This window comes from Anoplopoma fimbria, chromosome 19 (assembly GCF_027596085.1).
Source record: "Anoplopoma fimbria isolate UVic2021 breed Golden Eagle Sablefish chromosome 19, Afim_UVic_2022, whole genome shotgun sequence".
In the NCBI taxonomy this organism is placed as follows: Eukaryota; Metazoa; Chordata; class Actinopteri; order Perciformes; family Anoplopomatidae; genus Anoplopoma; species Anoplopoma fimbria.
The window spans coordinates 19649409-19720525 of NC_072467.1; the positions used below are offsets into that span (position 1 = coordinate 19649409).

Below are 71117 nucleotides of genomic sequence, written 5' to 3' on the forward strand. Positions count from 1 at the left end.
GTCACCGATCGTTTGTATCGCAAAGTGTTACAGCACACGTGTTTCACACTCACTAAGAAAGGAGGTTTACCTTCAAATGTATAGGGAAGTTTATTGTTTATCTACAGGTTCTTTTAACCAACTGTTCAAATTGAGTACATCACAACACACATTTACCAATAACTCAACACACAAGAGTGTGGGAGGGTGGGGGAGGATAAGGGGGGGAGATAAGGGGGAACATGAGCAGGTGACAAGAGCTTTCATGACACTGGCATAAATAGACAAAAAAAGGCGAACTGCAGCAATCTCTAAACCAAGGCCTGATAAGGATGTGTAGGCAGTTTCTAGACGTATATATGGCACTTTGAATATTGTATTGCATTTGGATAGAAAAAACACACTGTAAAAAGCACATGCCCATATTAAAAAGTGAAGTCAGTGGTACCTTGTAAATTTGGGGATTATAATCTCACACACACGCACGCACACACACACACAACTTTTCTGCAAAAGTGATTAGCTCCCACAATTGTGCTTTACATTTCCTTACAAAACTACAACACTTTCCTCGAGCACTGTTTCAAATTTGGTACCTCTTTATATATATTTTTTGGAATATTTATGTATTTTGAGAAAAGGAAAAATTAAACTAACTGAAAAAAAGGTCAAATGGTGAAAATTGTGCATTTTGTGTCGTAATTCCTGTGTGAGCGTCTAGTTTCACACACAAAAAAAGCCCCTGAGTTGACAACTCTTTAGCGCCATCAGGTACGCAGTTTTAGGGAACCCTTCTTTGGGGGTGAAGTGGTTGTTATTTTACCAGGGTTGTCTCAACAACTTGTAGTACAACAGACAAAATACCACCCCGGTAAAAAAAAGTGTAAACTTTTGTGCTGAATAAATGGAATGTATTTGTAAACCAACACTATTTGTGGTGGACTTGGTAGTATTGATGTGCTGTGCATCGTGTACGACTGAAACGTGATACTGGAAGTCACTAAAAAGAACTATCAGCCAATAACTAAAATAAAAATGCAAGAGAGTGTGTGTGTGTGTGTGTGTGTGTGTGTGTGTGTGTGTGTGTGTGTGTGTGTGTGTCCATAAAAAGGTGCAGAGACCTACAGGTGATGTGTTGTGTCCAAGTGATCTCTTCTTCAGGGGCTCCCACATTTTCAACCACAGAAAAGTGTTTTTGTGTCGCGGTGTGTGCACGTGTGTGTAAAGAAAACTAGGTAATATTACAGGGAAAAAAATGTGTGAATTCAAAAACAGTTTGACACATGGGCACTTTAACAACAAAATTCAAACAAAAAGACATTGTCTGGCATCTGTATGATTAACAGACATTGTAAATCATCTTTCAACATGAGGCATCCAAACTAAACCAAACTGAAACATCCATTAATTAAATTAATTATTAATGACAAATTCACAGAAGGTCAACGAGACGTACCGTGGAAGTTGAACACTAATCTTTTCTTTAACGCAGGAAAAAGAATTAAGTCTACATACTGTGACCCTTAAGAAAAAAAAAAAAGTACTTTTTTTCCCCCAGAAGTTGAAATTACAATTAATGTAGAGGATTTTTTTTTTTTGACTTAAAGTATTTTTAATTTACTAGAAATGACCTCAAACGGTCACGCTGATCAAACTGATTTTTAGTCCTCTTTAAAAATGTAATACACTGAAGACCCCCCCGACACAGATGACATTACAACATAATCTACAAAAAACCCAAAGTTTTGCCTGGGTTCTGTTAGTTAAACTTCTATAGATTCAATGGTATAAAATATAGGTAATCTAAGTGTGCATTTAAACCACAGATTGTCTATTTGTGAATCAGTTCTAAAAAAGTTGACTCATGTAGGTAGCCATTTCTCTAAACAGAGCAAATGTACCTTTTATTGTGCCATCAATAGTTCAAAAAAAGGTAAATACACTGGATATTTTTTTTAAATCAAAAGAAAATATATTTTTAAATAGCCTTGGTGTAAATCTTCGCACTGCCCGCAAAATGTAGAGATCATTACAGAGCACTGAGAGGGGTTTTACTGGTCAGACTTTCAAAAGTGTTGGAAAGTGGTCTGTAGCATTTTTTTTTTTTTTTTTTTTAAGAAGCCAACATATTGCTAATGGCACCAAATAGCACAGCTGTGTGCCAATCCCTGTATTCAACTTTCAAGTGAACTTTACTGAGAGAGGTAAAAAGAAAGAAACATAAAAAAAACAAAGCTAAATTAAAAATAATAAATCCCACAGGTTTTTAAAACATTCGCAAAAAAAAGAAAAAGTCTCTTAAATGAATTCAACGCAGGTAAGTTTTCACATTGATTTGCTTGACCTCTCTCCCACCTGTCACATTTCTATACAGAAAAAACTGGAGAAAAAAAATGAATATACATGCAGAAAAATCAGGTTGAGCTAAGGTCAAGGGTCAGTGGGTGGCCAGGTATTGGTCAGGCGAGCTTAGAGAGACATCACAGACAATGGTGGGATGATGAGGCCAGGGGTTTGGCTTGGCTTTCAACATCATGAAGACATGCTAGGCTAATGATGAGCAAACAGGCATGGAGATTTGTTCTAAAAAAGGAACAAAAACACAAAAGGAAGAGAGAGAGAGAGAGAGAGAGAGAGAGAGAGAGAGAGAGAGAGTGAGTGAGAGAGAAGACAAAGAGGAGAGAAGAGAAAGTTAGGGGCACAGCACAAGAATCTTTTAGCCATGAGGCACAAAAACCAACAAAAACAATGCCAATCACCACATACAGTAAGGACAGTGCGGTAAACAACTCCCCCCCTCCTCCCCCTCCCGACACACAAAAACAATACACAGATTTAAGGAAGTGACACCACCAGGACGTATGGCAGAGACTCCAACATGCACAAACTGTATACTTGGCACCCAAAGAGATCCATCTAGAGCCAGTCCCCCCTGGTGGGAGGACTTGGAGGATGGATGGAATGACTGGAAGAGGTTGTTAATAGAGCGAAGAGAGGTAGCCTAGCTCGACATGGCTTAGATAATGACAGAGAGACACTGGGGGACAGAAGGGGGAAAGATGGGAGGGGGGGGGGGGGCAAAGATTGAAGAATTTTAGGGTGCAAAAGATTTTTCACATTTAGAATGAAAAAAGGAAACGAAACGGACTAGATGTACGAAAAGCCAAACACAGGTTGAAGCTCTGGGGTCAGCGAGGCTCTGGCTTCAGCCCTTCAACACAACTACTGATTCTTAGTCAACCTGGCTAGCTTGACCTGAAGGCAATGAAATGGTATGGAAACACACCTGATGCTCTCCACTAATTACAGTGACACAAAATACCTCCAGCGAAAAAAACACTGACTCCAGTGATAGTCATAAATAATCATATACATTAAAATATTTAAGCCGACTCAAATAACATGATAAAACCGCAGGAATGAAATACAGTAAAATGTGGAAATATCATTGCAACCATTTTTTTTTTTTTTTTTTTTTTTTTTTTTTTTTTTGGAATGGAGCGAGTCTCCCCCTCCTGTGATGGGCTCCTTGCCCCCTGCCCCACCGAGTCTCTGCTGTGGTGACCTTGGTTGGAGGGTGAACTTACCCTAGCAGTGTTAGCATTAGAGCTGGGGAGGGGGGGGAGGCCCCGGGGCTAGGATCAGTAGGGTTTGCTGTCGTTCTTGGAGCGCTTCAGCTGAACCTTCAGCCTCTTCATGCCGATCTGGAATCCATTCATGGCCTGGATGGCAGCTTGCGCTGACACAGGATTGTCATAGCTGACGAACCCTGAGAACAAAAACGTAGAGGACACATTATATATATTTAAAGAGCAACTGTTTAAACTTGAACATGACACCTTAATCTTTAATTTTCTGATCATCACATATTTCTTAAAGCCATTACAATTATTATTTAAGATTGGGGCCAGAAAAAAATTACTATAAATAAGTGAATTAATTAAATTAAATAATTCAAAAACAAGATTTGGGTTACTTAACACTAGTTATCTAACTCTTCCAACAGTATTTCAAAATTATTTTGAGATAAATATATTTTGCTATGTGGTGCTAAAATAAATTAGAAACAAATAAAAAAAATTGATAGCCATTTTGAAAAGCTTGTTATGTCATCTATCAAGTACACATTTATTTGATCCGTCTTCATATGTGACAACCAGCTGGTGTTCTCTTTGCAACATAATTGTAAATAGATTTGTTCATGTATCAAATCCCGTTGCAATATTGCACTCATTTTACATTAAATACATGCAAAAGTAATAACATTTATAATTTTAACAGGACTGAAAACAATCCTTGAATCTGTAGTCAATTAAACAATAGACAAAAATATAACTACTCAATTAAAACAGAACATATTTCTGTGTTGACTTTCATGTTTTAACATAATACTAGAGCAATATCTAATGATGGCATATTTCAAAGCATTAAAACCTTAATGAAAAGATTAAACCAATTAATGTTTAAAAAGAGCTTTTCAGGACTTATGTCACAGGTTTGAAATGTACTGCAGAAAAAACATGTTAAATAAGTTTATTAGAGAGAAAATAAACTTGTTCTTGTTGTGTGCAGTATATCAATACTGGTTCAGCTTTACTTAAATGGTAGGAGAGATGGCAACCTGATATCCACCACACAAAGTATCAGGTACATCAGAGACCAGTGGCGCCGAAACACTTACCAAAGCACTTGCTCAGATTGGTCTGTTTGTCAATGAAGACTTTGGCAGAGACCACATTTCCAAAAGGCATAAACATCTGCAGAAGATCCTGGTCGCCAAACTCCTGGGGCAGGTGGTAGATGAACAGGTTGGCGCCCTCTGGCCCTACTCCATTTGGTAAGAAAAACAAATCAGACACTCACGTTAGACAGGTATTAGGATGCACACACAGTGATTAGTTAATATTCAAGTTAAACCTATTCACAAAACCACATTCTTAGGATGATATGAGAACGGCCTGAAACAAAAGTGTTGATGCTCACCTTCCTTCTGACCTCCAGCAATGCTCTGCTGCAGGAGAGACTGGCCGTAGAGGGAGGGCAGGGCGGAGGCTGCGTACTGCTGCATCCCTGAGTAGGCCTGGGTCAGAGCGTCCATGGAGCTGGCTGCTGACCCGTTGGCCATGGAGGCTCCCAGGCCTCCATTCATGGACCCCATACCTGTTAAACAGAAACACATGAATGGAGTCTCGTAACACATTTGGCAACTTGCAGAAATGTTTTTGAGGGGAATCAAATGTATTGGCCACCAGGGGGCAGAAAAACAAACTTTTACATGAGCCTTTTGTTTGTCAAGTCACACACTCTGGCCAATTGATTATGTAAACCTATATAATATAATGCAGTCCAGTACAGAAGGTCTACAACATATTCTAGCTTTACAAAGTTTATAATGGCCAAGAGGAGATAGTTCAAATATGTTTTTATTACTGAGGTTGTAGTTGGTGTTGGTTTTGTGCTGGACTGTGTTTTTTGAAATGTGTTTAATATTCTTCCTCGCTGATGTTTGATAACGGGATAGGCAGAACAACAGAAACACCTCTCAGTATAATGAAGTCTAGTTCAACACCACTGAAAAACTTAAATGTAAATGATAAACAGAGACACATCAATACCTCTTAAAAATCTAACATTATCTATGTAAAGGTAGAATTAATGACTGAGCATTAGATTTTACAGGAGTCTCAAAATCAGTGAGCTTTTAAAGTCTCTCCAGTGGTAAATCTCTCCTAATGCAGCATTGGCATTAGCGTGAAGGTGACGGCAACCATCTTCTTTTAAATTGTATTCAGCTATTAAAAAAGGTAATTCTTACCACTAACACTGTTGGTGAGAGCATTAAGGTTGAGGCCCATAGAAGTCCCAGTGAGACCCTGCAGGGTGCCCAGAGATGCCAAGGTGTTCATGGCAGCACCCGCGCTGGATGCTGATGAACCCACTGTTGAAAGAAATAATAAAAAAAAAAAAACACAAAATGACATACAGGTGACTACCTCATGTTCGAATCCCCTCATGTCACTCTAAACATTTGGCATCTTTGCCACAAATGGTTTAAGTTTTGAGAGGATGACACAGCCCTGAGGGGGCAGTTAAAAAAAAAAATCTGTCTGTCCTTTATGAAGGGAGGTCATTACTGCAGCAGAAATATGCAAAACTCAGGCAGATGGAGCCAATGTATATTTACACAGATTAAAAGGGAAATGGGGGCTCTCATAAAACTTTATATGTGGCTGATTAACTCCCATAAAATAAACGAGGAATGGCTGAGGGCTGTTAGGCAGATAGCGTATGAGGGAGGTTTGCAGAGCAGTTGGCCGATACCGTCACAGCAGCAGGAGGGCCAACTGTGATCAACATGCATGTTCATCTCAGTGGGTGAGGGAATTTTATTTATACTTCAATTTGAATGTTACGTTTGAAGATAAAAATTCAAGGGGGAATTTAGCAAAAAGTGGAAAACTCAGCAGGCAAAAATGCATCTATAAACAACTACTCTGACTGAACTAGAGTCATCATGAACACAGCTTAATACTGTCTATTCCATGCATGCACATACTACAGCTCATGTTTGTGTTTAATTACTTTGACTACCCAGGGCTCCCAGGGCTGCACTGTTTGCAGACATAGCGCTGGTGGAGTTTTGGCTGCCAGAACTCTGGGCTGCAGCCGCAGCAGCAGCTAATGTGGCCAAGTTCTGAAGCTGAAGGGGGTTCACACCTGCTGCGAGAGCAAAGACACAGAGATGATCGTCAAAGACTTTCAAAGTTATAATGTAGCTCTCTCAGACTTATGCCTTTCACAAAAGTCTTGGAGGGAACAAACCTATCCAGGTTGCAAGTAGAGAAAACATCTCTATAGCTTAAAATGGGATATGATTTTTGGACTGTCAATGTCAATGTCATTTATTTAAAAAAAACATTTGTCTCTCAGCCTCCTCTATTGTACGCTGCCCGGCTACATCAGTGCATTAATGTTATCAATCTTACTGTTATTCACTCTTGCTGGCCAAGTTACCATCTAATCAATCCTCAGAAAGATGTCTGTCATCAGATATTGTTTTTGTTAATAATCATAATCAACCTATTCAATTTGGCCTTGCTGTACCAAAACAGTCCAAGCATGGTGTTTATTGTAGTTTCACACATGTTTCAGGGTTGTATTAGACACTTTATGAATAGGAAATGAAGCACTGGTTTTAGTGTGACCTATAAATATATTACAACATACAAAACCTGCAGCACTATAGTTATGGAGAGTGCTCTTTCCTGCTTTAAACATGGGATATTTTCCCCCCACGCAGGTCTATGTGGTTTTTCTATTTGATGTGCTCTGTTTGTCTCTAAGCAGGCCTAGAATTTCAGAACAGATTATTAATGTGCCACTGATCTGAAAGGGTAATGTGATTAACAGTTGTTAAACCCGTGTGGGTGTCAGACACCAAGTCACAAGGTTGTTGACATGAAAAGTGTCTGCTTGTTCATTTATAGAGGATGACTTAACAGTGATCAGAGCATCTGACAGTGTGAACTCACCTCCTAGCCTCTGAATGTTATTAAAACTGCCTTGGTTACTGGTAGATGTGGCCTGCTGGAGCAACTGTTGAGGACAAAGAAAGAAATGATTAATTCAAGAATCAAATAAGAGAAACATAATAAGGTCTTAATATATTTAATCTACACAGATTTTGCAAATCTGATTGGAATCATACTTTGTTTTTCCGAGCTACATGCAAATCTGGATCGGCACTTGCCAAAAGGCTCGCGAGCTGGTGCACCAAAAACTTCAGTCAGGCCGATCATAACAGAAGAGCACCTGAGCGGACACAGTCCCTGCATTTCGAGAGCTGTCTGATGTAACCCTACAACATCACAGCTCAAGTTATACAGCGCGTCATGTGTCATACCGCATAGCTCAAGACCGTGTCCTGGCCTTCATTCAATAGCCTTGCTTCAAACCAGAGCATGTACTTGCAAGTCACATGCCTGTGTTCTTATTCAAGAACACATACTGAGTGAAACTAGATGTTTCTATTCTGAGGCAAAGAGAACCAGTTTAATGTGTAAACCTTTGTTTGAAGTTTTATGTTATTTGCCCTATGATAAGGTAATCTTTTTGAAAACCAAGTAACAATTTTTGCAAAGGTTTGCAGCCTATATTGTAGACAAAATGGCCGCTGCATTTCCATCCAGAACATTCACTGTTTAACAATCATCCTGTTCAAAAATGCAGTCACATGACAATATAATTCCATCCAACATATCTGAGTAAAATCCTTTTTTCAGTTTTTGTTAAGACTGTTCGGTCTGCTTGAACATTAACCTCACAGCCAATTAACAAACAAACTACACCCTCTTAAATTAAGATTAATCCCCACCTTTCTTGTACCAGACTCCATCTACACAAATTATTTACAAACTTGACGTCTTATGTACAGCCATGTATAGATATATTCCTTTTTATTGTCAGGCTGTTCTGTTTTTTCTACACTTGTACAGCAACTCAAGTGGTCCATATGGTAAACGTATGGCGAAACTATTAATACATTTTCAAACTAAAGCGGTGCCATATGATAATACAGGAGCAATTGTGCAGCTCTGCGGGTTTGCGTGATTGAGCAACACTTACTGCCAGGTACTGCGGTGAGAGGGTCCCCAGGCCGGCCAGGTTTCCCCAGGTGGAGGCGCTATTGAGCTGCTGAATCTGCTGTACTAGCTGCTGCTGCAGGCGCCTCTGCTCCTTATCTCTCTGTGTGTCGGCAAACTTCACCACCAGAGGTGAGGAACAGCCCTGAAGAGGTCAGACTCGTTAGACCGATTCAGAAGCACACTGAAGAATCCACAGTTTTATTCATAAGGCAGTCGTTGCAAGGAGTTTCTCAGAAGGAAGGTATCCTCTATGCTTCAAGGCCAATTTTTAATGCCTGTTGCATTCATATCAAAGCGAACACACAGAGGACATCTGCCATGCATAGCTGAGGCAGGCCACATTCCAAAAAGGAGCACAGGACAATGCTGCACACGGTCAATCATTTTAGCACTCAGAGAAGCTGAATTGAGTCAACAGACAAGCAGACAACAGATGGGGACAACATAAAAAAACACATTCGAACAAGGATATGTCAGCACACATTAACAAGGAAGATGCATTACAATACATACAATCTCACAAACAGACGCATGGACATGAGGCATGCGGTGCTAAAGTATTTTGAGAGTTGAGAGCCGGACAGGGACCAGGCTGGACAGGGGAACAGCACCTCCCGTGGCAGCTGAGAATCAGGGAGGTTATGATATGTGGGGAAATAGGTGGCAGTTTAAATCTGGTAGGAGGAGTGTTACGTTTGGTTGGGCTTCTAATTAGACTTTGACTGCTGCTTCACTGGGGAGCCTCTGACCCGCTAGCTGTCAAATAACTGCTGCTCCACTTCCACAAAGATACCATTGGCTACATGATGACATGGACCTAGTTCTTTTTTCTTTTTTTTTTTATCTAATAGGAATAGCTGCTCCAATCTGGGTAAATTATCTGTTAACCTATATTTGAGGGTGTGGGGTCTTTTCCCTGTGGTCCAAAGTATAGATTTATTATGACTGTGATGGCTACGCTCTGAAATATTATCAGGATCAATAAATGAGATGCATTTAGTCCAGCCCAAAATTAGAGATGACAGCTATTCTTGCTGTGTCCTGTTAGCTCCGGATTCACCAGCTATGTGAGAGGCAAGTTTTATTCAATTATTTTGCAGACGACAATGTAATTTTGTAATTAGCAAGAGCGGTTTTGGAAATGACTCATGCTCTGTGATGAATGAAGGCCATCTGCTTGGACAGTTTCTTCATCTTTCCAACACAAGGGGGCAGCATCATGTATGAGGGGGGAAAGGGGGGAAATGAGAAATAGGTGCTAAGGGGTACAGTACCTCCATAGTCTGAGAGTGATGCATGGTTTTGATTGCATTCTGTGCCATTGCCCTGGTAGCAAATGTGACAAACGCACAGCCTGTAGGGGGAACAGTAGGAGAGGGGGGGGAGGGAGGGAGGGACAAGAAGAAACAAAACAAGACAAAAGGTTTGGACAACTCGTTATGAACCCCAAAAAAACACATTACAGTACAAAGAATGGCAACTCCCAAGCACACAGAACCACCCTCACTGGTTAGCACACGGAGAAAGAACACAACAAGGAGAACAGTAACACGTGTCACATGAGCACAGTGATCGACGGATTAAATTGCCACCCAAAGAGGCCCGACTATGTGGTGTCATGGTGAAACAGTCAAGGTGATTCTAAACACATAAAATGCACAAATAAATACACATTGAAAGGCTTTGATTTGATAACGTGTGTAAAATCTGCAAAAAGGTATTTTAAGGTCTATTTGATTATGTACATTTTCAATAAAAAGAAGAAGAAATTCACAGAAAAACTGTCTCTGCTGTGAGGGTTTTATCGCATACATCAGCACAAGAGCCTCGTGCTGCTCGCTACCTAAAGGCTTTATGCAGTTGAGAGCTATGTAGGAGATGCGACAACAAGCTAATTCCAGCCTTTGTAGAGTGTGATGAAGGAGGCGGTAAAAGAGGAGCTGAGCCGAGCCGAGCTGCCTGCCAGCTGAGCCCACGAACACCGGCAGCCAGCCGTTGCCAAGGCGACGGGCCATTGTGCCGGACAGCGAGTGCAACGGCTCATCGCTGTGAGATGTGTAGGCTGAGTGTAACGATGGCGGGAGGATAAATTATCGGGGAAGGAATGGCTGCCATCGGAAGTGAATAGCACTCGATTTTGGGGGGAGAGGGGGGTTTAAATAAAGAAGTAGGGAGGGGCCTGTATAAATACTCGATGAGAATATGAAATCACACCTACCTCTGCTTTGACCATCTGGTCCCCGGAGAATTCGGCACTCTTCCATCTGCCCGAAAGACAAGAACATCATTCTGATCTCGTTCTCGCCGTATTTCTTTGAAATCATTCCGATGAAGAGTTTTCTGTCTTCTACCGCTGTAGAAGGGAAAAAAAGAAAAGAAGAGAAAAGCTATTCAGACAAACAATTATGCATCTATGAAAGCTGCCGCACATCAGATGTTAAATCTTGCACTTCTCTTTTTCAAGCTCCCTCCTTGTCATGCTGCCACATTTTCAGTGTCTCACTTAAGGTGCCAGCCTCTCCATAAATCACTGCAACTTGCAGCTTTGTTTTCCTCAGTGTCTACTTCTCGAGACAGATGACTGTATCATCTATTGGTGCTCTCCTCCAGATCCTCGGTACCTGCTCTACTGTTCTCCCCTTGGTGCCTTTTAAAGCCCTTAATCCTCCTAACCCCTGACACTATATAGAAATTGGGTTTTGCGGCACATTTCCTGAACTAAGTCCCTCTCCAGCCTTCATATCCGCATTAAACAGAGTCACAATCCAGCCCCCGCCTTCTTTTAAAAACTCAAATCTATTCGTCTTGGCTAAATCTAAAAATATTTTCCCTCAACAGACATCATCTCTGTACTCTGCTTTTCATACGGCTGATGCCTCCCCATATTTCACAACGGATGTCAACAAGTATTTTTAAATTTTAATATCCCACATGACAGGAGTCACTAAGTGTCACTTTCATTAAAAAGGAAACAGAAATGTAACTTTGGGTCAAGCGAAACGAGGAATTATTCATCAACAACCGAAATGATGGCAGATCACATGGGCCGCAGTGAAAGTAACACCGAGAAAATAATAGAAAAAGGGCGTCCGACAAAAGTTCAGAACAGTGTGCTGCGTTGTATTGCTCCGTGCTACTGGTGCTACATGCTACCATGTCATGGACATAATCAGCAAAAATGGATATTTGGACCCATGTGTTTTTTAAAATGAAGATTCAAACTTAATTTTTTTAATCGCCGATTTTGACAGCCCTACATCTAACATGAATTTACTTACCACTTGTTTTCTCACTATCAGCGGGTTTCATCTGGATAGGATGATGCATCTGGAAAAAAGGGTGGACAAATGGTTAATTGAATAGTCTCATACCTTCACACCCCTTTAAAAACACCTTCATCCCTCGCAACTGCTAGATTCAGGAAGATGTGTCTATGAGTCGATGGCGGGGTACAAATTCTCCAGTATTCACCTCTTGCTGTGATGTAGAATTACAATTGGACTTTTCGATTCTTCCTGTCAATATCCCTCATCTTCATTAGCACAATTTTACTGAGATGTTTGAAAAGCAAGCAGGTTCTGTACTGCTTTCATATGTACAGTGAGATTTAGTAGTCATTTTTTTTATATTTTTAATTAAATCACATACAAAAAGAACAAGGTCTGGCAAATCTGAGATGAGAAAAATCTATTTTGAGTCTCACATGAAGCTCTATCTGAGGCTGTGTGTTGATGTGAGAAACTGCTGCGGGATTTGTCATTTCCTGGCACTTAATGAACACATTTGTCCAAGGCGACTCGCAGAACTTCAAGTGAGCATATTTTTAGCTCATGTTACCTGCCGTGTGACGTGAAAGAGAATAAATAAATCTCTCCCTGAGATGCCGGAGCAGGTTGTACTTAGGAAAAGTGGTGGGTTTGTTTTTGACAAGCACTAAAGAGAAGCAGACAGATGGCCTGCTCAGTATGGGAACGAGCTAGCGCCACTGACCAGGGAGAGGGAGGCACACAAGGGAGAGAAAACGGGAACAGAAACAAGCTTTTCCCCTGTAACGCAAACCGAACTTAGTCACCTGTAACACTGCCAGTAACAGTATGATCGGGGACTGGTAAGCCAGAGCTGTTAGCCCACACTTTATTTGAAATGTCTCTCTGATAGATAGTCCTCCAGTGAAGAGAGCTAGGCCCGCACACTCAGCCTGCTCCATTCATTTATCAACCAAGCTCAATATTTACCTGTAACCTCACAGACAATGGCTCCATTCCCAATAGACTGTGCTATTGATTTAATCGACAGCTGGAGTTGTTTGTTATAGATGTAATTGATTAGAAGGGAGTAATTTAAAATGTGTAGGCAGGGCAGATTTTTTGAGGTTTAACAAGCAGCTACCATTAATTCCAGTTGACTGGGCTTTAATCTCTTGATAAATCAGGCAATGAATTAAGAAACCACTCTCGCCGTGCTCCATTGTTAAAAAAAAATACTTCAACACGACTCCTTTTATACCGCCAACTTTGGGAAATAAAAATGTAGATGTGCATCAATGATTCATGAAGACAAGCATTAATAATTTGTTCCACTTTGTGGCGATTGGGTCCTGTGCCTCAGTGAATAACCTGCTGCCCGGTCAAGCACACGTTACCCGATACCTGCATACATATTTTTGTGTGTGTGTGTGTGTGTGTGTGTGTGTGTGTGTGTGTGTGTGTGTGTGTGTGTGTGTGTGTGTTAGGGTCAGCTGGCTTATCAATTTAGTGTGTTGAGATTCAGGGCCGAGATATTTTTCAGGCCAGACAGGCGTTCAGTGAGCCGAGAGCTCATTATCGGCCAGCATACAGCTCACAGCCTGCACCAGAGATGCAGAGGGGCTCAAGCAACCCATACTGTGCTTACTCACCCCACTTAAAGTCTTTATGTTGTGCAGTGCATTCTGGGCCTCCAGTGCAGCTTTTCGTGTATAAAAAGTAACAAAACAGCATCCTGCAGAGAGAGAAACAGGGACAAACAAAGGATGGGGGGAAGGAGACAAAAACAGCATTAAAAACACAGCACATACAGACAGTAAATGTAATCCCACTACTGCTGCTGCTGAGCAAGAAGCTAAACGGATGAGTCTATGTTCTCCGTACATCACGTTAGAGACATGTGACAGGATATTCTTAGCACCAACTGTTGGTGATGGTGTAAACAGCTCATGTGGGTGCTTGCAGCGAGGACACTGGAGTAATGACATAGTTGAAGACTGTTGTGTGACATGGCCATAGAGATGGCCACAGGGTTAGATGGCTGTCAGGAGGCACTGATGCACGGTCCGCAGGTCAACACAGCCCGAGCTCAGTACCAACACATCAGAGCGCCACATTACATAAGTAGCCAATCGTACACTAACATACATACAGGAGGCATGAAAACAGGCACAAAGAGACAAGAGGGAGCAGGAGTGAGCGCGAGGAAGAGGAATGAAGGGAGGAGGTGGGGGAGGGGGATGAAGAAAAGAAGAGCGGGGGAGGGAGAAAGAGAAAAAAAAGCCTCTCATCCTTCCGTCCCAGCAGACCGCCAGTGGCGTTCCAGCCTGTCAGTTTCACTGGGCTGGGGAAGTGGAGCACTGCAGCGTCTCTGACCTACATAGTGTGTATTATGCTGTTACTGGAGCTCCCAGACCGCGGGGAGGGCTGTTGAACTCTAATATGCATCGAGCTGCTCTCTTCTATCTCACAACCGGCTGAGCTCTCTCTTTCTCTGCTGCTTAGCCCTGCCTCCAATTTACTGGCGCTAAATAAACCATCCAGAGAGGCGTGATAGTTATCAGATGATTTTTTCATGACCTGCGGTAGACGTGACCTAAAAAAAAAAAAAAAAAAAAACAGGGAAATCTGATGGCTCCTCAATAGATCCGTGGCAAAGTAAACAACCAAAATGGAAGTGGGATTACAGCAATTTCTGCAAACAAAAGCAAGATTGATGACATAGGAAGAGGTGAAGGGTGTATTATCTGCCATGCAAATAAACAAAAGCCAGATATCAGGCCGTCGTGCTTTGATAAAACTACCCCCTCCTCTCCCCAGTAGGAGTGGGACTACTGGGGAAAGGAGGACGGCAGTGAAATAGATGGGCGTGTCGCTGCAACACATTCACCTCACACAGACCGAGTGAGCCAAAGGCCGCTGTGATCAGGCCAGATTATCTATTAGAATACATTAACATTGCATTAACATGTCAATAGGCCATCACAGCTGACACTCCACATAGAACAGGGGAGGGCTCTGCTTAAAAAAGGGGGCTTTGAACTCTTCAGCCTCCCAATGAACTGCACACTGTTCGTTGGCTGTATTTCTGTGTATGCACAGAATAATAAGCACCCTGGAGCTTTTCTGGTCTACCTTTGAAACACACTGTGGAATATTTTGTCACGTTAGATGTGTGTATATCTTTGTAAAAAGATCATGTGAACCAAGCGTTGTCCTGGTCACATGGAGTGTTGCCATTAGGGCCCTGAGACACTAAAAGGCTGTTTTGAACCAAATGGCCACAATAAAGTGAGGAGCCCTGGTAACTTATAAGAGATCTAAATCTAGAGGTTTCCTCTAGCAAATTCCATGAAGAGTAAGCAAATTAAACTGTCAATTAAAAAGGCATCGGATTTGTTTGAACAGACAACATAGAGTCGCCATGTTATTTACTGCTGCACGACTGATTAATGCTGGAAAGGCAAGATGTCCATCTCCAAGTAACAGTGTTGTTGTCAGTGTGCCTTTTACTTGTAAAAGAAGGAAGGGTGGAAGCAAAATCTAAGATAGACTGCGCTAAATGGATACCATCACTGATTCACTTGGCTGAACAACCAGGCAACACTCAGACTGCCTCCACCAACGATTTTACGGACTCAATCAGCGGAACAGCAGCTTATTTATAAAGGGTTGAATAATGCCAATACCACCTCAAGAAATACCAGCGACAGTTGGCCAGGGTCCTTTAAAGCCAGACAACCCAGGAGCTTGGTCCAGCTTGGTGTGTCAGGACGACGATAACCACTGGTAGCCCAAAAACTGGATCCATTAAAAACGCAGATTCCAGCATCAAAAAAGGGTCCCACCACATTAAAACCCCAGTGGATCAGTGCCTTTAGCCATAGAGAGTCGCTCAACCATCAAGGGAATTGATATTTGGTTGAGGTCGTAAACCCAGGACATCAGGGAGACAGCCGCTTACTATATTCACCTGCAGTTAGTTACGAGAGACTGAGCACTTTCAGTGGCACTTTGCAGCTTTCTGCAGACAGCAGGCTTCCACTTCACCGTCTCCTCTAATTGGAACCCTAAACTGAATCGCTCAACTCAAGCACCATTTCTAAGGTGAGGGCATCGATGGATGTCTTAATGGAAAATCGCAGTTGAGCAGCACGTCCTTCATACAGTGCTGCTTTTAAGCCAGCACGGAAATGTAAAGGGAAAAAAACATTTCTATAATGCAGGGCTATGAAAAACAAAAACAAAAAAAAGTGTTACTTTTTAACCCTGAAACAAAAGACTATTGAATCATCTTATCTGCAAGCACAAACGCAGCTGCATTGCATGTGCAGACAAGCAACACTGTGCACCGCCTGAGGGGATTGTGCTGAAATGTGATGGTAGATGACGTGGCAATAGCAGGGTTTTGTGTATAACGTTTGACCACTAAAAGTCAGGCAAATACAGGTAGAGGACAACAGCAGCCGTATAAAAGTTTAACATTTCTCTGTAAAATGGATAGTAACCAAACAAAATGTATTCAGACACTTTGTTTTATGTAATCACTGTATTTCGCGTGAATCAGTAAAAACTAGGCTAGGCAATTTATTTAAGAATATATATATTTTTTTATATTTGTTGAGTATATCATTACATCTTAAACAGCAATCAATAAGAAGATACATCTCAAGGGCTTTAATACACGAGTTAGGTGGATAGGGTTAGCGATTACAACAACGCCCTGCGCTACTTTCAAAATCTAGTTTACTCTAGTTGCCTACCCTGGCTTTAATCCAACTGTTTAATGATCTAATCAATCAACACTATAGTTTAAAAACCCGACCGTACCTTTGCTCTGAGGGGGATTCTGGGTGCGATCACGGAGGATGTTGATCTGGTGCACAGCGCCGAAGGGCTCAAAAAGCTCTTTAAGTTCTGTTTCTGACCAGGCCCGCGGGATCTGGCCCACAAACATCTTGATGGAGTCTGGGTCCGGCTGGTCCAACTGCTCCAGCGACCCGTTCATCTTGCTGCCGTTGCCGTTGCTAAGAGAGAAAGAGGAAAAAAACAAAACATTATTATTACACTTGGATCTTTAAAACAATTATTTAACTGTGTTGTTGCTGCCACACTGTCAAAATACACACTGATAACGTACAGTTAAAAGGAGAAGAAAAAAACGACAAGATTTACATTGCAGTTGTCTCCTGAAATAGCTAAATCAGAACAATTAAATGGTATGGAGAGGCAGTTTAATATCCAGCAATTTTAGATTTTTTTTAATAATACAAAATGCCTTTTAAAAATACTTCCAAATAGCTGTAACTTTTCTCAGAGAGACTATTGTTTGCATATCCCCCTGCTCGGAGAATGATTGGGCATTGTCATGATGTAGGAAAACTGTGGTTGTTGGTTTCACTCACAAACATCAGGCTAAATTGTAATTCATTATATTGCCTAGAGTTGATGTCTTTGGGTTTTCATAACTAATCTTAAAGTGCTTTGCTAGTTTTTATATATTTCAAATTTACTACCAAGGAGTCAGATGGTTTATACAGCAATAAATCCTTTGAAGTGTGACTATCTAGCATATGTACACTGAAGTAAATGCTGAAAAAATATATTGTTTACAATAATGGATGGTGCAAAGACTCTAAATTGCAAAGTTAACAACATATCGCTTAACAGTCTGGGTGTAGTAAAGCAATGACTGAGATGAGTGAGGTACTAAATTGTGCCATTTTCCTTTGAGGCAAGCCTTAGGGACAGAGAATCAATACACACCAGTGTACCTACGACTACAGCACCTTTGTCCCGCTCACACACAAAGTAAAGCGCACAAACATTTTCTGACAGATGCAGAGGGGCTGGAAACCAGGAATGAGGCCGAAGCTACAGCCATCCACGAGTGTCGAGGCAGAGAAATCATGTTAAGTACAAAGCATCACTCCCAATACACAATGTACTACCACAGAGGATCAAGAAGGGCCACAAGTACAACACAATGGGTGTAAACTGTGGTACAAAAGATCACTACCAAAATTCTTCAAACATTGTTAAAAGAGAGATTGTCAAAAAGATACTCTAATGTAAAAACAATAATCACACACACACAGACCTTTGGACGCGAAACATCCATCTTTTACAAATTGAGCCCAGCCGTTCCGCAGAAACACCAAACTCCTTGAGGGACCTAAACGACATGCTAACAAATCACACTTCAGCTCTTGTTCTTCCGATATCCAACTCCACACCTCGGTATAAATGGTTGTTTTTTTTCCCCCCCAGGAGGCTGTCAATACATTCATATAAAACAGTAGGAAAGCTCTCCAGTAAAACAAAAGCCTCTCTCCACCAAAAAAGGGGTTGAGTGCACCCCTCCCACCAGCTCCGACAGCTAAAGGAAAACAGCACTGCAGAGCTCTAAACCTGCAAGAATCGCTGGTTGGCAGACTGAGATTTTGCGGTACATCTCCTCCTCAGGCGCTTTGGCGATGGTACAGAGAGTAACCTACAGCTTCTTCACCACAGCAGGGGAACAATCACATATTGTTCGCCCCATGCTGGAGAACACTATTCACCGTTCCCCCTACAGCACAATGGGCCGAGTCAGAGAGATGCTTTGGAAACACATCGAGGGCTACGTCTGCTAAGGCCACGGCACTGGTGGGTGACACCATTTATGCAGTTTTCCCAGTGGCACTCTGACGCCATTTTGCTGAGGGCCCCGACGATGAAATCTCACTGTAGAAACGGCAAACCTCCCTTGAAAAACTGGATTTGTGTCAGCGCTTTCAAAACACTTGAAGGCTCAAAATCAACTCCCATTGACAGTGTCTTAGCATTCATCAACGCCACATGCCCCCTGCAGCTGTGCATTGTCTCATCAGCTTAAGAAACTGCTGAAGGGAAATATACATTCTTTGGCCTTTCTACCCACTCCAACAAAGAAGACTTACTGGAAAGAAGTCATGTATGTATGTATGTATGTATGTATGTATGTATGTATGTATGTATGTATGTATGTATGTATGTATGTATGTATGTATATATATATATATATATATATATATATATAATGCATTAATATTACTCAAGTAATAAAAAAATCATTGATTCAAATTGCCGCAAAGTGTTGCTACATCGCAGAACTATATTATAATGTGAATAAGTGCAAAAAGAGTCAGCACTATCACAATAAACACTGTCACATTAGGAGCTGTATTGACTGCTTGAGTTGAAACTGGAGGAAAGGGAAAAGAGCTAGAACAGACAGTGAGGTAAGATAACATAAAAGGTGAAAGTGAAACAATATATAAACTATAGAAGAGCATCTATAACGAGTAGTTCATCTTTTGGGGAAAATACTCCACCCTTTCTTGCAGTGTAGATGAGAAGATTGATACCCAACTTCTACTTGTAGGTAAATATGAAGTTAACACAAGCAGCCAGATAGCTTAGCGCAAAGACTAAGCTATCTGGGGACACAGCTAGCCTGGCTCTGTCCAAAGGTTAGAAAATCAGGAATTCTGAAGCTTGGGCAGAGAGTAGTGTGGCTCCTCTTATAACTAATAAGAGACCAAATAATTGCTTTTCCCCAAAATTTGGAACCATTACTTTAAAATGGGATAGCAATAAACTACGACTAGCTTTGCTGCCAGAAGGTAACAGCTGTCCACGAGGATCAGTGTCTTAATCTAGCATATCAGTTTCAAGTGACACCTGCTGACATTAGGTAGAATCCATCAGTGGAAGAGTGTCAAGCCGTTAGAGCTGCATTATGGTATGTCAATAGAGCTGTGGCATTACGCCAACACAAAGCTGCAAGGATACGCCTTAACAACTGTCTTTTGCAGAAGTCATTTCTTTAGGAGAAATTAGTTTCAATGAAAACTGTTCACAGTGGGTTCAGTGATGTCAGAGCAGCCAAGATTGAAATGTCATTCGCCTCTCTGGCACTGGGGTGACACCAGAAATCTTAAGACTGACATTGAGTATATCCAATACTATGTGCATGGCTTGATACCAGGGATGAACATTATAGTTTCAAGCTTTTGTCATAACTTTGACATATGAACTCTCAATCATAATTTTAATAATATTTAAACCCAGCTCTCATAAAGATTAGGCAACAATAATTTTTTAAGTATTTTACCGTTTGAAGAATTATATTGCAGTGGTGGCTGTGTAGGCTTGTTTTCGACTTATGTTAGCAAAACGTTTCTAATAACTCAAGACTGTGGTTAAATCCAAAAATCTGAAATTCATAAAAAAGATAAATGTTATTATTTTGAAAATGTTTTCTCTATCCATTGAAACATTCTGCTTCGGTACATAATTGCTGGCTCTAAGCCTCTCAAAGACAACATTTTCACTGCAGTGGAAAAACGGTTTGCTCCTCCACTTGCGGCACACAAAAGGAAGCACAATAAATTCCATTTTTATAACGCAGTAACAAAAGAATATTTTTTCTCTCTCCGTTTTTAAAAAGGTGGCAAACACTAGAATCTCCATTTGTAAACCTCAATATAGGCGTTGAGTGAGAGCACGACAAGGTCTATTAAGTCCCACCACAGTTTCATAATGAACCATAAACATTTCAACCCTTCTCATCGGTCGGGCCGGCTGACCCTCTCTTTGCATTTTTTCTTCACAGTGGCCGGTTCTAATTTGGCTCTGAAAGCGAAAGGGACGTGTTTTTGGCCGCGTCACAACTCGTCATATTTATACAGCCTGTGTGTTTGTGATTAAATTGTTAAAGTGAAAGTATACTCATTATGCAGAATAACATTTCAAATAATATATTAACAGTTCATCATTTTAATGTTGCAACTGGTAAAGGTTGAGCTAATTATATCTACTTTATTTAATTATTAGGCTATACACTACTTAAAAATACATCATAGTTCATTAGTTGATTTATATTTTGTATAAAGAATCTGAATCCACCAAGTAGCCGTATAAGTAACTAATGCAGTGAAGTACAAGCTTTCCCCCAGTGATGGACTAGAAGTATAAAGTAACATATAATGGAAATAATCAAGTAAAATATGAGTAAGTCAGAATTGCACTTAACTACAGTACTTGAGTAGCCTCAATGTACTAAGAGCACAGGTTTTCTCATAGATCTAGCCCCTTTGTGTGGCTCTCAAAACAACTTTAAACCATGTACATCATTTTCTTCCAGGGGACCATGCCTCACCATAGTCTAACAAACTCCTGTGGGAAACACTGACTAGAGTTGGTGTTATGCAAATTATTTGACTGTGCTAGTGCTAGTGAAAACAGAAGCAAAGACCATTGTAACAACAAAAGCAACTTCCCCCTAACTGGTATTATCATTCACCATTACTTCAGATTAAATATCATACAAGAGCACAGACAGACTTACAATAACATTGGCACAACGCAAAACATACTAGTTGATTCTGTCAATTACTGCCTAACTTGACTCCCTACGCCGGCCGGCAGAGTGCTCCCGGACAGGAGTGATGAAGTCTTATGCCGAGCTTCCATAAACAGCCCCTCCGATGTGGCAGCTCATCGAGCTCCAAGATGCCCTGCAGCAGCTGACGAGTCATTCGGAGCCAGAGCCACAACAGTTGCATGCTTACTGCTGCACCACCCATAAAAACAGGTGATTTATCTGGAGCATGTGTCCGTCCTGTTGGTGAGCTCTGACCGCGCAAGTATGCCAGCGACACCTTTGCTGTGCCCGTAATAGAAACGCCATCCAATTTGCCTGGTAATATACAAGATTTTGAAAGCTCAGCACTGTGTGTCCCTAAACCATCAGGGGTCCGGGCAGCAATACATGTCACATGATTTCGTTTTGTCATCACTGCAATATACTTGTGGTCGCCAACATTATAAAAAAAATAAAACTTGCTACAATTACATTTTTATCTTAAAAAGCAAATTAATAATGTCATTTGGCACTCTAGTTATAAATCCCAGTGTTGCTTTAATTAAAATATTGTGTCACCAAGGCTGGTTGGGGCACGATTTTACATTGCTGAGTCTCTTCCTGATCTCAGTAATATACTAAATCTCCTTTGCCTTAGGCTGTTTTGGCAACCAGCAGTACACTGCTGTCACGCTTTATTGGGGATAAAAAACAGTCAGAGATCACACGGACAAACGTAGTGCTTCTTAGAAAAGAGGGAAATCAGTTGCCTGAAACAGCTGTTTGCTAGTAATACCCTGAAAAAATCATGAGTTGCTTTTTCTTTGAGGAAACCAGTGGCCTTATAAGCTGATTCAAAGAGACAGAATGCCTCTAATGCCTTGCTAATATCTTTGACAGCTGTCAAGGAAAACATGAAGGCTCTCTCTTCTGGCTTCATCTATTTACTCCACCACTACATAAAGAAGTGGAATATTCTTTGACAGGTTGAATAGGTTTTCAGAAACTTGGCATGAAAATATACTCCTGACAGTCTTGGGAGTTGTAGCTTAAAAATGGTCACAGAAAACAGCAACAGGATTTACATAATGTTTGCTGTAGGATGGCTGAAGAAGCAGGCGTGAAAGAACAAATGATGACCAAGGAAGGGTGTCGCTTGAGGCCATAAAGCAGAAACAGTAGGGATGTGTGTTATTTGATTTCCATACCAAGTGCTTAAACCTAATCAGCAGATTGGGGCTCTGATGAGAAGTTATTAAGATATTATTCCTCCTGGCATTAACTCCAATTCAGCTCAATGTGGCCTGATTTCATTGTTGCATTTCCCCTGATGAAGACAGACATGTTCAATCAGGCTCTGAATGGGCCGCATGTTAACAGACGGCCAGCATCTGATGACAAGGCCCGCCCCATTAGCTCCATAATCACACCAAGCGTCCCTGGTGGTTATAGATGACGTTGCTAACGCATGGCTTGTGTGTTAGCTTACTAAATGAACTCTGCTCACACCTTTGTTGGTGTCAGGTGGAGCATACATTTAAATCTACAGGTAGAGGCTCACAAGAAACAGGAAGCAGCCTTAACAATGAATCTAAAATGAAGAGACAAACAGCCCACTAAAAGCAGCAATTACACTTGATTACTTTGAGAGTGTGCTTACTGCCCTGACTTACTCAGTCACCCATTATCCTAACCCGTGATAGGCAACAGAATATCTTTAACTAATATAAAACTCCCACCAATACGTTTTTTGCTTTCAGTTTACGCTTACAAATACAGCACAATTTAATATGGCTGTATTTGAAATAACCCCATCATTCTCTACTTCCTATATTATAGAGACTTCGTAGTTTACACTATGGTTTGCAAGTAAAATGAGATTTGCGACACTTTTCAAACATCCTTTTGTGTAACAACCATCATTGACATAACGAATTATTATGTTATTATTATATTCCTTTATTGATCCCCATGGGGGAAATTCGAATTGAGAGACTATAAGCAAAAAGTACTGTACATACTATGCTTGTATGTCGCTTTTTTCATTCCATTTCTGGTATTTCTAGGGCAATTTATAATGCATTAAAGCAAACAAAGAATTTGGACTCTTACATAAAATGGCGGTCATGTATACTATATGGTGCCCGATTGCTGGTATCTGATGAAAGCTTTCTGCTCCAGAAAGCCATCAATCCAAAGAGAGGTCTCTTGTTATCATAGCCCTTCAAACCAATCCATTACTGCTACTCTGGACCTGTCCACTCAAGGAACGCTTTTGCATTCGATTCCATGTGGACTGCAGACACTGACTGCTAGGTCATAACCTTGCTGACCTAAACAGTGCATAATCTTGAATATTATGCTAATTGATATCCAATTTTAGAATCATAATCTCAGACAACCCATAGCTTATTTTTCTGATCTGTCATGCCTCTAGAGTAGACTTTGTTAATGACTAAACAGCCGCGCAGTACTGACAATTTCATGGACGTGACGGATGCATCTGGTCTTATGTAACCTTGTCCCACAATATCTGTTGTTTGCAAAGCTTGCAGAGGAATTTGCTCAACCTCCGATGACACCGCCCCACATAGAGTACGTCATTATGAGCCTTCCAAGGCTGTTCCTGTAGCTCCAGGACAGCCAGCCATATAATTATTGCAGCGCAAAACTAGCAGCAGGAGCAGAGAAACAGGTGAAAGACTAGATTAGAGCCCTCCTACTCTTGGCCACAACATCTGGCTCCATGGCACTCTCACCCCCCTCGCTGCTGCCACCCTCACAGCGAGCAGAACAGCTGGCCTGAGGAGCCCCCCCAGACCCGGTGCCAAGATCCTACACTTTGCACAGATCAACAGCTCCCTGGCCACAACAAAAGGGATCACTGTGACGCTTAGCTTACCGACATGGCAAAATGCAGTGGCTGCCAAAGGATCACACTTAAGCCCTCATAGTCACTCTTACTGTCAACAAGCAAGCGGATAAATCAATCAAATACATCTGAGACAAGATCTAATCACCACCTCACCATATTTAAGTCCAACAGAAGAGATAAGACTTCAAAGAATATCCTGTGAAAGTGCAATATATATACATTATTTCTTTCAACATCCATTTTATAAAATCACCCAACAAATTCACCAAGCACCCGTCAATTTTTGGAAGGTAAGAGTGCTACAAATTATAAATTAACGGACCAATTATGTTCCCCAATAATTGGCTTACCGTTACAACACGGTGAAAGGCTTACATCAAAATTGTCCTAAGTTTTTGTCTTCAGAGTGCATGTCTTAAACCTAAAAGATATAGCCTACTATATACCATCACATCAATAAATGCACTATATACTCACATTACATTACAGTCATTTAGCAGACGCTTTCATCCAAATTCAACATAGGTATTCAAGAGAACTACTAGTCACCAGACAAACTCACATTTGATAGGTTGGTACTAGGTATTGTTTGGCAGTTTTGATAGCAATTTGATGCATTTTCTGTTAATATACTGTAATGTAATGCGAGTATATGGTGCATTTATTGACGTGACAGTATATCGTAGGCTATATCTTTTAAGTTTATGAATGTTTTTGGAAAAGACATGCACTCTGAAGGCAAAAACGCAGGACAATTTCAATGGACGCCTTTCACCGTTTGGTAACGGTTAGCCAATTATAGGGGACAATAATTGGCCCGTTAATTTATAATTTGTAGCACTCCTACCTTTTGGAAAATTGACTACTAGTCACCAGACAAACTCACATTTGATAGGTTGTTACTAGGTATTGTTTGACCGTTTTTGATAGCAATTTGATGCATTTTCTGTTCAGGCTGTTACAGTAGAAGATATAAATAAGCTATCAGAGATTCATATCAATCACACCTATATCATTTGATGATTTAACACACTAAAAACGATATTTCCTGTGCAAGACCAGGAAATCGAAAGCACAAGGCCTAACTCTACTGCAAAAAAAACAAACCCAAACCCCAAGTACATCACACCTTTAAAAAGTGCAGCCTTTTAAACTGTAGTTGCAAAAAAGCATGCTGTCGTTTTGAGAATGTGTTTGTTAAACTGGATCAACGTTGGTGGACCAGTGTGTAAATGCCCTGTCACAAGATGCCCCATCAATGGCTCAATAATGGAGCAAACCACGTGTTTTTCGGTCGTTAAGTAAGTACTCCACTTACAACATGGAGGGGGGAGAGGGGGGTAAGCTAACGACGCTAGCTCGCTCCAACGGGGGGCAAACTAACAAAGACGGTGTTGCTTTGTTTGCACACGTAAAAGCCCCGTTTGTTTTAAAGGCCGACACACGCTGTTTATCTGCACCGATACTGAAACGCGTGATCCCCCCGGAAGCACATGTCAGTTGACTGGTGTAGCGCGCCTGGTGTCCCGAAACACCGAGCTAGCAAACTGCGTGTTCTGCCAGTTAGTTCTGGTAGCATGGCGTTAAAGGGGGAGGGGGGTAGTTTCACTTAACTACCCTAACCCCCTTTATTGTCGTAGTTAATTAAACTACTTTAACGCGCACAGTCACTGCTCGCGTGATTAGCAACGTTAGCATCCCCCCCCCTCCTCCCCAGCAGCAGCAGTTGGCAGTTTGAGCTAACGGTTGCTAACTGCCCAACTCGCGCGGAACTGTTTGCTTCCTTTTAAAAAAAAAAAAACCAAACGGCTAGGAAAAAAAAGAAAAAAAAAAAAAAAAAAACACTCGCGTTCCCGCCACGGTTGCCAAGGGATACAATCCGTTCGATTACTTACACTGTGTCGCTAGAGGCCATTAACCGACTTTCGGTCAGAGGGTGGTAGTCCAGGCTGAACGCCGAAGTCATGCTCATAACAACGTCGACCCGAACAATGAGAGGCGAACGTCCGCTCACTCGCAAGAGGATCAACTCCTGCGAGACGGCAACGAGACGGAGCGGAGCAGGTGCAGGGCGGTGGTGGTGGTGGGGGCGTCTTCTTCAAAACTGCGAGAGAGAGAGAGAGAGAGAGAGAGAGAGAGCCCCGTGTCCGCCTTATTCCCTTTCCTTCTAGTGTCTCTCTGCCCGGCCCCCGACTGGAATGAACGCAGGCGAGCCGCTGTCACACTGCACACCGAGCTGCAGCAGAGGCGTGGCCTTTTCTACACGGAGGCTGAAGCCATGCTGCTGCTGCTGCTGCTGCTGCTGCTCTGCTGCCTCACAGAGCCTCCACCCCGGGGTGATCTACTGTAATGTCGCTATAGGGACCTCCACGTGGTCTTCTATGGAGGGTTCACTGACCTATTTGTAATTTATGGTGTTTTATCTGCTGTGGCTTCACTATGATATTCCTATAATGGCTAATAATCTACTCCTTTTTTCAGATAGAAAATGCCAATTATATGTCCTTATTTAATGGGGATCCAACGTGTTTTTATATTACATTACATTACATTACAGTCATTTAGCAGACGCTTTTATCCAAAGAGACTAAGTGTATTCAACAAAGGTATTCAAGAGAACTACTAGTCACCAGAAGTCATAAGTGCATCTCCTTTCTTAAACAAGCATCTAAGAGCATAAACCAGAGCAAAAGTACAGAAACAAACTAATACGAATACAATAAGTGCAACAAACTAATATGAATGCAATAAGTGCAACAAACTAATACGAATACAATAAGTGCAACAAACTAATACGAATACAATAAGTGCAACAAACTAATACGAATACAATAAGTACAACAAACTAATACGAATGCAATAAGTACAACAAACTAATATGAATACAATAAGTGCAACAAACTAATACGAATACAATAAGTGCAACAAACTAATAAGAATACAATAAGTGCAACAAACTAATACGAATACAATAAGTGCTAAGCGGAAGGCTCAGGTAGTACTTCTTGAAGAGGTGACTGTAATGTCGCTATGGGGGCTTTCACGTGGTCTTCTATAGAGAGTTCAGTGACCTATTTGTAGTTTATGGTGTTTTATCTGCTGTGGCTTCACTATGATATTCCTAAAATGGCTAATAACCTTCCTTTTCAGATAGAAAATGCACATTATAAGACTCAGCCCCTGTCCCTATTTAATTAGATTAGATTCAACTTTATTGTCATTGCACAGAGTACAAGTACTCATCTATACGCATCTAACCAGAAGTGCAAAAGAAGCAGTTAAGGTGCAGTGCAATGTGCTGGATAAATAACAGTATAAATAACTGAGAAATAATAATAAAATGGTGATCGTGTTTTAATATAAAAACCCAGGTAATTATCATCCACATTAATGATGATGTTCCTGTTTCCACATTTTCTCAGGAGTCTATATTAGGCGCTTGTTTATTTAAATTGGATTAAGCAAGAGTATTTCCCGCTTGTTTATGGCCTCACGTTGCATAAGGGGGTCCATAAATCTCTTCCAGTCGAAAGTGAGGTGGTTTAAAATGCAGTTTTCCTCGCTGTCTTCGGCCATGCTTTTCCTCTGGGGGTCATAGGTCACGTTCCCCTTTTGTGCTGGGCTGTTCTTTCCCTGGGGGGAGGGGGAGGCTTATCTTCTTTTGTTGTGTTGGACTTGCAGGGCGAGGCCTCACGTGGGGGGAGATGTGTGGGGGTGTGTGATGTGTGTGTGTGTGTGTGTGTGTGTGTGTGTGTGTGTGTGTGTGTGTGTGTGTGTGTGTGTGTGTGTGTGTGTGTGTGTGTGTGTGAGGAGGGGGGTGGGCATTGTCAAGTACTGTTTGCTATAGCAGAGAGGCAGGGAGGGGGGGGGGGGGCAGCCTAATTATCAAATCTTTCATTATTGCTCCAACAGCTGCACAATCCAAAAATAATATTCATACCATTTATGAATTCCAATTTAATCCTTGTATCCATAGCAATTTCAAGGCAACTAGAGCATGCTCTATTAAACAGAGCCTAGAAGAGGTTTGTATGCATAATGTGATATGCGACCTATTTTGCCATACATGCACAAGAGCCCACTATGTAACATGCATTACCGATAAGGGGCTGCTATAAAAAGATGGTCTCAACCTCTGTGGAGAATCAGGTTTCATTCAAATGGAGGAACAATATAATAATGCCGTCCCATCTGCAGCATCCACATATTTCCTTTGACTCAATTAGCTCTCGGGGGATTTTATTGAATGGATTTGTTATTAAAGTAGCAGGATTCTTGTAAAGAGCAGCTCCTGTTTCTCTCCTTGTTATATCCAATATATACAGGACAGTTTTCTATATAGTTCATCATGGTATCGCACCAGTTTATGCACGTCCTTCTCTTTTCTAAGAAATGTTTTCTGGGCTGGATTCCAGAGGCCGATGCCTAGTCGCCAGCACCTTCCAATACTTGCCTCCTATTCTTAATCTCAGATTATTACTACTGTAATCCTATCCTAATCCTCCACACGTACCATGCTTTTGTTGTTTATGTCAAATGTTTACCCCTCATGCAGTTGAGCTGAGGTCCCGCTCACCCATCATCATCATCATCATCATCATCATCCAGCCTTTAAATTTCCACCCCTTCCTAACAAACTGCACAGTATAAAAATAGGCCGGCTTTAAACCCAAATGGGTCACATCATGTTTTTTTTTTAAACACGTCGCCTCGAACTTGGAGGCACACTTTTTCTCAGCTCTGTCTTTCTGGAAATCATTTGCAGAATGGCGACCAACTAAAGGGCTCTCAAAATGGAGAGGGAGAACTTCATCTTATCGTTCTTTTCTAGAGGAAATCTACTGGGTCAAGATGTACTAAGCACTCATGATAACACTGCCTTATCAGGAGCCACTTCAACCATATTAATGCAAATTCTGAGATGAATGTATATGTTCCTTTTTTGTTCTTTTAAATAATAATAGATATATTTTATTGTTTTTGACTGAGGGAGTACAGTGAGGCCTGGGTTGGTTCAGTAGATATCTAATCACGCAGGTTTGTCTTTTTCATTTCAGAGACAAACACCTGCATCCCATTCATCTCTCTTTCTTTATTTATAGTTCATGCAAGTATCTGAGCCCTTGTGGAACTTTGAAAAGAGGAGGAAGGTAATTAAATGACATGAGAATGCTATAAGGTATTGATTTTCTCTTTTCAAATACAATTTAAAACTAATCCCACTGCCTTCTGATTGAATCATTTTTTATCAGGAAGATGGGGATTGACATGAATGGCCAAATTCATTAGATTCAAATAGATGGTTTTCTTGTATCCTAAAAAAAAAAAAAAAAAAATCCCACACCCTTCCCACAGTCACACAGTCACAGCACGAGAGAACGCCTCAACTGGAAACAATACATCCTATGACAATATTCAGCCCAGACAAAGAAGCAGTCCAAATACGGGGCTGCTCCACAAAAGCTAGCCCGGATCTGAATGAGGGGCCAACCCCTACGTACCTCATAGGCAGGTCCTCATTCCTGACAGAGATCCCGGTCGCAGAGGGGGGACAGCGCATGCTGTTGGCATACAAACTCTGCACCAGGGCCAGCTCAGAAGAGTGTTCCAACATCGGTGCTCTGGAAAAATCCACCCGGTGTAATGGACACTTTCTTCTCTTTCCCTCTTTCCTCTATGTGTTCCTCTCCCTTTCTCTGTCTCCCGCCCACCCTTTTTCCTCGGTTTAGTGCAGCAGAGCGGCGCCCACCCCCTTCGCTGACTGGCGTGGCTGAAATAATCCTCTCTGACAGCTCATCGTGCGCTAATGCATTGTGCTGCCTGCGGCAGCCCAGTTTGCAGGCTGTAAAGCTGTGGCCACAGTAGCACTCTTGCACTAATTGACACCCATATTAGGAAAACTTCGGCAAATTGGACACGGATGATTTATTACCAATGTCAGACTGGGAGAAATTAGAGGAAACAGAGACACCGTTGCTTCAACATCTCATCCACAAGTCCTGGTTTTGTGTCACACTTCTGTGAACCTTGGCACGTACGAATGCTCCACATGAAGGCCAAAGCATACTCCTGCTAATGGGTCTATCAAGCCCGGTATCCTAAAATCTGTGCCCATTATAAGTATTTATTTCTAACATTAAACATTCTGCTCATCACCTGTACATATTGCAGGTAAATGAAGCAGCTCCTGTATAGAAGTACATGTCACTGTATCCCCATGAGCTGGCTGATGATACACCAGCGGGTGACGGGTGGAGAACTGACAACCTCAAGCCATTATTATTCTAAGGTAGATGGGGATAAAGATAGCCTGCTAGAATATAAGCATACATTGTAGTCAGCATGCATACTTGTTAAATAAGGACAGGATCCAGCTCTGGGCCTACCTAAAGTATTCCAGAGCATGATGTACATATATTCATGACATGTTCCTGTATGTCATTTTGCTGAATGATCTAGGATATGACATTCCTCATTACCATTAAATTATTTGAAGTCCTACCCACCAAATGATGGCATATCGAAGAGTGCTTTCACAAAAACACCTTGCATATTTATTTGCATTGAACAGAGCTTTTCCTGTGTTCTGAGCTGTATATCCGGTAACATGATGAAGGAAAGGCAGTTTTTTTTTAAGCTGCTGAACATTGCAGCACACATATTCATAACTAACTCACTTGATGCATGTTTTGCTGTCCCCATGGCATCCGATTAAAAAATTTGAAAGAGATTTGAAACAATATTCCTTGCACAAAACCCAAGAGAAATTAAAACTAGGTCTCATTCTCCCATAGGGGTGGTGTCCTGTTAGAGTAACGTGACATTAAGTAGGAAAGTCATCTGAAACAGGGTCATGTCAGTGTGTGCTGGTATTGCAGCCGAGAAGAGCAGCGTGAAGGGGCTCTACTTCCTCTGATCAAGGCACAAAAAAAGCCTCTCCTCATTCCAGCCCTGCTCTTTTCTGCTGACATGAATATTTTAACGGCTGAAATCCAGTTCTTTATGATGTGTTGCTGCTTAGTATGACTGTCAGCGCCACTGGCGTCATGTTGAGCACAGAATCTCTGAAAGCTCTGATCTACCAACATGTAAGGTGCACCATAAAATGCTCAGTATGATAATGTTGTGCACACTAATGCTTTCCAGTTAAAACCTAATTCAAAAGAATTAAAATAATACGACACAAAATGGCACGTGAATGCTGTATGAGATGTGTTTGTGCAACTTGTGACCATGCGGCAAATATGCATCGCTCTGAGAAAACAGCCACATCCTGCTCACATCCACAGTGAAGAGAAAGGTGGTGTTAGTGCATGAAAAAAAAAATGAAAAAAGGCACTCATGCCTGTCATGTGAAATAGCAGCACATGTTTACTGCACTGCAGGTGGCCTTGTGATGAGTGAAAGCTACCATCAGCTTTCCCTTTTCACCACTTGTGGGCTCTCCTGGGACTGATTGCATGAACAAATACCGTCTGTGTTTTTGTAGATTAAAACTGAAACTGTAACGGCTCGGTGCACATTGTGTTCTGTAGCGTGTACTACTGCACAGTGCTGCACACGTGAGTTCAAACCCAGAAGTTCAATTTATATTCTGTATTACATCAGAATAATATCTCGTTTATGAAGCAGTGTAGATGCATCTGGACGAGGTGAAACATTTTCTTTACCTAATAAGAGATAAAGACATAATCCTTTTTCATGTCAGACGAGGCAAAGCTCTATCTTTACCAGCGCTGGGCAGTACAATTTATGATCTGACAGATGCTAGCAACACGCTTCGACTGTTTGAGACCTGACACCAGCATGTGTGATTGAAGAGGGAGAGAGGCCCACAACCACGAGTGGAGTTAGCTTGTTAGCAGTAGAGGATACTGCTAACTATGACTTTCTTGCCATTTGAATTCATACAAAGTCTCCTCTGTCTCTCAACAATAACCCGTTGGTTAAATAGTTTATCACTCAAGTGCTTCATTGCTCATTTAGTTATTAATATACAGAATTCCCCCCTCTCACTCTGTGTTAAATTACTGTTCATGTGGCCTTGCATGAGTGAATGCATCTCATATGATTAAAAAGCTTCACCACATTGAAATGTCAGCTTATTTTGGTGCAGAAGTCATTTTTACTTCCCCTTTTACTTCGGTCACACATCATTTTTTCCACTTCCTCTTTCATTTAGTGTAATCGGCAGACACTGGGTAGATTTCCATCAGGGCCATCTATGGGAGAGGCACACTCAAATGACAGAATCCATAAAAGTTCACAAGTTCTAAAAGTGAATGAAGCAGATGGGCCTTTTTTTTTTCTATAGACGATATGATGCATGCACATATAATCAAGGTATCCGAGAGCTTGGGGTTTAATCCTATTTATATTGAAACCATGACTGCTGTCTGTGAGTGCACACACTAAATAAGGGCATTGAATTCAGTGAGTGGGTGTGCCACAATTTCCTACAATTAAATGAGGGCAACACTGAAATGATCATTTTTTTTGCACCAAAGTAGAAAATAATGAAAGGTATCCTCAGCTAGTCAGGACTCAAACCTCATTTTTGTAACAGCAATCAAGACACAAATTAGGTTGTTATCACACAATCATGTCTGAACAAGATTTTATTGAACTAATCCATGCTTTTACCCGTAGTAGGTTGGACGACTTAAATAAGCTTTTCTAAGGTTTTCCTAAAAGCATTGACAGCTCATTCACAACAATGCTGCTATGCACATCACTTCACTCTGTCAAATCATTACTTTAAAGTGCCGCGGCTGTTTAGAAATCATTAAATGGTTTTGAGCCTAAATTAATTTCTGATCTCCTGTCAACCAAATAGAATCTGAGGTCCAGCCAGCACGGGTCCGCTGATTGTTCCCAGAAATAAATAGGAGCACAGAGAATCTGATAAACATCTAGACCTTTTCAGAGTCCAGTATGTGAAGTCAAGCTTGAATGGTAATAAAATCCTCTGATTTAAACGGAACAGTTGCGAACCTGTTAGCTTGAGCATTTGACTTGAATGGAAAAAGCCAGATCATAAAATATGATAGTCCACTGATAGCTGGAGAGACACACTTTACTACCTCACATGCTCTTCTATAGATTGCTAAGTCTTAATAGCTTCTGAGTGGCTGTAAATCCTATTTCCAGTCATCTGTAGGTCCTCTCCAGACGGATGGCACTTCTGCAGCCGGTTCTACTTGTGAGATAAGGATTCCATATAAATCAAATGAGAGACACCTGTCACATTTCTTACATTCATTATGTGGTTTTGTGAGCTGTTTTTTGTTTTTTTTTGCGGGCCTGCTGCGGTGTCTGTTCATGTCATGAGCAGCAGGCTGCGGTGTTTGTGCATGAATAATGACACCATGTGGTCATTGAGGGAAAAGCAAAAACAATTCTGCTGCAAATGGCACAGGAGACATATTGTCAGACGCACTACTAAAGATGGGAGAAGACAGCTCCTCACAATCCACAATCGATCTTTTCAGAAACTCCTCACTGTGCATTGTGACTGCCAAGCACTCTCCCACATATCTCACGAGTTGAAGTGTAGGACGGCAACTCCACAGAATAGCCCCAAATCCAGGCTAATGCATTGCACAGACTGCTGCAAGGGAGGATCCTGGGTTTTCTCTTTAACCAGCTGCACAATGCTGAGACACAAATCACTATGTCATAGAGTTTAGAATGAGCAGGAACAAAATTCAACATCTGAAACTCAGTTTGTTAAAATATTTCCAATCTATTCTATTCCATTAAAGCAAACGCAAACAATCAGCTACTGGAGAAAGAAAACATTTGAAATGAATTTTAGGGTACAATTTTGATGGTGATGACATTTACATCTTAAAGTCTGTGAGTACACAGACCGTTCATCTTTAATATTGAAATATCAGCGAAATGAATTACATTACAAGCACAGCTACAGTATTTAACTCCAGGACATATCCATATGAAGAAAAAATAAAAATACAAACTTTAAATTTAAAAAATGTACAGAAATTACAGAAAATCATTCGAGTTAAAAACCAATATCTGAAAATGGATTTAACAAGTCAGAATCCTCAGAACAAAATGCACTTGGCTTGGAAGTTGGTATTGACACATTTATACACACCTGATGCCATCCTCATTATATACATGACATATCAATGATACTGCAGAAAAATGGGGGAAAGGTTTGACTTGGTGGTCATTCCTTTTGAGACAACACAAAGGAAACAGAAATAAAGACAATGAATGCTAGTTGTTCTCTGGTTCTCTGCTTTGTTGAGCTCTCATCTTCGACAAATTGTCATGGCCTCCTTATACAAACATAATTGTTGCGATCTCCTACGAGTGGACATCCAAAACAACAAGCAAACAATTTACAGATGAAAAGGGAAAACCACAGAGCTCCACAGAGAACTAAGGCTGGATATGTGCTGGTTAAAGCCTTTTTTCTTACCAACTCACAACGCAATGGCTGACATCCTTTAAAAAAATCATCAGATGTTAGTATCAGCCACAATTTTAAACTTTCTTTTTCTTTATTTTACAGCAGTGCCACGAGTGTTCAGTGATGGCTTCAAGTCCAAAAAAGTCCAAAATATGTGCTTTTTGCATAGTCTCAATGCACTTTGTGTTTCCTTTTCTTGTGTTTTTTGTCCTTCTTCCTGCTTGAACATTTAACACAGAACCACTGCTGGTCCTCAGGGGGGGCTGTGAGGATCCCGACACAAGGCCTGAGGAGACGAGAAAGAAGAGGGTTAAGGCATGGGGAAAAATGTACAAGTGGTGTAACAGCACATGGATTTGTCAGTATGAGACTTTCCTCAGTTCAGGCTATGCCAAGTTAACTAAATGATTACTGTCAAATAAGCTTAATACTTGCTTTGAAAATGGAAAAAAACTGAAGCACCAACTGCCAATCAATGTCTGAAGAACCTGTCAAGTTGCCCAGTCAGGAAAAATAGCTAACTAACATTTCTATAGGCCACCAGCCAATAATATAGTACAATAAATATAGAGACGTTTCATGCATTATATGGAAACAAACTAATTCTTTACATTCCGATAAGCTTTGGCAGTGGGACCATTTAGGAGAAAAGACAAACGAGAGACCAGCGCTGGTAAACTTAGATCCATCATTTGGAAGCTTTATGGTTTTCCAGAAGGATTCAATGACACGGGACAAAGCTGTGTGGCTTGGGTGGCATCATGTCTCTGGAAACTTAAAACCACCAAACAAGCTGAACTGTTGTAACACCATCACTCAAGTTTGTCTTTTCAGGGCTTCACTGTAATGTTCCTCTACAAGTGCATTCAGTCAGAGACAAGGTGCTGTGATCCAGGAATTGTCCAGTGCTCTACTCAGACTCTCTTACTGCTGATGGATGGACCTCCATGACTACAGAGAGTTATTGGGTAAAACTTGAAAACAGTGAATGTACTTTTGATTGAGCATAACATTAAAACAACTGCATTTACAGCTGTGCTGCTGGCTCTAATGTTTGATTGTTAGTTATACAAATCATGCATTTATATATATATACCGTATTTTCCGCACTATAGGGCGCACTGGATTATAAGGCGCACTGTCAATGAATGGTCTATTTTCGATCTTTTTTCATATATAAGGCGCACCGGACTATAAGGCGCATTAAGCGAAACAAAACAGTCAGCCAGTCAAACTTCCTCCACTTCCGTACCATTGATTCATTAATGTTGAATTCTCTCGCAGCTGCTTTATTCCCATGTTCTACTGCGTGACTGATAGCCTTGAGTTTGAAGTCCGCGTCGTAAGCGTGTCTCTTGACAGGAGCCATTTTGGGGTCCTTATACACACACACTGTAATATTATGGTGAAGCACAGTATGTATTACTCCGCGACGCTCCTGACTACGGTGGCCGTGATGCTGCAAGCGGTGCGGCTTTGTAGTTTACCAAAGTCGTACTAAAACATGTTGACAGAGCGCCGTGTACCACACAAAATCGCTTCGAGGTCAGTAAGCACAACCAGAATTAATCCATATATAAAGCGCTCCGGATTATAAGGCGCACTGTCGGTTTTTGAGAAAATTAAAGGCTTTTAAGTGCGCCTTATAGTGCGGAAAATACGGTATATATATATATATATTTTATTTTTTTCTATTCACTTTTTAAACTTCTTTTCTATCTACTTAATATTACCACATTTGCACATTTGAGTCTTTTTTTAATAAGAATCATCTATTACTAACAGATCAGCATTTGTTCAATTTTTTTTCTTCTTCATGCAACTTTAAAGTAGGTGAAGTTGTGCAAGAAACCCTGACTCTGCTTTTACTTTTTTCTTACCAACCGTCTCACTGACCAATGAGCCAAACTTGACTTAATGCTAAAAATGTCTTCGCCTACATTTCTATTTTTCCCCAAACGCTCTACTGAAAATAGAGATGTTGATATCCCTCCGATGCTGACTCAAGTAGATGGATCAACTTCTCAACTATGCTCAACTATAATGTTATATGAAACACACACCGTGGTACAAAGGGAGTCATTGGACCAGTAAATACAAAGAAAAAAGTCTCTTACCAATGATACCAATCATCACAGTCATCACATCCTATCATGGGGCTGCCATCATCAGGTTTGTTGCATCCGGGACAAATCCAGATCTGGTTTCCCCATTCGTCTCGGATCTAAGTTAAATTCATTTGACAGAAAGCATTAGCAACACGCTGCTCAATGACAAAATGGCTAATACATAAACAATGGATAGTGTTAAACAGTGTCATCATGTGCACCAACTATGAATGAATAAAAGAAGAGCACTCACCACGTAGGTGCTGACGGTCTCGGTTACGACGCTGCGGACCGGGGTTTTGAAGGATGCGGAGGGAGAGAGCAGAGGGGCGGAGGGGAGCAGCGATGACGGGGCAGGAGCTGGTGGAAGCGGAGAGGGAGGTGGGGGCAGAGTGGGTATGACAGGGCAGAGCACCGGGGGTGGTGGGGGAGTCCGAGGGCGATTCCCAGGTCCAGACTTGGTTGCGGGGGTCTTGGGTGCCGGCATCTTGGGCTCTGAATTTGGAACCACCTTGCTGATAACACTGGTGATGGACAGAGACGGACACTAGTTACCACAAATAGGAGCCTTTCATCTTTATGCTATATAATGTAAAGAATATAAACAAATGTCAGAATACTTGTAACCACTAAGCGAAGGAAATATGTAGTGATAACATCCTTGGAATATGCTTTTTGTGTTCCAATATATACTTGATGAGTTTATTTTTTAACTTGAAAATGAAATCTCTATCTCAGGGAGACTTATCTTATTAAACCCACCTTACGTATTTTATTTTTATCTATATTAATAGCAATTCCATACATAAGTTTTGACATATACGATTTTTCAAATCCTAAGTATAAACATGTTTTTTCTTTCAATAAAATAAAATAAGCCACACTTTTTCCAAAATGTTAAGTTAATTAAAGTTTACAAAACTTTTTATTTCAATCAGGAACTTTATCATCCCCCAAAAAAGAGTAAATAAGACTATGAATCTGAGTAGGCATTCAATGTAAGCTTTATGTTGAGTTTTTAATACTGCTACAATGATGATCATACTAATAAAAAATATGTAATTCTACAGAAGGTTGATACCCAGCACTATTAATATGTGTCACAATGATACTGCTGCAGAAACAAACATCTTCTGTTTGTTTTTTTTAAATAAAAATAAATAAATAAAACTTAATGTCACATGCTAGAGGTGATGGAGAAATATCACTAGAAACATTCATTCAGTTCTTACATTTTGTCCTGGCCTGCTCCCACCCTCAGCGTCAGTCTGGGGATGACTGGAGACAGTAGAGCTGCTGGAGTGTCTACTTTCACCTAAGGAAGCAGGAAGCAGGAAGCAGGAAGGACAGGTTAGATATCAGTAGCACTCTTAACACAAATACATAATGACATACCAAACAAAAAAAAAAGTTACCTTCTCCAATCGAATCCTCTCTTTTTCTTTCTCCTTCTCCTTTTCTCGTTTCTCCTTTTCCCTCTCCTTTTCTTTCCTCTTCTCTTCCTTCTCCCTCTCCTTTTCTTTGGCCTTCTCTCGCTCCTTATCCTTCTCCTTGTCTTTCTTCTTCTTCTTCTCCTTCTTGTCCTTCTTCTTGTCCTTCTCCTTGCTCTTTACCTCCTTGTCCTGGAGGATCGGGGCCAAAGAAGGAAGCATGGAGGGGATGCGCAGGCAGGCGGAGGGGCTGAACAGTGGCGGGAGCTCGCTCAGAGCAAAGGGGGCCAGCGAAGATGGTTTCTGTCTGTCCTCCTTGCTCCGGTCTTTACCCTTGTCCCTCTTATCCTTGTCCTTTTTGCTTTTCTCTTTATCTTTCTTCTTGTCTTTGTGTTTCTCCTTCTCCTTCTTAGGGCCATCTCCATCTCTGGTTTTTATCTTGATGGAGCCCTCGGGCAGAGTGAAGTCCCGCTGAAGGAAGTGCTCGTCGTCCTTCATTCCAAACTCCTTCCAGGGCATCTTGCCATCCTTGGAAAAGTCCTTGTTTTTATCCCTGTTCTTCTCCTTGTTCTTGTCTTTCAGCTTGCCCTTATCCTTTTCCCGGTCTTTATCTTTCGGCTTGTCTTTCTCCTTCTTCTTCATTTTAGTTTTGAGCTCCTTCTTCAGCTTTTTCTTCACATCGACTGGTGGCACCATCTTGTTCTTCTCCTCAAACAACTTCATCAGAGGTTCAGGAGTAGGTGGCGAGGCCGAACCGGATGACACGTAGCCTCCTTGGTCTATCACGGGTGCCGACGGACCCCCCTGGTTGACCTTTCGGATCACCTCATTGATTGAATCATCCATAGTCCAATTTCCTGGGCCTGCGTGTGCCTGGAAGTGAAGTGGTGTTGACGTGTCTTTTACAGAGATGCCGATGGAGAGTTTAGGAGTCGACGGCTCCATGATTGTCAGCCTCCTGGGGCTGGAGAATCCATTGCTATCCGAATCAGAACCCGAGGAGAAAGCAAAAGGGTCAGGCTCCCGCTCAGCACACGCTCTGGCTATCACAGCATCGATGGAGTCATCGATGTCTGCGTTATCAGGCTCTAGTTTCTTGAAGGGGCCCTCGGCTAACTCCCGGTCTTCTATATTTTGACGCATGTGGATGTTTTCTTTGCCCATCCTCTCATTCAGCGTGCACAGCGGTAGCTTATGCATGCTATCTGTCTTGCTCTGGGGTTGGGATGCTTTGGCTGAACCCATCTTTGGGCTCTTCGGGCTCTTAGGACTCTTCGTCCTCCCTGGAGATTTCTTCTTCTCCTTAGACGATTTCGGAGAATGGATGGGACTACCGCCCACCGGAACAGGAATGACCCCTTTAGGGGACTTAGTCCGTTGTCTGCCAGGGGATGAGACCTTAGACTTTCTTCCCGGAGTGGTAAGGCCCTTTTGATCAGAGTGTTTTGGTACCACAGGCTGCGGTCTGAAGGAAGGCAGGGCTCCAGAAGGTGTTTCCGGTGACAGGGGGTCAAGGCTATCATGAGAAGGCAGCATGCCTGGAGGAACACGTTGAGGGTTGAGAGAGGTGAGGGGCTCCCTGGGCTCGACCCCCCATTCTGGGCTGAGGCCGGTGTACATGCGTGGTCTCTTGGAGGTAGGCATCATTCCCATAGCTGAATCAGGACTGTCCAGGTGCCTCTTCAGTGGGTGGTTCTCATCGTTGACCGTCTCATCCTCGTCCATATCCTCCTCATCCTCCTCCAGTGCCACCTGCATAGCTTCGGCTGAAGTGCCCATGTCAGCGAGGACCTCCTCCTCCTCCTCTTCTAGAGAGGAAAAAGACAAAAACATGTGTTAAGCACTGTTTCAAAGAATCTCCAAGCATTCTTACATTCACAATAAGTGTTTTAACACTTAACCAGATTATTATGTTGGCCCATCCTACCCAAAGATATGGATTCATATCCGCAGTTGCTAGTTCATTTGGGAAGCCTGGCTAAAACTGCAGTCTAATGAAATGTATAACCTTTACAATGGATTTTGTTGAAAATGTATAGAGAGATGTTGATTCAACTTAATGATCATTTTGGAGTTTGTGTGTTGTGATATGCTCTATATCCACCCTCATTGATAGAAATGGAGTGGATAAAGTACTTAGAATAAACTAAATCAACAAAAAAAATGTAGAATCATCATGAATCATCATGTTTTAGCTAAATGCTCCCAATACTGGCATGTGAGTGTCTTATTAATATCATATTCTACAAGCTGTGGATTGGTTGAAAACATTTTGTCTACCAAAAATGAACTTCCCACCAACGTAAACACTGAATACACACACTCAGAGATGTCCATATCGTCTTTATATGCACCGACCTTCTTGTAAGGAGACCAGGGGTGGCAGGTGATCTGGAATGTAATCCTTCCTTTCCTCTGCATCTCTGGCTCCAGGCTGGGGAAACTGCAGGACGTTGTTTTTGCTGACGGGGAAGAGCGGAGTCTGTTGGGCGAAGGCCACGGGCTCCAGGTTGTGGACATAGTCCTCCAGCTCACTCAGACTGACCCCCAAGAGTCTGAAGGCCTGGCTGACATCATCCAGGACCGGATCCGTCCTTCCATCTGAAATGCAGCATCACAGCAAAGCTCTTTAAAACCCCCTGATGTGCAAGTATATTAATGACTACATCATTCTGCTAGGGTTGCTGCACTTTGCAGCAAATACAAGGAGGTGCACTTGAAGTAATGCTCAACAGGTCCCTCATTTATAAAGTGAATCTTTTAATAAATAACTAATGGGACTAACCCATCTAACATGGACTAACCCACCGCTGGAAGACACATCACAGCCACAATCACAACAACCCACAGAAGCCACTGTACTTTTCTTTTTTGACACATCAACCTTTGCTAGGGGGCGCCAGCTGCAGACACAGTCAACAACAACGTGATCGACTCCTTCAAGTGTTAAGGGTTAAAAAAAAAAGAAAAAAGTAATGTGGGATTACACTTACAGAGCTCAGAGTACCGATGGCAGACCCTGGCCAGCTGCTGGATGTATCTATGCAGCACATCGGACAGCTGATCGCACGCAGTGAGCTGGATCGCATCCCAGCCCAGAGCCTGGCAGATCTGCGCCACCGAAACACGCAGCAGCGAGCGGGCATAGCTCTCGCACATCTCGCTGACTTGGTTACGGTATCAATCCCGCTCAGTTCCTCTCCCCAAACATGATCCCAGCCTTCATGTTTCACTGAAACCCCTCGTAGGGGGCGAGGGGTGGGGGGGCTTGAGAAAACCCGCTACAGCGGTCAATTTAGGACATCTACTTCAGTAAATATATTGGCGCTTTCGCCAGAGTCGCCATCTTGATTCCATCGATAGACCCATCCCCGAAAACTACACTGCGCATGCGCAGTAATCACCGTCTGCCTACAGCGCTCTGCTGCGTTCGAGCGGTTCACCGACGGTTGACGTTGCGCAGTAACACCGTTTGATAAAGTAGTTACTTAAATATGAAGTTCACGTGTAGCTGTGTAATATGTTGGGCGTTTTAGATGTGTATTGCAGTCATGTTTAAGACTGGTTGTGGTTGAGGGCGTTTTGCTCGGGAATAGTTTCAAACCACGTGTTTAACGTGCAGAACACCGGTGACTAGTTTCTGTTTCCGCCTCACATCCGCTGTGTCACTCCGCCGTGAAAAGAAAAAAAAAAAAAAAGAACGGCCGTCAACGGTTCCGGATTCAGACTAACTGACTTCACTGGCTTCACTGGCCGCAATAAGTCGAAACTATTTAGTGAAGTTTTTAATGATGGAAGTTATGTAGGCCGCCATGTTAAGAGACACTTAATTAAAACATACGAGCTATTAAATAAATCTATAAAAATAAAAACAGTAAAAGAGAGTGGGTCCAGTTCTATTTCCTGTAGGAAGGGATTTGATGAATTCAACTTCATTTTTAATGATCTTATTTAGTGTTTCTTAATGATTTTAGATGACTGAACTGTGGTTTGATGGGTTGTAAACATGCATACAGTTTGTGGTTCAGTGGCAAAATCCTACTGCAACAAACTTAAGTGTCTCAACTAAATGACCCTAACCCTAACCCACAGGGCTCAGAAGTAAGAATTCAGTGTTTAAAATATTTCTGGGAGATTTATCTTCAGTTTTTTTGGACCCAAACTATTATTAATTCCAGGCCCCTTCTTATATTACTGTTTTTCAAGCATGCTCCTTTATTTGCAAGTCACAAATGACAAGACACAACCTTTTGACCTGAACAAATTCACAGATTTGCTCCACCTTCACCCAAATTAAAGAACTCTTTCTCATTTGTTTAAAATAACATCCCTAATCTTACTATCATGGGGGAGATTGTGCGGTCAGTCTTTTTAAACTGTTTTATCAAGTTGCGCTGTTAGGATAAATACTGATTCATCAGGGTTATCTGTTTGATCCATTTAAGGTGCTCATTTATGACCAATTTCAATCAACTGCATATTTGTTTTAATGTTGTCTGTAATGCTGGGTATCGTGGTTATAATTATGGTTATTACATATTATTCTAATAATCATGAAATCAGTTGTGTGCGTGTGTGAGTGATTGTGCATCTTTGTGTCTGTCCCCCTGTTCATTTTGCATAATGCTATAACAAACTGCACAATATTTTGGGTGCTCATTTATAGCTGCATGCTCAAGGACTTTCTAATGGTTGCAATGATTCCCACTTTCTCAAAACACCTTTAATTGCATGTTTGATACCGCCATTGATTGACTGCTCCTCACTCATTATTCTTCACATAGCTGTGCACTTTTCACACTTAAGGAACCCCACCAGGGTCTCTCACATCTCCGAAAACGTTTGCAGCAAATTTCAGATGTTATTTGGATAAACTGACCACAAGTTGGTAATTTAAACGGTTAACTTTTTCTTAAGAAAATATATGAAATTTGAATAAAGTATCTACAGCTTCTAAACTGACTGAAAATCTCACAACACTGACGCTAAAGGCACCCACTGCATTTCTCATGTACAGGAAACCCACATACTATGCAGTGTGAAATCAATACATACTCAATTTAACGTCATACTTGGTATGAATTGTATGTTAGAATATGTTCACATATATGTGGAATATGAGCACAACCATAGTAGGAGAATACAGTTTGCTAATTTTTATTGTTTTGGATGGTGTATAAGGACAATGTGCGCCTGCACAGAGCCGGTGCAAACCACGGCATAGATTACAATGACAGCCAATCTGTTGTGCGGGATGTCGAGTGAAAAACACGTCTGATAAACTTGCTGTCTGGACTGGGGACTACGCAGTTGAGGTTCATTTAGCAAATATTCCAGCAATGGTAGAGTCAGACAGACCCTCCGAAGATTTGCACTCAATTGCACTTTACTTGTCTTATCAGTTGTACATTATCTTCTGATCATACCTGCTTATCATATTTTATGTAATTCAGTATAACATTATGACCTTTAGGTTTTGCAACCTCTGTATGACGTGCTGCTGCTGTCTTGTCTAGAACACTCCTGTCGAGGAGATTTTTATTCTCAGTGAGGCCCTCTCCTGGTTAAAGTTCTTACTTAAAATTTTCCATTGGGGGTTTTATGACTGTTTAATTTACCTACACACTAATTTTAAAGACAGTTAATTTGCTCTTTTGAGGAGCAGACCATTTCATCCCATTGTTAACATTTTCATATGCCTTTTTTTCCCGTTAGGGTGGTCTGTGTGTATTCAGGCTCAGCCTGGGTGATTTTCTTTAAAGCAAAACAATTACAGAAACCTTTTTATTCTCAGTCAAACTGCTCTGTAGAGAGTCATGAAATATAGACATATACATTTCTTAGTATTAATGCTAAATTGTTGTGCTCCTTATCAACATTTTGAGTTAAGGATCACTACACCTGGACAAGTGTACCTTAGCATACTTAAATATATAAAATATACACCATTTGAAAACTGCCTAATTTAGCTTTGTTGTCAAAATGTACGTAAAACAAACACTAACAATGATTGTGCTGCAAATGTAAGAAGTCAAGATTGTAAAGAACACAAACTATAAACTGTAAAAAAACAATTTACAATAAAAATATATTACAAAATGCATACAGTATATACAGTACAACTGCCTGTATATTGGCATTTTTGTCACTCTATCCATAACCGAATGATAACTTAGTGGACAAATGAAACAAAACAAAAAAACAGGTCAAAGAATAAATCAATAATTATTGCTCCATACGATGTAGTACATTTGAAATCACCATAAAATGGTAGTTTGTGGGTGTCTCCTCACATCCAGTGAGGTTTTCATTGTTTCGTTCTTGCACAGATTGTGCGTTATCTGACTTTTTCCAGGTCAGGCTGTAAATGGTTTGCTCGGAGAGTACGTCAGGAAAGAGTCGAACGTCATCGTTAAAATTCCATTCTTTCCGAACGCGCTGTCTGTTGTTGTATCTGTAAGAATAAGAAAAACATGTCATCATGTTTATTATGTTTCTTTTATTTAAGATGGGTCAATGCACGTTAACTGACAAGCACATGAGTCCATCATGTAAATGGGCCAGATTTAGCCATACAGGCTAATGTTCCTCTGCTGTCCGTGGCAGGTTGATGGCATTAAAATAAAACATACAACTGTACAATGACTTAAACCTTTACAGGTTAATCCAGACACAATTAGTCAACCGGTACTATGTGATTAGTGAGTACTGAAAGGCATCACTCTTTATTATGTATTAGATATGTTTATAAAATCGTCACCTTCAAAAGTAAACCACAATATCATGAGACTCAGTGAATGTCGAGGTACAGTTAATGTATTTGCGCATTAGTGTCTCACCGGTTATAAAAACAGGGTAACGGGCCGATATATTCTGGACCTGCAAACGGACCAAACATGTGAGATAGTCGGGCAGATCTCTCGACATGAGGTCACACTCATGATAAGGCAAGACTTCTAATATTCCAGATTCTTGGCAAAAGTTTAGGAAGTTCTTCTTCTCTTTTGCCTCTGCACTCAACCTGGATGAAAAGAGACATAAAGTTTAGACAGGCAACATTTTAACAAAATCATTTATAAAGTGCAGAATAAGCATCAGTCTTTCACGAAATGTTGGCACACACTCTGAATGGTAAGTGTCAAAATATAAGGACAAACTGTGAAAGAAATGAGTTCAAACACAGAATACAATATATGTAAAAAAACTGCCAGGAGGCCAGTCAGTAAAAAAAAAAAAAAAAAAAAGACATAGAACAACTGTAACGCTCTTATTAGGGAAGTGAGAAACAAAAAAAATTCCCAAATTAACCCCTACCTCGCATTCTCTTTCAGACGACGGCTGTCTCTGTAATGCATCATCCATTTCCACTTCCCTGTTCTGCTTAACTCTTGCAAGATTTCAAACATTTGTTTCATGTTGCCTAAAAAAAATCAAAAGAAAATCATACAAAAATGAATATCACGGGTTTAACTGGACGCTTAAATAAAAGATCTCAAAAAACAAAAAGTTTGTATTCAGTAAAAAGCATACCAAGGCTGAGGGGCTCCAGTGCTGCGCTATCAAACATTATGAAGCCTCCCCTCATGAAGAGCTCCTGATGGGTGAGATTCACAACATCATCTGGTTCGTCAATGCCAGCAAACTGCACATCTGGTGACGTCTTCAGCTTGAGCAAATGTTGGACCTGAAAAAACAGAAAGCAGTCAATTGGTAACTTTTATAAAAAATAAACAAAAGTATCACTATATTCTGATAGAAGTAGTACATGAGACAGCATCTGTGAAACAAGCTGGCCCCTCTGCCTCCCACTAGTGCTCAACATTGTGTTTGCAGGATTGCACATCGACGAGGAGTCTCTAATCCTGCTGTCAATCCCTGCTTGTGAATTACAATCAAACTGTCAAACTAGGCAGCCCTGATCAATATGAATCAAGGTTATGTTACTGTATTGCCTTTTTTTCCGCCTCAAATGTTTTCAGAAACATATTTTAGTGTACTATTTAGCAGTAAAATTAGAAAGTTTGCTCCATTCAGAGGGCGATGCTTGGGTTTGGCTTGACTATTTTCAACATGGTAAAACTTCAAACATTTCTCATTCTACAGCTAAACAGTATACTAAAATATGTTTCTGAAAACATTGGAGGCGAGATATGGTCAGTGCAGTAACAGAATCTTGTTTCACATTTGATCAGCACTGCCTGGTTCGAAAGTTTAATCTGAATTCACAGCTGCTAACTGAGCCATGACAGCTGCGTTTGAGACTCCTCCGCTCTGAATAGTCGTTTTCCTTTGGGCGCGAATAAATCATCCAATTGTCATTAGGAGCACTAGGAGGAGGCAAAGGAGCCTGTTTTTTTGTCTTAGTCATGATCTTTTTCACCAGCTGATCAATTACCTCACAAATGTGCTCTGCAATGTCTTCATTCCTGAGGATGATGAGTAGAGATGAAGAACTATCCTCACCAAGGAAGAACTGGGACGGCTCTACAGAAGTGTGGCCCTCTGCCTCTAGCTGTGCCTTTTTGAAAATCAAAAAAGAAATTTCCCATTTTTTAAAAGCCATTTTTCATAAGCAAGTCTTGCACTGCTTTAACCTTAAAATGAATACTGTCTTTATTAAAAAACAATTTGTGATTGCAAATATGTAAATGACAATTTCTGGTAAAATACATTTTGTGATAAAAATAGATAGTCGAATATGAAAATGAATATTCAATTGTGAAAAGAAGAAAGCAGCACTTACGTGGCTGTCTACCTCACGCGCAATGAATGCACCATATGACGGGAGTCACACAACATCCCTTTCATTAGTTCAAAGAAGAAAGTTTTTGGGGAAATATTAGAAGTGCTACTTTTTATCTTAGCAGGGCGTGTTGGTACGTGTGTTTGATTGACAGCCTCTGGCAGGCTGAGGGCTGGTAGGGGAACGTGAAAAAAGTACAAACTTGGTCACTTACAAGCAATGAGCAGACAGCTTGTTGTTTAGGGGTGTACAGAATAATGAATAAACGTTTTTTTGCAAAAATTGATGACCAAATTAATTGCCAACTTTTCAATTATCGATTAGTTGGTGACAGTTGTCAACCCCAACTTGAGTGAGCCAATCACAGCACAGTAGGGCGGGACTAATCCAAACAATCTTGGAAAAAAATTAGGCGTAAAAATCGCTTCTAGAAATGTTTTTTAGAATTGCCTATCAGTTTTCTTTTTTTCTTTGAATGGACATTTCCGCTTTGCTAATCCAAGCAGACCACAACCTCCAATCTCCATTGAGGAGTCAACTAATTTCTGCCGGAACCTTCTATACAGGGGAAAAGTGTAACATTGTCAACAACTACATTTTGGGTGGCCAATCACTTCAGTTTTTTCAGAAATGCAAGTTGTAAATGGTATATCTTTGAAGAAACATAGTCAATAGAAATACTGCATTGGAAGTGTGTTGAAAACTCTTCTTACCTTGGTTTCCTCAAAGAAGGGATCATCTGACGTCATTAATATGTAGAATCTGTACTTTGTTTTACAGGATTTCTTCACAACGGAGTTCAGATTACTGCGAAAACTTTTGTCCAGCTCCCTCTTCATTTGATCACAGAAGTCAAAATGGTTGCCTGGTTCAGTGTTTGGGTATCCTCTATCCATTCTGAAGTGCTTAGGTCTAGATGGGACCTTTTTGACAGCACATACGTCATTCATCATTGCCTTGTACTGCTGGGCACACTCTGAAGTCATGCCAGAAACTCCAGCATGTTCCATCGGGTTTCCTGCTCCTTGAGAAGTGTTTTGAAGATGCAAAGTATTTTCTTCCTCTGTGGAATATATCAGGTCTAGCCTCTCAGACAAGTCTACCTTGATTTTTTGTCCAACAAGTGATGGAGTGTCCAAATATGTGTTCAAGTGATCCACCGAATCATCCTGCTCTTCTAAACTGCAAAAGTGCACCGTCACTGGACTGGCGCAAGACAAATCCAGTTCGTCATGTGGGTCCTGTTGGCTGATGGGTCCTGTCTTACTCTTTTTCAGAAGCTGTTTCATGTTTTCTGAGAAGATAAGGCACTCCTGCTCCATTGATGCCTCGGTGAGGTCATCTTGTATGCACCTCCGAGAAACCTGCTCCAGGAAAGAATAAGATCTCTTCCGGCTGGTGTTATAGACCGTACAAATGAGTGAGCTTTCAGGTCCCAATAAAAGACTGTCGACTAGTATGCCGGTATCGTTGTAGTCTGCGTGTGAAGATGATGCATCAGTGCAGTCTTTCTGATTTATCTGAATGCTCTTTTTAGTCGTTTGTCCAACTTTCTCAACTGAACCTTGGTTTCCATCATCAAGCTTAGAGGAACTTTGTGCAGATTCGAAAGACATGCCGGAGATAGATGACGAGGAAATCTGGTTACATTTTGAAATGTCTTGTGACGTACTGTCACTAACATATGATGACAAACTGCTCCTTGAAGAAAGCCCACTGGCCTCCTGTTGGTCATCATATACTCCTTCAGAGGTTGTTCTGAGAATTTCTGGGTTTTTCACCAACAGCATGGTAGTGGGTATGGTGTATGTGACTTTGGAGTTTTTAGCCTCTTTATCTTTGGAGAAATGTGACGCTACAGCACTTTCAATTTGTCCGTCTTTAGCGCTGTAATCCCCTTGACTTTCATCACTCTTAGACGGTTTCACTGCCATGACAGGACGCTGACTGTATGAACGTGGTTCATTACTTAAATTGGTCTGTAATGTTGTTTTATGTGTATCTTGGTCAAAATTTGGGTTAATAGCTTTCAAACTCTCAGTAGAGGGAACAGATCTGTAGGTTTGACAATAAGCTTTCCCTGCGGAGGTTTCCTGTATCTTTTTTGTTTTTTCAAAAACGCGTTGATGAACTGATGAGTCAGTTTTCTGTAGCTGCAACTTAACACCAAGTACTTCCTCTAATTTACTTTTGAAAGGTGATATAATAAAGTGACCTGTTGATTCTGGGTACAGTTCTTGTGAGGTAGAGGCTAACACCACAGCTGGTGCTGTATTGCTAATTTTCTTGGCTTTGGAGTCAAATGAGTTATGGCTTTGGGCAAAGCCAGTGTTGATGTTCTTGCTTCTGGGGTAAGTGGTTTGATCAAGAGTGGGTTTCATTTCAGGTGTTTCAATCTGGCTGGAAGTGTCACTGTGGCTTGATTTGGAGAGGAACGTGCTTATACTTTGTAGAACTCTAAGAGTTCTTAGTTCAACATCAGGATGAAGATCAGGTTGAGGGTTGGCATCAACCGTAGACTTCTGAGGCATCTCATCCTTTATGGATGTGGAGCCTCTACTAAGACGTTTCTGAGTCATGTTTTTGGAGGTTTCACTACCACTAAAGGCAGAAACACTAGTACTACTAGAGCCAGAGAAATTGAAGTCCTCAAATGGTTTCTCATCCATAGTAGGGGTGGAGCATCGGTCGTCCCAGTCACTTCCTGGATGGTTTGTATCACTTGCATCAATAAGTGAAAGTGATAATTTGCCAGAGGACAGGTCTGCCTTCCGAGTGTCCATTTGAGATGCACTGCATACTCCTGTGGGTTGGTCAGTTTCAGGGTAGATACTTTTACCGATGAATGGTATTTCTTCCTGGCCTTGAACCACTTCTTCAACCTTGCCTTGTGAGTGTGAATCATGTGGTTGTACTGTATCCTCCTCAGAGGTGTCTATTCCAATAAATGGAATGACAACCTCACGATGGATCTTTTCCAATGCCTCCTTTGTTTTGTCGATCTGTTTGAGATCTGTTTCTTTAGACAGTTCCACTTCAGCTTCATACTGAGGGGAATGAGTCTGATGAGAAAATTGTTCTTTTTCAGTTGTGTTATCAACATCTTGTTCTCCCTTGATTGATTTGGTATCTCGAATTTCATGATCATCACTACTCCGATTGAAGTTTGCCATTACTTTGTTTTGGCTTCCTTTTTCAACACTGTCATTTGTCTGGAGAATAGGCCCATCTGTGCACTTGTTTTCATCGGACATGGGTAATGCTGACTTCTGATAATGTACCTCATCTGCCAAACATGTATCATTTTCTGAATGTTTCTCAACTGCAGGTTCAGAAGAAAAAGGATCCATTTCTGATGGAGCATGAGGACATTTTTCTGAAATGTCATGTTCATCTGTCAACACACTGCCATCTGCACACAGCTTTTTCAACTGCAAATCATGGCAGGCATCTTCTTTGTTGTCAGCTTGAGGTGGTTGCTCATCCAATGGTGGTTCTGGATTACTCTCTGTGATGCAATCCACCTTTACAGAGTCTGGGCAATCACTCATCATAGGTACTGGTTGATCAATCAAATCACTGTCAGTTTCCATGGGTGAAACACAACTGTCTTTCGCATCAAGTCCATCCTCTTTTCCAATGTGATCTTCATCTTCAGTCACTTTACTTTCGTGCATTGCACAAGAATCCACATCATCATTCACATTTTCAGAGTTGCCTGGTGAAACTGCTTTAGGCTCCTCCTCAGATAACTGCTTCTCATTTTCCAAAACATTTCCATTGCACACTTTACTCAATTCTTCTTGTGTTGGATCCTCATTTGTATGAATCACCTGTGGAGGAGGTTCTACATTGCCTTCTTGGTATGGATTTTCTTTCATTTCCCAGTTTTCCCCATCTTTGGATTCCGTTTCAACATGCTCAACTGTATGAAGCACATCACCTGTTTCTTTGTTGGAGTCACTCAAATCACTGTCAGTTTCCATAGGTGAAACACAACTGTTTTTCTCATCAGGTCCATCCTCTTTTGCAATGTGATCTTCATCTTCAGTCACTTTACTTTCGTGCATGGCACAACAATCCACATCATCATTCACATTTTCAGAGTTGCCTGGTGAAACTGCTTTAGGCTCCTCCTCAGATAACTGCTTCTCATTTTCCAAAACATTTCCATTGCACACTTTACTCAATTCTTCTTGTGTTGGATCCTCATTTGTATGAATCACCTGTGGAGGAGGTTCTACATTGCCTTCTTGGTATGGATTTTCTTTCATTTCCCAGTTTTCCCCATCTTTGGATTCAGTTTCATCATGCTCAACTGTATGAAGCACATCACCTGCTTCTCTGTTGGAGTCACTCAAATCACTGTCAGTTTCCATAGGTGAAACACAACTGTCTTTCTCATCAGGTCCATCCTCTTTTCCAATGTGATCTTCATCTTCAGTCACTTTACCTTTGTGCATTGCACGACAATCCACATCATCATTGACATTTTCAGAGTTGCCTGGTGAAACTGCTTTAGGCTCCTCCTCAGATAACTGCTTCTCATTTTCCAAAACATTTCCATTGCACACTATACTCAATTCTTTTCGTGTTGGATCCTCATTTGTATGAATCACCTGTGGAGAAGGTTCTACATTGCCTTCTTGGTATGGCTTTTCTTTCACTTCCATTTTTTCCCCATCTTTGGATTCAGTTTCATCATGCTCAACTGTATGAAGCACATCACCTGCTTCTCTGTTGGAGTCTACCTCTTCGTCTTTCACAGATTCGGATGAATCCCTTCCATGTTTTTGGACTAAAGTCGTCTCTGTAGCTTCTGAATTTTCTATTCCATCTTTCATAGCCGTCTTCTTATTGTTGCATCCAAATAACACGTGGCTAGTTCCTGACGCAGTTTGATTATTTTCTGGCTGAACAGATACCATTTCCATTTCTTCTTTTACCAAAATGATTGTTCCATCATCTTTACAAGATGGTACATCAGTGTGCTCCAGGCTCCCAGCTTTTTGCAAAGGGGTACAAGTCCTCTTTTTTTCTAAGGCACTTCTGAAATCATTCACCTCATGAATGATCTCTGCGGATGGTACCACCTTTTTGGAACGCTGGAAGAATAAAAATAAAACAGAATAAGAATAACATCAAGAACAAATATCTTTCACTCACTGAAAACTGTGACTGGTGTGTCTCTGAGTGATTTTTCAAGGTTTCATCAATTCATTTTGTAAATCACAATAAGAAAGGTAACCACACATGCATTATATTAATTAAGATATCAAAAGGTATAAGTCACCCTTAAAATTATCATTTGATATACGAATGGCAATTTTGGGGTGAAGCCAGTCATAAACAAAGTACCCATTTTGGCCTCAATTTCCATGCTTTTCTATCCACTCATCCAATTTAATGCCCACCAATAGCAGAGAGCCCTAACACAATACATAGGATGTATGAAGGCATTCCCTTTTAGTTGGTTAAATCCCTGTAGCAATCATACAGTATATCAGCAGCATGGTATGCACAGTCCATCTTGGCAATGTGTGCATCACCAGAGTCTGGCACACGACGGACATGATAGACACTGCACAGGGCTCTTGGAAATGATTATACAAACACCAATACTCCTTCTAGCATATGGTTTGTACAGTGCAAACCATTAGGTGCCTCGGAAGATGGGATGGACTTTTATTAGACTGCCCATTTAGGAAGGTTAAAATGGTTAAAAGAAGATGTGATTGGCCATCTCTGAAGCTCACCCTTACATCAACTGCAGATAATCTATTTCTACTTTACCAGGAGTATGCATTGATGATTGAGGGGTTTGCATGGGAGCTGTGTTGTCAGGGACAATTGCTATTGGTAGGGTCTCCAATTGGTCCATGTCTATAGGCCAGAGAAGGAGTGATTTGAACACCCTTATGAGAAGGCCAAGCCTTGGAGGGAAGTCTTTACATGATTGGCTATCAGCTGGGCCTGGCCCCATACAACCAAAAAAAAAAGTCAAGGCCTTTTCTGTTCAGGGGTCACCACCCACAAGGAAAGGAATGAAGGGCAGCAGGCAAAGGTGAAAGCCTTGTCTAGTTGACAACTAACCACTGAAACCAGCAATTGGTATGTGGACTTTCACCTTTGGTGGAAGGAGTTGAGGCTTGTGCTGAAGGCCAAATGAGACCAACTATACGTGGTTGGGCACATTTCTAAGCTCCTGGATAGAAGCTGGACTATCCTTTTCTGAATTCATCCAGGGTGCTGGCCTAATGGATGTGAGGATACTCACAAAACCTGGTTGAATGCTGTTGAGTTGGAGTAGCCCCAGGAAAATAAAAGCATAGCCCCCATTTTCTTTGTTCATTTGTGCCAAATAGCATTTCAGAGTGTTTATATTAGATGGTGGTACAGTAGAACCTGGTAGATTGACAGAATAAACCTAAATGGAGCGGTAAATTGGAGCGGTAGATCGGTAGATCTGAGAGAGCCCTATTCAGTTAGAAGCTATGGCCTAAAGGTCTGCTTTGCAGGCTTGCAGAATGAGCTTGTGACTGTCATTCAGATGCCATGGCACTGCCAAAAAAACAGTGGATTTCCCCATTGATCTGACCCTCATACATTCAATAGTTCTAAAATGGTAAACCCCATAATTCAGTAGATGATTGTATGTTCATAACTGCATGGCAAGCAAACACATCTGATCATTTTATTGTTCTATATTCTAAATACCAACTGAAAATCATGACAAAGACATGAAATGCATAAGTCTTTAATGTAACAGTAACATTAGAACCCAACCTGTATTGTGATTTCCTCCTGTGGTCCCACGGATGACTCGAGTGTGTTCAATGGTTCTTTCCGAACAATGGACACAGAAGTCTCTTTTCTGTTGACTTGTGGATCTGGACTGACAATCTCTGCATTGGAGTTTCTCAGTGACAAGTCCAAAATCTCTGACCATTGGTCCAACATAGAGTCGTCTTTTTTGCTGAAGTCCACAGCTTTTGAAATCGAAGTGTCTGTAAAACTCAGGAAAGGACCAAATGATTTGGCCTTGAGCTCAGACTGATCTGGCACCATTCCACTGGACATCTCGAAAGAATAACTCTCTTCTGAATGCGGGTATGGGTCAACATGAAAGAACCTAGCTGTTGACCGGCTGTAGAACAGACCTATCCACATGTGGACGATGAGCCGAACCTCTTCATTGGTGTCTTGCATGGAGAAATCCCATGGGCTGTCGAAGAGGTGAAATTAACAAAAATTAGCTCTTTTGGTCAAATCATGTCAATCATAACATCTGAACCAAAAGTCAACTTTACCACATATTGCCCATCTTGGTCAACTAGTTACAAACAAGTATAGCATTGGAAGTATATGAAGTCTAAAGATATATTTTTTACTATTATGTTGAGATTCCTTGTATAAATAAGTAATACAATGTACATACCCATGTAAGGCTCGGACAACAGTTCTATCCTTCGAGTCATTTGTAAACTTGCTGTCTTGACTAAAGTCATAGTTTTCTTTCCATTGCTTTGTGACTTGGATAGATCCATCCTTGTCAACAAAGGTGCGGGCGTGTCTGAACTTTCTTCTGCGCATCATTTGTTTGTTCAGGTATTCTGGACTCCTGTTGTTTTGTTCACTACCGTTTTCCTGGCCGACAGAGGGTTGTAGTGTTTTAATTCCATTGCCATACATTGTCTGGTGATGGCGCAGCAGTCTGGAAGAACCACTTAAAGGGGATACCTGGAAAGGTGTACCTGGCAAACCCAACAGTAAAGAGGAAGACGGGGGCAATGAGTAAGCATGTTCTTTAGATACCAAACCAACCCATTCACTGCCTTCCACAAGATGGTTTGGTGAAGTAGAGTCAAGAGGCTGCATGGTTGTAGCAGCAGGCTGTCTAAGCAGAGAATGAAGAACTGACTCTTGCTCAGCACTGGTAAGATTTTTCGAAAGGTCACCCTTCTTCAAACTTGTCTCAGTTTTTCTCTCAAGTGCTGGGTCTGGTTGTGGTGGGACCTGTTCATTACTGGCACTGAGTGCCAAGTCAGCAAGTAAGCTCAAAGCATCTGTAGATGAGCAAGCACTCTGCATTTTTTCCTTAACAGGCTTCCTGACAGAATTATCTCTAGTACACTCTTTGTTTTTGAGCGTTTCACTGGCAAAACAAGCTGGGGTTTGAAAATGTAACCACCCTGTGAAGACAAAACAGAGGAGAGAAAAGAGACACAGCATGAAAATAAAAGTAGCACATTGAAAGCATTTGAAATATACCAATGTATTACTATGAGGAACCTCTCACTAACTTGTAAACCCCAACATTGTTTCAAACAAAGCGATTGGTTTATAAAGCCAACAAGACCACATCTCGGTGCAGATACAGAGGATAGGCAAAATGCAGCACAAGCAAGAGACGAGCAAAATCAAATAAAGAACTAGCAAAGACTTAGCAAAGCGCAGTGATAGCATGCTAAGGACAGATGCACAAGCAAGAGAAGACAAGAGCAAAATCAAATAAAGAACTAGCAAAGACTTAGCAACGCGCAGCGATAGCATGCTAAGGACAGATGCAGAGGTGATAGATCCACGAAAAGGGTCAGTTAGTTTTTTTAGTCATGCTCAATTCTGAGGAGATGTTACAAATCATGCAAAGAATTTAGAAATATGACTTACATTTCTTTTTGACATATTCTGTAGAGATGGCTTGATGCTTTTTGAGCGTTTTAATCCTTCCCCTTCGCGAAAAGATTGGTGGAGGTCTGTGAATGATTTGAGATTGTTTTTCGAGAATGGTTTGCTCTTGTCGAGTATCCCGACACTCAGTTTCCTGTATCTTATCTGCTTTCGCTTTAGGGGTCAGACCTAATGCAAATGCAAAAATAGGGTCAACTGACAGCATCTCTGAAACTTCCTTGACACTCGCACTGGTGTCCTTGACACTTGTAATTGCATAATTACTCTTCAGGTTTCCAGCGTGTGAATCAACTTTGCCCTTTTTGAGACAGGGCTCAGTGTCTTGGGCAGTATCTGCAGTCGTTTTCTCTGAAACAAGGATATCCGTTTTTCTCTTCCCTCGTAGAAGAACCGATTTCAATTTACTCAACAGAAATTCCCCCTTTTTGGCGTTCTTTCCTGGAGAGAGGGTGTTAGTGTGATTTTCTTTAACTGCTTCTGAGGGAGGGGTTGCCGTGCCATCAGTCTTTGAAAAATGCTCACTGCTCTCTGAATTCAGAGTCAATGAACCATTGCCATCCTCTGACGATCCTAAAACGTTGTGTTCAGGATTAACATCACTGACAACAACAACATGTTGAAGATGGTTCCCTCCATCGTTGGATGTTGTTGCCTCTGTTTCACCCACTGCTGTTTCTGGAGTAGGACTGGACTCTTGCACCATTTCATCCGAGTCATTAGCAGTCACAGAGGTATCAACCAACATTTTTTCAGGACACTGTTCATCTTTTTTACATCGAAGTTTATCCTTTAAAGACTTAATCTGATCAGCAAAGTCTACAGAGCCATGAGGAACCAAGATTCTTCCACATTCGCTGATGACTGGCTTTAAGTCCCAGCGCTCCGTTTTCTTCCTCATAGGACAAGCTTCAAAGTCCATTGTAATAGTGGTTTCCAAGCTCTGCTGTCCAGGGTCTGTTTTTTCCTCCTCTGGTACCACTAATCCAACAGAAGCAGAACTAACCGTTTCATTTTGTGATGGTTGATTTCTAAATTTGCACTGTCGCATTTTTACTTTCCTCCGATCAATATTTGAAGGATGACTGAACTCTGGGGCGTCTGATGATTCCTTTGCCTGGTTTTCCTTCGGACTCTTCAACTTGTCATCCTCCGCTGGTATTTGTAAACTGGTAGGTCCAATGAAAGGTTTAGATAACTTTTTCGGATTTTTTGGATGTCCCCTGCGTAGTTTCCTCCGTTTTGTTTTTGTGAGCTTTGTGACCACAGGGCAATGCAAAACCGTTTTGGTTGTAACACTCTCATCATTCAGAGAGTTCACTCCTTCCGTGTGTAATTTGGCTGTTGGAAAACCAGAAAGCTGAAAGTCATTGTGCTTTGTGGCGGACATAGTACTTATCACACTTAAACTCTCATCAGTGACCGTTTTCTCTGCCGAAGTTATGCTGACAATCAGCTCTGCAGGAAGGCCATTTGATTGAGAAGGAACCAGGAGATTATTTGCCCCCATTTCATCAGTTTTGATCAGCACACTCAGATCAGATTTGCCAGTGTCTTTGGTTGCATCTCCAGCTTGCACATCATCTGGTACAACATTTCGAGGCACAGTTAAGTCAACTGGTGATCCTGCGCTTGTTATACAACTGTCCACAGGTGTTTCGCCGTTAACAGGAGATATCTGATCTGTCAACTGGTCTTCTGACTCCATGCTATCAGGCATGGCTGGTGGCTCCTCGGGAGATGACAGACAGATGTAGACATCATCATCAAGGTCTTCCATTCTCTCCTCTTGTCCAGCCACCAGGATTTCTGAAGCCTTGGACACCGGCAGTTGAAAAGAGTCTGGTTTGCTCAGGTATGACATGAAGCTCTGCCATGCCCTGTTAGTCCAATCTGGAGATGAGTAGAGGTGCTTGTGGGCATCCGGCACATCATACTGATCAGGAAAGAAGCTGACTTCCCTTGTAGGAATGACTGCCAAGCCAGGATTTATCAGTGATGCGTAACTCTGCATATGCTGCACCAAGACTTCACAGAGTTCTTCACTTGGATCAAGTGGTGTTTTCTCAACTTCGCCCTCTGCATAACATAGCACCGGTAGAACCTGCAGGATCTCAGAGGAGATGGCAAGCTTTTTCTCTCGAAATTTTGTGTCTGTGAAAAATCAAGAAAGAGTACGTGTTAAATCTTTGCTTTGTCTTTATTGAAATATCAATTTATCACATGACAACATCTACTGTTAAACATATGGTGTAATCACCTCTCTGTATGACTTGTGAGTTTGGAAACACAAACATGGCTTGCAGGCCATCAGTCACACTTGACCAAGTATCTGAAAAAAACAAAGAAAAGATACCGTATGTGGCTGATATGAAGTTGAATTACGGTTCTTGAAAAAGATTGAAATCAGCCAGTTTTGTTGAGAGACTAACAGCAAAGTGCTTTGTCATCATATTCATATCTTACCACCATATGTGAGGAAATAGGAGGAGTGCAACAGGATAAGAAAACCACCATCATTAAGCTGATAAGAGAGAGCCTGTGTGCGAGAATAAGCATGTTTATCAGGTACAGTTTTTGGATGTTGGAAAGCAAGTAAAATTCAACAAAAACATTATAATGTAGAGCAATAAAATATATAATATGATATAAAAAAGGAGACCGACTGTTGTAAGGCATAGGACATTTCCAGTGCTGAACTAAAGACTACACATGATGAACCATTTAAAAATGTATTCATATTTTGTCATTCTTTGATTAAAAACACCAATCATTTGCTCATTAAAATTGTAAAAATGTTAGGGTTTGTCTTGTTTTCTGGATTTCATATCAGTATAAATGGAATACTTTAGGCGGCTCACAGTTAATCAAACCGAAAAGGACACCACTCTGGGCTCTAATAAATTGTGATGCATAATTGTGACAATTTTTTTGACATTTTTTGGAATGACTGAATAAGCCTTGCAATCACTGGCAGCATGATTATAAACAGAAACTCACAAGATCTTTCTCCTTGATCTCACGCAGAAGTAGAGAGAGTGAGTGAGTTTCTGCCACCTCAGAAGAAACCAACTCACACAGACTGAAGTATAAGCTGTCCAGAAAGACTAAAAGACATAAGAAAATGAAATGTTCAATAAAGACTTGTGTTGAGACATTCCTTGAAGCTGGAACTCCAGTGTAATATGGCTGATTTATTTCAACTATATACTAACAGCATACCTTCTCCAGAAAAGCAGGTTTCAAAGACAGCCCTTGGCAGCAGCAGTCGTAGATTGAACATGGAAATGGCTCGGTCTATTTTAACCACTGGTGGCCTTAAATGGAAAAACAAGACAAAGCAAAGACATTAGGTCATATAATCTAAATTATTTAAGACATTCAAGAATACAAAAAAATGTGCATTTTCTTCAGCACATCTTAACTTACAGTACTGCAGGGATCAAGGCCTGTGCTGTGTATCGCAGCCCAACATCATAGAACTGTGGGCCTATTTGAAGCTGACCCTTCCACGAAAAGTATTGACAACCTGGGGGGAAAATAAAACATGAAATAAAATAATTTAAAACAATTAAGAAATGTATAGCTTTCCTTTATCATGAATTGATATAGGTATATGAATATTGTATTAGAATATTGCTATGTATTGGTTTCAATTACATATTCTTTAGACAGTAGCCAATATGAGCTGTATATTTTGCCTAACTACCTTATGGCAGTGCCATTGTATTTCTTTTTGACAGCAATATGTATGGCGAAACACTAGGTTTGCCATTAATTACATGTTACTTACCGAGTTTTTTCTCCTCACTGAAAAGAGAAATCAGGAAACAATTAATCAATGTGACTTAGCTATTTTCAATTTGTATGAAATGGAATGCGAGTTGCCTGAAGTGAGTACCTTTTCTCCTCTGGTGCTTCAAGTGTTGCTTTGGTATCCGTATATGAAAATGACACAATGGCTATTGGACAGGCAGCGCTGGGAGATTGAGTAGTTACATTGCTTCCATCATCTAGCAGCTCATACATGTAATACTGCAAGGACAAAACAGGAAACACTTGAGCTGCCTGGTGTCTATGCCCGTGTTTCACTTAGCAACAAGAATTCAGGCACTCGACAGAATTGTGAGCACAATGTGTGAACACACAGACAGATAAGAAAAGACACAAAGTATTATCACTGCAGGTTTTCTCATCACCAGCTACATGGCTCTACTTACTTGAGTTCTCTCAAATGCTAGGAAGGAGCTGGTTTTGGAAGATACTAAGGGCAACTGTTCGGACACATGACAGTCAAACCCAACCGTGGGCGTTGTGAAGTTCTGGGTGTAGTTCTCTAAAACCTTTTTAACTCTACCCTGTTGGTAACAAAAAGGACAATTGAAGTTGTTTATGAATTGTTTTCTTTGAGTGATAACACAATGACCACAGTCCTATGACAAATGTTTTGTTTTTTTCAATACCTTTGTCAGCCTGATGATGGCAATGTATCCAGACTTCCCATGGTACCAGCGATTCAGATCCAGACAGTCAGAGTACATTGATATGTAAACACCTGGGTAAACAGAAAAACCTTCACTTAATGTGTGTTCAATTAAAAATGACTACAGGGATGGTCACTAAAAAAAGGCCATCATAAAAAAACTACAATAATTAACTCAACTGACACTCCTGCAGCAGCAAGGCCACACCCTGAAAGACAGTTGTGTCACAACTGTCGAGGACACATCACACCATTAACTATCTGAATGACCTCACCCACTGAATACATAGGTTTCTCTTCACTCACAAAAAGATTGTTGAAGATAAAAAAGAAAGTCAACAAGGAGTGAAAACTTTCCATATTTTAGGCAAATTTTAACTCACACTTAAAAGTTTTTAATTCTTAGTTTCTACACGGCAAATCTAAAAAAAAAGATTGATTCCACTAGTATAAAATGTGTTATCTCCCAGCAGTGGACAGGACCTCTAAAAGTCTCCAGATGTTAGTATTTTAATTGTTATTTCACAACCTTGAATGTGTCTTGGTGAGGATTTAATTATAATACATTGACATATGAAGGAACATAGATAAGAAACATTGACAATGGGACGCATTCAAGTAAGTTCTCTCAGGTTGCAGGTCTGAATGAAAGGTTTAACAAAGAGTCAAACATAAAAACCTGGTTTGGCAGGTTTGGTGTGTCTTAAATACTTCCCTGCCAGCAGTGTGCTGACAAAGTGAAGAAAGTTACGACATAATGGAAAAAGTACTGACTGTTCTATAACCCTGTACTATAATGCAGTCATAATGTAAAGAATAAAAGTGTCTGTCACGTGAAGGTATTTGAGGAAGTCCTACAAGTTAGCTTTGCAATTTGTACAGGAACTTGAACAGATAAGAACAGGCATGGATGTGAAGCCCAACCCAAGTTAACCTTGCGCAACGCTGCAACATTCAACAACATGTGACACGGGGGAGCTCTTGTTTTCATGCACAGTTTCATACCACCATTTACAGAAGAAAAAAAAGGACTTTGACCAATGTTTATACCTGAGAACTTTCACACTTATCACAAACTGTGAGTGTTTTGGATAGATAATAGACTAACTCTTTTAGAGGAAACATTTAAAATGTGAAGTTATAGCAATACATGTTACAAGGAAACAGTTAACAGGGAAACAGAAAAACGCTGTAATTAATTGTCTTTCTGCCTTCCACACCATTCGTATCCTGTGTATCAACATTTAGTTTCCGTTTCACAGCAGAAATTCTTCCACTTTCAGTTTTATACATTCATACTGCTATTTAACTTGCTTTCACTTTCAAATGCACAAGTGAACCAGACACTCAACATGGAACTATACTCAGCGTGATCTACATTCCAGATACTTTGGACTTGCTGCATGCATGAACAAAGTCCTGGATATGGCTGTCAAGGTAATAACTTGGAATAAAACACTTTAAATAAATGAGAACAGCTTATTATAATTCTTTCCATTTTTATCTAGCAACTAGTAAGCAAATCCATGTTTTACGTTACAACAATTGTTGTTTACAAGTCTTAACTTGGTGTTTTCTGCATAGTCACATGACCTCTAGGTTGGTTGTGGCCGAACTCTTCATACTAAAATGTCGCTGTGATCTCACTACTAGTTGACTTAGTGGCAGTATGAGAGAAGGAAAAAACACAAATCATTTTTATTTACCTTTCAAGGGATCTCCCAGAGTTGTACATGTGCTGTTTCCAGTGAGCACACCAGTTTCTCCCAGTGCATTAGCCTTCAAATCAAATGCAAATATTAATGAAAGCATAATCACTGGGATTTGTTTGAGCTTGGTGCTTTTTCCCCTCAGGTGTGTCAGTGTTCAGTGTTACCTTGTTGAAATCGTCAAACAGCAAAAACCCATAGGACTCCTTCAGATCCTCTTCTGAATAACCTACTTCTCTTCTCTTTTCTCGGAAAGCATGATACTGATACAGAAGAAGAAATTGGTTTGAAAGCTGGAAACGTCATTTAGATAACACGTTTGAGGTTCCTCTCTTGTCATCTGAAGAGCAGTTCCTTTGTTCAGTATTCTTTGACCATTTATTCTAACATAAAGATATCATTAACCAATAAAGTCTTTTAGTGATCACTTCTAATGGTTAACAACTACATGAATCAAATGAGAATATTTAAGTACTTTTAGGAGTAATGATTAAACAAACTTAAGGTCAACCATTACATGTGGCTTCATGTTTAATGACACTTAAATGTTGGTGGATAAAGAACAAGATTTGGACTGACCTTTTCTTCCAGAGCTGGATTTTTAACCGAGAAAGCCGACTTGTACCTGAAGGATAGTTTAGACTCCTCATACAAGTACGCACTTCTAAGTGGAGCCACAATACTGCTTTGAAAGACGTCAGATCTCTCTGAGACAGGCACCAAAACACCTAAAAGTGGACCAAAAACACACTCCCATTAGCACAACATTCAAGAGATAATGCAAAACTGTCAAACAAATCGCGTTTTCGCTCTTCCCTTCCGAGCAGAAAAGTTTCATAAGCCTAGGACTTTTTGTACCGTGAGACACGACACCATATCTACGCATCGTTTTTTTTTATTTTTTTTATTTTATTCTAACCACACAGCAACAGTAGGTCCGACTTCTTTACAGACATACTTTAAGAGGAAATACATTTTCTATCAATTTTATGGTTAATCCTAAAGTGAAAGTTAAAAGTAACACGAGGAGGAGGAAGAATGGAAAATAAAACCAAAAAAAAAAAAAAAAACCTCGTCACCTTTACTCGAGGCACCACCATTCCCACTTTCCATCGCTGAAGACTTTATGAAATCTGTCTCTGTCCTTTCTCCCTTCTCTGGAAACAGTCTTCAAACATCACATTAGGGACATAAAGTCGCGCGTGTCCTCTGTCCTCGGATCCCTTCAAAGTAACTCGAGCTCTCGCCGCAGTTTCGACTGACATGTTAAATGCGACAACCAGGAAGTTACAGAATAAGCACCGCGGCGAACGCGCAGAAAGCACGGGAGAAAGCCGTCCATTTAATCCCACGTGGGTCGAATAAAGAATCGCGTTTCGAACACAAGCGAGCTTTGAGGTTCGAACGGCGGGTGATCCGCGCGGGCATCGAACGTTCTGAAATAGAAACAGAAACCTATCGAGGAGAAACCTCCATCTTGAAAGTCTACACCATACTGGGTGGTGGTGGAGCTAGTCTGCCACTGCGGTTCCCCTCTCTCTCTCTCTCTCTCTCTCTCTCTCTGTGTGTGTGTGTGTGTTGTCCTCTTCTTAGTGAATAATTAATGGTTGCTAGTTATGAAATGAACTGACGTGTAATAAAGAAACATATAAAATAATAAACGCGTTTCTAGCCGTCACGTGACCCGCGTGGCAGTTCAGGTCTGGTCGTACAGTACAGTATGTACAGAGAGGGTTGGTGTCACTCTGGAGCTGGTGTGGGGGGAAGTTGGGCTCTGAGCTAACTGCTAACACACGTTTGACACCAGTCACGTTGAGGGAGCTGCTAACTTTTGAGTTTCATTTCTTACAATGTAATAGTTGGAGGTGTGTTGGTGGAAAGGAACCATTAGATGATTTGGATTTGGATTTGAAGACCGTTCTGCCTTGGTTTTGTCTCTTTAACTTGGTGTGAGGTTAATGTACGGTGACATAATGTCCCAGTTTGTCCTGGTGTCGAGAGTGACCCGAGTACGGACAAATATCTATAAAACACCAAAATGTCCCAGTTTGTCCTGGTTTCAAGAGTGACCCGAGTCTGGACAAATATCTATAAAACACCAAAATGTCCCAGTTTGTCCTGGTTTCAATAGTGACCCGAGTCTGGACAAATATCTATAAAACACCATAATGTCCCAGTTTGTCCTGGTTTCAAGAGTGACCCGAGTACGGACAAATATCTATCGGACAAATATCTATAAAACACCATAATGTCCCAGTTTGTCATGGTGTCGAGAGTGACCCGAGTCTGGACAAATATCTATAAAACACCAAAATGTCCCAGTTTGTCCTGGTGTCGAGAGTGACCTGAGTACGGACAAATATCTATCGGACAAATATCTATAAAACACCATAATGTCCCAGTTTGTCATGGTGTCGAGAGTGACCTGAGTACGGACAAATATCTATAAAACACCAAAATGTCCCAGTTTGTCCTTGTTTCAAGAGTGACCTGAAATATCTATAAAACACCAAAATGTCCCAGTTTGTCAAGGTGTCGAGAGTGACCCGAGTACAGACAAATATCTATAAAACACCATAATGTCCCAGTTTGTCATGGTGTCGAGAGTGACCCGAGTACAGACAAATATCTATAAAACACCAAAATGTCCCAGTTTGTCCTTGTTTCAAGAGTGACCCGAGTACAGACAAATATCTATAAAACACCAAAATGTCCCAGTTTGTCCTTGTTTCAAGAGTGACCTGAGTCGGACAAATATCTATAAAACACCAAAATGTCCCAGTTTGTCATGGTGTCGAGAGTGACCTGAGTACGGACAAATATCTATCGAAGTAAATATCTATAAAACCCCAAAATGTCCCAGTTTGTCCTTGTTTCAAGAGTGACCCGAGTACAGACAAATATCTGTCGGACAAATATCTATAAAACACCATAATGTCCCAGTTTGTCATGGTGTCGAGAGTGACCCGAGTACGGACAAATATCTATCGGACAAATATCTATAAAACACCAAAATGTCCCAGTTTGTCCTGGTTTCAATAGTGACCCGAGTCGGACAAATATCTATAAAACACCAAAATGTCCCAGTTTGTCCTGGTTTCAATAGTGACCCGAGTACGGACAAATATCTATAAAACACCATAATGTCCCAGTTTTCAACAGTCGCCAACAAATTGTCCAGTTTTTCCATTCGAATTAGATTATAAAAATGCTTTACTTGATTCAAAGTTTAAATAGTTAATTATGTTCCGGCATGTTCTGCTAGAAAGCAATATATAAAAGCACACCATGTGCAGTTCACTTATGGGTCCCTGTTTGGGTGTTTGAAAATATGGTCACCTTCGGTTCATGACCTTTAAAACGCCATTAAACAATGTTTTCAATTTTGACCTTAAATCGGTGTGTAATATGAAATGGTTTACTATTGCCAAACCAAGTGAAAACCAGGTAGCCTCCTAATTATCAATCTATATGCAGCTTTAAGCAGCTTATACATGGTTTTGGTCCCTTTAGTCCCCTGAGTTGTATGGTTGAGTCTCGTGGCTCTCACTACCAAAACCATAAACTGAGTAGACGTAGTCTCCGTGACGTAACATAAGGACAGGTGGGCAACCTGAGCAACCACCAGTCACTCAAAGCGGCCACGCCCTAATTTATGTATGTGAGTTAAATAAAAATTCACCCCCTATTCAGTTGTCATGGATGTGGATAATAGCTATAGAGAGCCAAACTGTTTTATTGTACCAGGCTGTAAACAGGTTTATTTCTCCTTTACAGTTGGGCGTTTTAACATGGGGGTCTATGGAGATCGATTCACTTTCAGAACCAGTCTCAAGTGGCCATTTGAGGAACTGCAGTTTTTGGCACTTCGATGTTAGCTTCGTTACTCAGCACTGCAGGTTGGCACAAAACTTGCAATCTGCCTTTTTATTTTTGTATTGCAATAAAAAATTTACAACCCCAAGGGGTCATGGAGGGAATATTTTTTCTGAACTGCTTTTGTGTGGCCTTTGGAAATGTTCTCCTTTCTCCCATTTTCCATTCCCCATAACTCAGTAGGAACATTTAATGTGTTGGTACAGTCCACTCTGCCAGTTTAGAAAAACACTCTGCACATACAAGGATAGTGTTCTTTGTTGATTTATGTAAAAAGGTATTACAATAACATCTGTTTACTCAAGTTTGTTCATATTTTGATAGAACCAAAAGGAAGCCCCCACTGTTTCAGCAAAAGGAAAAGGAAAAGGAGAGGCAAAACAAAATAAACAGAGCAAACTGGTTCTTCTCTGGCCCAGTCTGATGCCACAATTAGAAATTCACTTTCATGTGGGTTATGGTGTAGACTCTAGACAAAACTACAACAAAGTCTGACTGAAATGCACTCAACCTTCAACATTGATGCCTTATGGATGGCCAGATATATAACACAAACAAATGTTGACAACATTATTATATTGTTGGGCAGGGATCTAGGATTACTGGAAAGAAAGACAATACTATAATCATAATAACAGCCTGCTCAACATCGATGCTTGCAGTAGAGACAACGTCAAGGAGGACCAGGAGAACTTCCAAATGCTTGCCAAGCCAAAAATACATAAAACCTAAAATATATGTTACAATAGGTAACCTATCTCACCAATTAAGTGCTGTAATTGTTGAGAGAGGTAACTACTCTTTTAATATATTCTATATTCTTGCACAGAATTATGGCTCTAAAATTCAGAGTTATCTGATCACACAACTGTATGTACCTACCCAAGCATTATGGTTTAACAAGGGAGACTCCAGTTGTTTCTTTGCCATCTGTGGCTACACCCAAACATATTTAGCTGCACTGTACAAGTAGCCGTTAAAGATTGGCCAATCTAATGACATGGCGATTTTTGCAATTTTTCATGGCAACTCAAATCTTGATGATTTGAATTGTAAAGGAAAAATTGTTGCTGCTGACATGAAAAACAACATGTCTTTCCTAACTATATGTGTTGTGCAATCTTAAAAAATATATACTGTTGAAACATTAATTTACATGATTTACAATAACTGTATAGTTGATCAAATAAAACCTTGTGAGATGTTTTTCAATTTGGGATAACATTGGGAAAACAACTTTCCCCTCTCCATAGGGAGGTTAAAAATCATGGCTCTGGAGGTAAAACCAGTTATACAGCTTTGCTAGAACTAGCAGATCGTCAACAAGGAAAATAGACAGCTATCCCTCCCATAAAGGTTTTGTGTTCGTACTGTTTGCAGTTTCCTCTCAAAAACATTTGTGTACCTTTAGGTTTTGAGATCCCTCGCAAATAAGTGCAAAGTTTTCTCTTCTAAATATAGGCCTAATCATGTTTGTATAAAAAATAAAAAATGACACTTCCCTAACATAAAATGATTGTATATGCTGCTGTTGAAATGCAAATGTTAGAACCAGAACAAATCCAAATTCACACAGCACATTATTGATTAGCAAGTGTAACGCGACTGGCTAGAGTTAGCCATGTTAACGAGAAAACAAACAAACACACAAAAAGCATTCCGACCTTTTGCCCTTGAAAACGCCATTGTCTAACCAGTTTTGTATCATGTTGCTTTAGCTAGTTAAAAGCTTTATTTTAATTTGCTAACTAATAGGTAGGACTAAAGCCTCAATTTTAATGGTTTTGCTAACGTTAGTAAGTTAAGCTCAGTTTCATGCAGTTCTCAGGTCCATGCACCAGGAGGTGAGCTAGTAAATATATATATTTTTATTATTATTTCTTCTGCAATGGTAAAAAGGAATACATATTTATATATATTTATTATTTCTTCTGCAATGGTAAAAAGGAATACATATTTATATATATTTTTTATTATTTCTTCTGCAATGGTAAAAAGGAATACATAATATATATATATATATATATATATATATATATATATATAATATATTTATATATATATATATATATTATATATATATATATATATATATATATATATATATATATATATATATATTTATATATATATATTATATATTTATATATATCCTATTTTTTTTTTTAAATTCTTGGTATTCATTAGTTTCTTTTTTCAGTCAATTATTTAACTTCAATGTAGGAAACAGTCTCCTGATTTTCCAGAAGCCAGTCGCCTACATATCCCAGATTCCCCGGTCATTGTTTTTCTGGACTGAACCTCGGCTGCGCTCACTGGAGCACCAGCGTGTTTAACAACAATGCAGCCCTTTCACTCTTTAATCTTATGCTTCAAAAATGTACAGCTGACGCTTCGTGGTTAACGGGGAAAGAAAACGGTAACATGAAATGGAGATCACTCGGACCAGACCGTCCTTGTTTGGAGAAATCGGTAAGTAGCTTACAGTGGAGGACCAACCCTAACCCAGAGAGCAGGAACTGAAGTGGATTTAGCTTCCTCTTTATCAGCAAGTGAGGTATACTTAAAGATAGGTTTTTATATTTATCAACTGTATGATTGTACATGAATAGAGCCAATAACACACCCTTACAATGTGGTGCAATCCAATACACCAGTGCTGCAGGTCGTGAGGGTTTGGATCATGCTGTACATGACTCACCCTTTCTACAGGATGAATGACCTAGAGTTATATACGTCATTTGTTCTGTCTCGTGTTTATGAGTCATTGTAAGGAATCTTATTCTCTACTTTGTGTATATTTCACCTGTATTTAAATGGCTGGAATGACTGAATAAACTTTTAATAGATCATTTTGATAATCATAAATCAACATGCAGACACACAGAAGTGGTAACCATCATGATTTCAGTATTGTTTGGCTTCACATATTTGCAGCACATGGTCTTGGATTCTGGACAGACCGGTCAGCAGTGCATGAGGCCGCTGCACAGGGCCGGGCCCTCCAGCTGCAGCAGCTGATCGAGGGAGGTGCAGCAGTTAACCATGTGGCAATCGACTCCATCACCCCCCTGCACGAGGCGTGTATACAGGGACAAACCCAATGCGTCAGACTGCTTCTGGATGCTGGTGCACAGGTGAGATGGCGTCAGATGTGTTGATGGCTTCCCTCATCTGTGCATGATTGACTTTTGTTTTTGACTGTGTTATGGCTCTGTGTCCTCCAGGTGGAAGCTCGTAACATCGATGGAAGCACGCCGCTGTGTGACGCCTGTGCAGCAGGTAGCCTTGAATGTGTCAAGCTGCTGTTGGAGTACGGAGCAATAGTCAATCCTCCACTGTTTACCTTCTCGCCGCTTCATGAGGCTTGCATGGGAGGTGCGTCTTGTTACATACAACATTGAAAAGGAATGTATGTATGAGTCAGGTACCTGTCCATTATCCAGATGTCTTTGTTTCATCAGTTTTGCAATGCCAAACCTAATTCCAAACAGGGATGTTACTGTGTTAAGGTGCAGGTGAAAAGTGGGAGAACTAGTTATGTTTTGGGGTAAAGTGAATAAAACATTAATCAAAGCAGGCTGTAACTTCATGAAGTTTATTTGCTTTCTTCCTTCATGGTGCTGGGAGTACATTTAGCTCGAGGCTAATTTCATTCAGGTTGTAACCAGTTGAAAACATTTTTAAAGTTTCCTGTAGTTTCCCGGATATTTCTCCCAGAGGCAGGGACCTGGAACACAAAGCAGGAAGAGCGCGTGGACCTGGGGAAACAGAATACAGTACCAGAGCTCTAGATTGTTAATTAAAAGCCTTTCAAGATGTAGCAATAAATCAGAAACACAATTACACAATTAGCAGTGGGACAAAAAGTGGACCGGCTAGGCTTGCCTAGGAATTGGAACATGCAGCATCAGAATGATTGCAGCATTGCTTTGAAACTTGAAGTGATGCGGAAGAAGAAAGCTTTAAAGTGAAACTCCAGCCAAAATCTATTCATGCTGAACAACAGCTTCTGTACTCTGTGAAGGAAACTACAAAATACAGCCACCTTTAAATCCCACATGAATTGAGTGTTGAGACAGAATTTTTGGTTGGAGTACGGTATCTACATTAAATTCTCAAATTTACTTTTATGTGACTCCCTGCAGTGTTTTGAAAGTCACACTACTGGAGAGCATTTAATCTTGTTCTAAACCCACTTATTTTTTTTACTGTCTCTCACAATAGGAAATTCAGATTGTGTTCAGCTCATGATCGATCAAGGAGCCTCCATGGAGGCCCATGACTGCCACTATGGGACACCGCTTCATGTAGCTTGTGCAAGGCAACATTATGACTGCGTCAAAGTTCTCCTCAATGCAGGTGAGTGCAAGTTTTTTTAGCTGGGTAACATTCTGTAATTTTGGGCCAAAACTTTCCCTACGGGATGGACTTTTCACCATTATAATGTGAAGTGTTTTTTTTATGAATATCTGTACTTTTATATATTATTTCTTTCAAGGCAGCAACATTTTTTAAAGATTTAAAAAAATAAATAATCATAAAATAGGATATTTCATTATGTTTAAGATTTTATAGTAACCGGCTTATTACCATATCAAACACAAATGCTACAAACAAGATGTATTTCTCTTTTTCATACAGTTTTGTCTTACTTTCCCAAAGGGGCAAATGTGAATGCTGCCAAGCTACATGAGACGGCCCTTCATCATGCAGCCAAAACCAAGAACGTGAACTTGATTGATCTACTTGTGGAGTTTGGGGGGAACGTGTACGCCAGAGATAACCTGTACAAAAAACCCATCCACTACACTGGTCTGGGATCCACCCCATATCTCTGCCTTGAGTTTTATGAGAGTAAGTTAGTTTATTTTTAAGTGAGCATCCTGTCACTGCCATCCTGTAGATGATCTCATCTCTGTTGTTTCCTCTTCCGTAGATACTCCTCTCAGTCTACAGCAGATCAGCAGAGTGGCTGTGAGAGCTGCTCTCGGCATAAGAGCACGGGAAGTCGTTTCCAAACTGAACTTGCCCAATCGCATCATACGTTTTCTTTCTTACATGCCACCACCAGTTATTGAAATTTAATCACCTGGGAGAAACATAAGATGCAGCCCTTTTCGAAGGATTAAATATAGACCAGTTATGTCTGCTGACTCTGTGGATGGCTTTCCGGAAAGTCATATGACAGGATGTTGAATTTGGCAGGAGAAGTTCAGCACACATCAAATCTACTGCTAGACTAGAGAGATTTTATGACATAATTAATCAGACTGTTTGCCCAAAGATATTTAACAGCATTTATACATGTACCTTCATCTTATCGTGATGTTCTGGCCAACCTGTCCGTAAACAACTGCCTGCTTACACATCCACTGGAGATATGTTTAATGCAGCCAAATTAATGTTAAGTCCAGCATTTACTTTCATTTTCAACCCCTTGTTTGCAAAACCATTGTCTGCTCCTTGAGGTTAAGAGAGATGAGACTCAACCATACAGTCTGCAT

The 71117-nt window shown here is 40.8% G+C and overlaps 4 protein-coding genes across 10 annotated transcripts in view; 1 reads left to right on the forward strand and 3 right to left on the reverse strand.

Annotated features, from left to right (window-relative positions):
- Positions 1-1254: 1254 nt before the first annotated feature.
- LOC129108563 (CUGBP Elav-like family member 2) lies at positions 1255-26381 on the reverse strand. Of its 4 annotated transcripts, none has more exons than XM_054620419.1 (14): positions 26028-26381; positions 16700-16896; positions 13522-13604; positions 11903-11951; positions 10843-10977; positions 9899-9978; positions 8605-8766; positions 7512-7575; positions 6562-6699; positions 5795-5917; positions 4963-5139; positions 4661-4804; positions 3567-3748; positions 1255-2562 (listed from the first exon to the last, which is right to left on the reverse strand). In XM_054620419.1, exons 1-13 carry the CDS (start codon positions 26102-26104, stop codon positions 3621-3623), a joined length of 1557 nt encoding a protein of 518 aa, XP_054476394.1. In that variant the 5' UTR covers positions 26105-26381; the 3' UTR covers positions 1255-2562; positions 3567-3620. The 4 variants fall into 4 exon arrangements, with proteins under 4 accessions (XP_054476394.1, XP_054476393.1, XP_054476396.1 ...); XM_054620418.1 differs by having other exon boundaries at positions 4661-4807; XM_054620421.1 differs by lacking the exon at positions 6562-6699.
- Positions 26382-33900: 7519 nt separating this feature from the next.
- taf3 (TAF3 RNA polymerase II, TATA box binding protein (TBP)-associated facto) lies at positions 33901-41748 on the reverse strand. The gene is made up of 7 exons (XM_054619951.1): positions 41105-41748; positions 40470-40712; positions 38097-39919; positions 37914-37996; positions 36935-37205; positions 36691-36797; positions 33901-34859 (listed from the first exon to the last, which is right to left on the reverse strand). The coding sequence occupies exons 1-7, from the start codon at positions 41268-41270 to the stop codon at positions 34745-34747; spliced, it is 2808 nt and encodes a 935-aa protein (XP_054475926.1). The 5' UTR covers positions 41271-41748; the 3' UTR covers positions 33901-34744.
- A 1690-nt stretch (positions 41749-43438) lies between these two features.
- tasor2 (transcription activation suppressor family member 2) lies at positions 43439-63261 on the reverse strand. Of its 3 annotated transcripts, XM_054619189.1 has the most exons (23): positions 62814-63261; positions 62314-62462; positions 61902-61997; positions 61732-61804; positions 60006-60097; positions 59763-59900; positions 59444-59577; positions 59336-59352; positions 58972-59071; positions 58765-58859; positions 58543-58649; positions 58009-58081; positions 57803-57874; positions 55810-57696; positions 55525-55713; positions 54293-55046; positions 53641-54079; positions 47568-51959; positions 46507-46629; positions 45642-45795; positions 45426-45531; positions 44951-45132; positions 43439-44565 (listed from the first exon to the last, which is right to left on the reverse strand). In XM_054619189.1, exons 1-23 carry the CDS (start codon positions 62845-62847, stop codon positions 44468-44470), a joined length of 9504 nt encoding a protein of 3167 aa, XP_054475164.1. In that variant the 5' UTR covers positions 62848-63261; the 3' UTR covers positions 43439-44467. The 3 variants fall into 3 exon arrangements, with proteins under 3 accessions (XP_054475164.1, XP_054475165.1, XP_054475163.1); XM_054619190.1 differs by having other exon boundaries at positions 54293-54608; positions 55525-57696; XM_054619188.1 differs by having other exon boundaries at positions 55525-57696.
- The window catches only part of asb13b (ankyrin repeat and SOCS box containing 13b), a 10326-nt gene continuing 574 nt past the window's right edge, over positions 61366-71117 (forward strand). The window contains exons 1-7 of one of the 2 annotated variants that reach the window (XM_054619192.1): positions 61366-61462; positions 67997-68082; positions 68548-68747; positions 68838-68988; positions 69838-69972; positions 70276-70467; positions 70550-71117. The exon at positions 70550-71117 is cut by the window's right edge and continues 574 nt beyond it. In XM_054619192.1, coding sequence (XP_054475167.1) covers positions 68040-68082; positions 68548-68747; positions 68838-68988; positions 69838-69972; positions 70276-70467; positions 70550-70698 — 870 coding nt within the window. In that variant the 5' untranslated portion in view covers positions 61366-61462; positions 67997-68039 and the 3' untranslated portion in view covers positions 70699-71117. Of the gene's footprint in view, positions 61463-67865; positions 68083-68547; positions 68748-68837; positions 68989-69837; positions 69973-70275; positions 70468-70549 lie in introns of those variants that run through there. The other variant, XM_054619191.1, reaches the window with a different exon arrangement.

Bases quoted from the DNA above. Each gene is read 5' to 3' on its own strand.
- taf3 (XM_054619951.1), bottom strand. From the start codon at position 41,270: ATGTGCGAGAGCTATGCCCGCTCGCTGCTGCGTGTTTCGGTGGCGCAG. The intron at 37,206-37,913 runs GTAAGAACTGAA...GTCCATCACCAG, and splicing joins GGAGCAGGCCAGGACAAAAT to TGTTATCAGCAAGGTGGTTC. The intron at 34,860-36,690 runs GTAAGAGACTTT...TCGTCTCCTCAG, and splicing joins TGTGATGATTGGTATCATTG to GCCTTGTGTCGGGATCCTCA.
- tasor2 (XM_054619188.1), bottom strand. From the start codon at position 62,847: ATGGAAAGTGGGAATGGTGGTGCCTCGAGTAAAG. The intron at 59,578-59,762 runs GTAAGTAGAGCC...TTGTCCTTGCAG, and splicing joins TAGCATTTGAGAGAACTCAA to TATTACATGTATGAGCTGCT. The intron at 57,875-58,008 runs GTAAGATATGAA...TGTTTTTTTCAG, and splicing joins CTATTTCCTCACATATGGTG to ATACTTGGTCAAGTGTGACT.
- LOC129108563 (XM_054620418.1), bottom strand. From the start codon at position 26,104: ATGAGCATGACTTCGGCGTTCAGCCTGGACTACCACCCTCTGACCGAA. The intron at 5,918-6,561 runs GTAATTAAACAC...TTCTTTCAACAG, and splicing joins GGGAGCCCTGGGTAGTCAAA to TGGGTTCATCAGCATCCAGC. The intron at 3,749-4,660 runs GTAAGTGTTTCG...TTTTGTTCTCAG, and splicing joins CAATCTGAGCAAGTGCTTTG to GGTTCGTCAGCTATGACAAT.